Source organism: Cryptomeria japonica, chromosome 3 (assembly GCF_030272615.1).
Source record: "Cryptomeria japonica chromosome 3, Sugi_1.0, whole genome shotgun sequence".
In the NCBI taxonomy this organism is placed as follows: Eukaryota; Viridiplantae; Streptophyta; class Pinopsida; order Cupressales; family Cupressaceae; genus Cryptomeria; species Cryptomeria japonica.
The window spans coordinates 636,094,638-636,166,726 of record NC_081407.1 but is presented as its reverse complement, the minus strand read 5'-3'; the positions used below and the strand labels follow the sequence as shown (position 1 = coordinate 636,166,726).

The window sequence follows — 72,089 nt, the reverse complement described above, 5'->3', positions numbered from 1 at the left end:
TCCTTAACCCAATCCAAGTTCAATGTTCCCACTTATGATGTATCAGTCTCACAATCCAATGAGATTGTATGTGTGGTTTCTCCTAAGAATGTTGAAATCTCTCAATTAAATTTATACAATGTAAAAAGGTTACCCCTTGACTCATGCGAAGATAGTCCAAACCTTGTGTAGTGATTTCTCTCATGATCAAATACTCATGGAAAAATTATTTACTCGAACCTTTAGAGATAAAGCTTTGCAATAGTATTGTTCTTTGCCTCCTTATTTCGTCACTTCTTTTCAACAATTGGCTAATGCTTTCATTCAACAATTTCAAAATCACATTGATCTTAAAATTACTTCGACTTGTTTGATTCATTGTAAGAAAGGAGTTAAAGAAAAGTGATTGATTTTATTGGTGGATATAAATATTTACATTCATAAATTTCTTATCATGTGCTTGATCAAGATGCTTAAAGAATTTTTATTATTAATTTGCAAAAGGATATTAGAGATAAGCTTCTATTTTTTGAATTTACCTTTTTCGCACAATTTTGTACAATGCTTCATAACTATTAACTTCAACTGAGGAAATTTGAATCATCTCCTTCAATGGCTCTAGTTGATAAGAATGAGAGTGCTCAACAATCGTTTCCAAAATTCAACAAACAGAACAAAGGTTTCATCAAGATAAATGATAACTCTTCCAACAACATCAACACTCAAGTGGTAGCAACAATACCAAGTGTGACCCCTTTATCCAAATACTTTAGAAAATAATTAAATCCTATTTTGAGTCTCTACATAGTATAATGTTGAGGTGATTAATGCTAATGTGTTGCAACTTCCTCCCCTCAGACCTATAGATATCACTAAGGCTCTAGCACCTTCCTTTGGCCACAAAGCCTTTTGCCAATACTATTATCAAGAAGGTCATGATACTGAGAAGTGTTATAAGTTGTGGTATAAGATTCAAGACCTTATTGATAATAATGTTAGATCTATAGCTGGTGCGAATGATAGAGGGAACAAATCCACCGCACCTCCAAATCTTTACCAATCCTTTTCCTTCTCACTCTACCAATGTTGTTGAGTCTAAGTCACTTGCATTCAATCCCAATGAGTCTATCACACCTCCTAAAGAAAAATAATACCAGAGATACCTCACTAGGTGCTTAGATGTTACCTTTGCTATTAATCTTGCATTCAATCAATTTCGTGTGATACTGGGACGTCCTTGGCTCTCTTCCATGCAAGTCATTTCTTCTACAATCCATGTGTTTGAAGTTTCCTCATAATGGCCATATTATCATGATTAATAAGCCTTTACCAATCCATAGTGAAGCATATAATTTCACCCTTGATTACTTTTGACCTAAACAATCGGATCCTTTAAAGCCTCAAGTTAATATTATTTTTCTATCTTATCAAAAATGGAAAAATGAGATGATATCAGCCTTAAGTAAACCTAGAGACCCTCCACCCATGCATATTCCTCCTCATCCTTGACCTATTCTTCTTCCTACACCTTCTATTCCTCCCATATATGTTGAGGTCCTAGCTCCCACATCTTATAAAATAAAATGTCCAATATTTGGTATCTTACAAAGAAGAAATCATTGTGTGAGAAAACACTAACGAAAACGTCGTGCCAAAGCTCATGAACTTGCTTCCCAAATATTTCCTCCCCAAAGACACCAAATATTCACTTAGTCCCATTTGTCCAACCTTCACCTAACCCTAAGGAGGAATGTTGGAAGTATGCATTGATGTGGTATTGTGGTTGTCATTGATGTCAAACTTGTTGTTCCAATTTGATCCAAAATGTTTGTGGTGTAGAGTTATCTTTTTTGTGTTCTTGGTGCAGTTGTTGTATTGGTTGTTTCGGAACTGCTTAGGTCCAAAATTTTTTGATGATATTAAGATTTATTGATACCTTCATTGGATATAGTTTAGATATCGTGGTTATGATGTTTTTGTGGTCTGGAAACATCTTTGTGTTCTCTAGGTGTTGGGGTATTGTTCATTGTTGGTTGTGATATTATATTTTTGACCTATTATTAGGTTTGAATATAATTCATGGAAGCATGATTGATATGTTATAGGTCTCACTGTAGCATGTGGAGATCTAGATTTGAGTTATGTGCATTAGAGCTTATGTTTTTGATCGATTATTGCTTATATTGATGGGTAGTGTATGGATATGTTGTTGGTTAGGTTCCAGTGATTGTAGATCTATGTATTAATCCATGGGAGATGTGTTTGGTCCTCTCTTTCTCTTGGAGTGGATCAACATGTGTGTTTTTGGTTTGGAAAGTATATTTCGATTTAGGCCAACTTGGTTCAAGATTTGATGATCTATCTTGTATATAAGGCATATGTGTGTTTGAGTTGTAGATGTGTGATATGTGTGAGAGTGTAGATGTTGTGGTAAAGAGTGAAGATCAGATGAAATTTGACCAGAGAAAAACAGTTGTGTTCCAATGATATACAAGTTGTGTTGAAGACTGTTGCAGAGATTAGAGATAGAGTGTTGGCAGTTGAGATCAAAGTTGTGAGTTGATGTTGGTCCCTTGATGCAAAGTTCAAGGACAACATTATGATCAAGAGATCCTTTATTTCATATCATTTTTGTATCTTTCCTTGAGTCCAGTTAGCTTCAATTTTTGCAAGTTATCTTTGTATCTTGTCCCATGAGCAATTATCCTTGGTGTACAAGTCTGGTGCAGTGAGATCTCTTTTGTAATAATTTATATTCATAGTGGATATATTCTTGTGGGTTGAATCCCATCATGGTTTTTCCCTATTTGGGTTTTCCACATATAAATCTTGGTGTTCATGTGTTGATATGTGTTATTGGTTAATTGTTTATATGTTATAGTAATTTATTTGTTTGGACTGATTCACCCACCCCTCCTTAGTCTTGCCTTGGGTTCAACAATTGGTATCAAAGTGTGGTTCCTCTTGAGTAGGCTTAACCACTTGAGGTAGATCCAGTATGGCATAATATGTGCATTACAAAGTTCCTATCTTTGATGGTACAAATTTTCCATACTAGAAGGAGAGAATGGAGTCACATTTGGAGACATAGCAAAATGGAATTTGGGAAATCATTCAAACTATATATATAGAGCCATAGGGTGGTGCTAAGACTCTGGATGAGATAAAGTCAAAGGAATTTAATGCAAAGATAGAGATATAATTTTCCATTGTATAAGTGATTTAATGTTTGGAAGAGTAACAAGTTTGAATGAATTAAAAGTTGTGTGGAACAAGTTGTGTTTTGCATATGAAGGAGATCCGAAGACAAATCAGGCTAGGCTAATGAATTTGTAGTAGAAGTATGAGTTCCTAAGGATTCTTGAAGATGAAGGAGTTGAGAACTATATTCACAGAGTGATAGATCTTGCTAATAGCATTAGAGCTTTTGGAGGACATTTGGAGGAATGTGATGTTGTGTGTAAGATCTTGTTGGATTTTCCTAAATCCTATAAGCTACTGAGATGTTCTATACAAGAGAGCAATGACTTGAGAAAGTATACTATTAATCATCTTATTGGTACCTAAATGAAGCAGTGTTCAATGTTTCAAGGTTTGATGATTTGGAATGCAATGGAGACCTAGATAAAGCTAAAGCAAATTTTGTGAGAAGATTGCAGCGAGGTGCTGGGAAATATAAAGGTAAGTTACCTTTTAAATGTTTTTCTTGTGGTGGAGTTGGGCATTATGCTTCTAATTGCACTTACAGAGAAGATTATAAGAGATTGGATGATGATGAGAAGAAGAATAATTATAGAAGACAAAATTTCAACAAAAAGGAGAAAAGGGACTTTTTCTCTATTGAAGAACATACATCTAAAGATGAAGTTGATGGTGACTCGAATGAAGAATCCATGTTTTTGGTCATTGAGGATAAGGAGAATTCTTTGGAGAAACTGGAAGATTAGAAGACGATTAAGACTGCATTGCATGCTAAAATAGAACTAAATACATGGACTATAGACTCGGGATGTTCAAATCATATGACCAGTGATAAAGATTGGTTTATTAATCTAAAGAAATATGATGGAGGGTTTGTGAAGTTTGTTGGAGAAGATGGTGCAGCTATTCAAGTTATTGTAACTGTTTCTATTGATGGAAAGCATAAGACTGATGATGCTTATTATATTGAAGCATTAAGACATAGTTTGTTAAGTGTTATTCAAATGTGTAGAAAAGGGTATGAAGTTTTATTTAGTAGTACTGGATGTGTGATCAAAAGGGAAAAGACTAGTAAAAGAGTTGTAGGAGTTAAAATGGTGGAAATATATATTATATCAAGGATGGAGAGTAGAACAAGTATTTTCTAGCACATAAGATTGAGATTGTTCCTATAGTTCCATAGAAGAAAAGTGGTCTAAAAAAAAAGAAAACGAAACAAATGAAGAAGAAGAAGAGGATGAGGAGGAGAATTCAAAGAAATTTCTTGCAAAGTATGGTCGGAATCATCATTCAAAGAATCAAATAATTAGAGATAGATCAAAAGGTGTTTAGACAAGAAGGAAGATTGCAAAAGCTCAAGATCAAGCTAATTATTGTTCTCTATCAGTGATTGAGTTGAAGACTTATGAGGAAGAAAGCAAGGATGAAAGTTGGATAAAAGCAATGGAAGAAGAACTAAATCAGATTCAGTTTAACAAGACTTGAGAGCTGGTACCTAGACCAATAGACAAGAATGTAATTAAAACTAAGTGGGTATTCAAAAATAAATTGAATGAGAAAGGACAAGTGACAAGGAATCAAAAAAGACTAGTACATAAAGGATATTCTCAAGTAGAAGGTATAGACTTTAAAGAAACCTTTGCTCATGTAGCAAGAATGGAAACGATTCACATGTTTATTGTATTTTTTGCTTACAAGAACTTTAAAGTTTATCAAATGGATGTTAAATCAACACATTTTCTAATGGAGATCTAGAAGAAGAAGTTTACATTGAGCAACTAGATGGATTCAAATTGGTAGAAAAATAAGATATGGTGTGCAAGCTAAAGAAAGATTTGTATAGACTTAAATAGGCACCTAGAGGTTGGTATGAAAGGTTGGATAAATATATACTTCAACACAATTTCAAGAAAGGTACAACAAATAGTAATCTTTATTTCAGGATTGATGGAGATAAGTTGTTGAATGTTATAGTTTATGTTGATGACATTATATTTGGAGGAGAAGATAGCTTGTGCAGAGAATTTATTAAGAAAATGTAGAATGAATTTGAGATGTCAATGATTGGTGAATTATCTTTCTTTCTTGTGTTGCAACTTAATCCATCAGAAGATGGATTTTTTCTTTCTCAAAGCAAGTATGTGAAGAAAATGTTTAAGAAGTTTGGTTTTTATGATTGTAAACTGGTTACTACCCCTCTAACCATTGGATGCAAGTTGAGAAAATATGATGAGTCTCTAGAAGTTGAATAGAATAAGTACAAGTAGATGATTGGTGGATTGTTATATTTGACTGCATGTAGACCAAATATCATGCAGGTTGTTTTTCTGGTAGCTAGATTTCAAGAAAATCCAAAAGTTACACATGAGCAAGCAATGAAAACAATTTTTTAGATATTTGAAAGGTACTATAGATTTTGGACTTTGGTATAGAAAAGGTGTAGATTTCATGTTGAAAGCTTATACTGATGCAGATTGGGATGGAAGTATCGATGACCAAAAGAGTACTAGTTATTAGTTTCCTAGTTTAGTAGAAACAAGACTCGGTTTACCTATCTATTGCTGAAGCAAAGTATATTACAATAGCATCTTGTTGTACTCAAGTGATGTGGTTGAGATAAACACTTAAGGATGTCAATGTAACATATGATGAATAAATTCCTATTTTGTGTGACAATACATGTACAATAAACATTTCAAAGAATCTTGTAATGCATTCAAGAACAGAGCATATTTTAATCATATATCATTACTTAAGGGAGAAATTTGCTAAGAAGGAAGTTCAATTAGAATACATTTCTACAAAGGAGTAGGTTGTAGATATTTTCACTAAAGCATTGGCAAAGGATACATTTTAGTTTCTTTGAGAGAAGATTGGGGTCATTGTTCCTCCTTTTATCTAGGTGCATTATGGGGGTGCATCTTTCCAAGGAGAGCTTGATGGGTTACAAATTTGTTGTTATTTTTGGCCTAGAAATGTCTAGTTTCATGCATCTTCTATTTTATTTCCTAATCCTTTTTCCTCTTAGTTTCCATGGTTGAGAATTAGAAATAATTAATGAATAATGAGGATGCAATACATTTGATTAATTAAACCATTACTAATCATTTATTTAATGATTTGGCAAAACAAGAATCTCTTGGTGGCGAGTATACATAATGAATAACTTGGATGTATCTGAAGACTTGCAAAAAAATTGATTCTTGTCATTTTATCATGTTTTAGCATTTGGTTTCGAATCAGTTGTAGGAATTTGAAATCGTGGCTAAATTTCACTTCATTGTTTCATTAAGAATAACGAACTATTATTTTTACCCCTCACGAATGTGAACCATGAGGGGCTAAACTTAGATATTTGTTATAATCTTTGTTAATAGTATAGTCTATATATACAGATCCAAATATGTAGAAAGTGTCTTTACTCTTTTGAATACAACAACTATTGAAATAATCATGAAGACTATCTCTGAATAATATTTGAGTATTTTGCCCGATCAATCAACTGTTAGAGGCAGGGATCACTGTTAGTATTAATCGGTGACTAAGAGGAGAGGATGAATTAGTTAAAATAGTTTATTCACAATTCAAACATTCAAATTGATCGGTCTGCAACTATCCTTCCAAATTAACTTAAACATTTCATAAATCATGAAAGCAGACAACATCAAAGAAAAGAGATTTGCATGCACAAATAAGAATCACATAACATTATCAATTATACGTGGAAACCGTTAGTTAGAGGGAGAAAACCACGGTGGGGATAACCCACAATCTCTTTTACTGCAATGAAAAAGAGTGCCCTGTTAAGAGCTTACAATCAGTTCTTTCTGAGAACATCACCCTATTAGAAGTGACTGGTATCCTGTTAAGAATACCTTAGAACCTATTAAAGTTCACCTTGCTAGGGGATTTTACAACTTCATATCTGAAGTGACTCGATCAAGAGATTTTACATAAAGAATCAGTTAAGGTTCACCCTATTAAGGGATTTACAATGTTGCAATTGTTAGAAGGCAACAAAGATGATTGATCTGTCTGATGACACTACCTCTATCTCATAGATCCACTTTGCATACTTTGTTCTTCTAATCGGTGTCAACTTCACCGATTCATACCTCTATCTATTGCACTCTATTTTGCTCCCCCTGTTTACATTCACATAGATCTTTTTCACATTGACAACAGTGCAATCAAAATGAATGATGTGAATATATTAGCCTTTAGTTCTAGCACCAACTTTCCCTCCAAAAAACATATTCAAAATTATGTTATCGCGCCACAAATTACTCTCCAAAAATCATTTTGGGAATATCAGTCAAGACATTCGTTCATGCCAATAAGCTCGTTGGTCGAAAAGGGAAGACTGCCGGTTCAACTGGATATTATCTGGATGTTTCCAAGTTTGTCGATTGAGACTCCTATTATGTTGGTTGTCGCTTGTGTAGCGGTCCAATTCTTCCTAACCGGTTATCTCTAGTATACCAGTCTATTTTCTACTTAGTTGATCGACCTCTTGTGTACTGATCTATTCACTGCTTAGCTGATTGACCTCTTGTGTTCCAGTCTACTCACTACTTAGCCGGTTAACCCCTGTATACCATTCTACTTTCTGCTTAGTATGTTAACCCCTGTATACCAGTCTACTCACTGCCGATAGGAATAAGGACTCTTTTTCTTTATCGGTTACCCTTTACTCCTTTACCGATAGATTGTGGAGACTTAAAAGATGATGTTGCCAACAATTACAATAATTTCATTCACCAGTCATACAAAATGCATCATAATGCCAACAAACTCCCCCTTTGGCATTGGTGGAAAACACTGCAAAAATGTGCCAGTTCTGACCCCTGTAACCCTGTTTCATATATCTCATAATATACAAACTATACACACTCCCCCTTTTGACATCAATGGAAAATAATATACAAAAGGATTCATGAAAGTAAAGCAAAAATTTCTTTGAAATTTTCTTGAGCTGCTTGCAAAGAGGATTCCCATGAAGGCTTCACCTGTTTCATGGTGTTGATGTGTCCATGCAAAACTGTAACAAAATCCTCCATATCATTGACTGCCTTACACTTAGGTGCACTAATGAGGCATTCTGCTTCTTTAACATTCATTTGCATGAAATCAATAATCGGTGCCAGGTAGCACTGTAGCTCTAACAAGTTAAGAGCGCGTTTGTCCTCTTCTTCTTTCAAATTTTTGATTTCATGATTTAGTTGTTTGACCTTTCCACTAAAGGTCATTGTTGATCTTGTAAGAGGATCAAAAGAACCTATCAGATCTTGGATTTCCCTTTGAGTCTGAGTTCTTATATCTTCAAGATCTTTGATTAAATCAGTGAATCTTGAAGATTTAACCAATAATCGGCCAACTTCATGTAGAATAGTTTTGACCTCTTCAGTGAGGTTGGAGAGAGAAACTTTGCCAACTGATATTTGTTCCATTAATTTTTCTCCTCTCCTTGCTTCATATTTTCTTATGGCAACCTTCTCTAGATCGGTTGCCTCTGAACCGATTGTTGTTACAAGAGTACCCAACTGATCAATGATGGGTGCATTGTCATCAACAGCAATGTTAGGAATGAGGTCAGATAGAATTGTGTTGGCAGAACTGAGAATTCTTGCCTTCTTTTTCTTTGCTCTCAGTTTTGCCTTTTCAGCTTGAATTCTCAGTTTTTCAGAAACTTTCATCAATTGTTTGGGGTTCATCTTCTTTATATTGATGACAGATTCTTCCTCCTCTATTTCATCTTCCTTTTCTTCAGCCTCAACCTCAAAACTAGTTGCGGTGGTGAGTTTTACTTTCTTCTTTTCACTCTCCTTTTCTAAGTCTAACTTCCTCTTTACCGAAGGAGTGTCCATCACTATTTTCTTACTTTCTACTTTCTTCTCTTCTTGTTCACCTTTTTCTAACAAAAGAGGTTCATTGTCAGTAGGATTTATTATCACTGAAGTTTTGTGAGGTTTATCTTCATCGGGTATATCTTCAATTGTCACTTCATCTGTTGGCATATGCACACTCCAATGAGACATTGTAGGTGATTGAAGGTTTTGTCATTGATGGCAACCTTACAATCCTATGGCACCGGCAAGGCATTACACCTGCAAGATAGTTCATCGGCATCAATAGATCACACTCTACACCGGTACTCAGACCACCGGCACCGGCACAGAGAAAGGAAGCATACCAGCACAAAGGCCGACAGGATTTTTGATATATTATATTTTGTTTATTATTGTAAAAACTTTGTAAGCCAACTTGGCAAGTTGTAAAATGACTCTTATATATAAGAGAGAACATTGTAGACATTTTGTAAGCAAAAAAAAGAAGATATTAGGCAGATCTATTATGTGAAATATAGGTTAAAGGTTTAATGTAAAGAATAGAGCAGAAACCGGTACTGGATCTGGCATTATAGATGATATTGTAAAGCAGTCGAAGATATTGGATTTGTATAATCCACATTGTAAGTCAGTGAGACTTCCCATTTTGTGTTTGAGCAGTGAGCTCTAGGTAGTTAGCCTTCTTGCATGTGCAGGCCCCTCTTGTAAGTAATATTCTCTTATTGGCTAGAAAGTGAATATTATGGGTCACAAATCCCACCGAGGTTTTTCCCAAACTGGATTTCCTCATTAAATCCTTGTGTCATGGTGTGCTTTTCATGTGGATGTTTTTAATTATGTTTATTGCATTATTCCTTGCATATCGGTACACTGTTATAATATGTTCTACATGTTTTAAGTTAAGAAATTCAATTCACCAGTTAGATATTGATTCACCCCCCCTCTCAATATCTGTGGAAATCCTAACAATTAGTATTAGATCCTGGTCCTCTATTTTCAGAAGACTAATAGCTTGAGGAAGATCTTGACTCTAGTAGAGATGGAAAATCTGATGAAGCAACTTGAAGCGGCTCTTTCAGACTATGATACAGAGAAATTGAAAAATATCAAACTAGAAGATGATCTAAAAGCAGGGCAGGATATCATTCAAGCACTTTAAGAGAATCTTACTATTGCAAGAAATAAGAGAAGAGAACTTTGTGAAAAGATGCAAAATGAGAATGATGAAAAGGAATCACTTAATGATATGATAAGCAAGTTGAAACTGGAGAACATGACAACAAAGAATGAGATGCAGGATATGACTATGAGATTTTGTAAAGAAATTGGAGATAGGAAGAAGAATGAAGAAGAATTGACTAGAAGACTAAGTGATGCAGCAAATGAGAACACAATACTTAGCTATGAAAATGATTTATTGAAGACAGATCTGATGCACACTCAGAATGACTCCAATGAATTGATGAGGCAGAAAGAAGTCTTAGAAAGAGAACTAGAAACTGCAAATCAACATAAAGAAAAATTCAAGAAAAGCTTAGAGGAACTTGGTAACTTGCTGAAGACTCAAAAACCTAAAGGTGACACTTCTGGAATTGGCTTTGAAGTTGGTGAAAGCTCCGGTACTGCAAACACACAGGATCATAGCAAACCGGTAAGGCAACCTAATGCTTATAAATTCAATGGAAAATGCTTTAACTATAATAAGTATGGTCATAGAGCAAATGAATGTAGATCTAGAAATTATCAGAATATCAACACACCCACCGGTCAATGTTCAAAATGCAACAAAGTAGGTCACAACTCTGAAAATTGCAGAATGAATGTGAGATGTTATGTTTGTGGAAGATTTGGACATTTATCTAATCAATGCAGAACACAAACCGGCATAGGTTATGGGAAAGCTATTCAGAAGAATAATGTGACTTGTTATGCATGTAACAAGATTGGGCATATTGCAAAATTATGTAGAAATAAAGGATCACCGGTAGACAACAAAAGTTCTAGCTTGAAAGGTAAAGAAAAGGTTGAAGAGGTTAAGCAAGAATTCTCAAAACAATGGATTAGAAAAGCTTATCTAAATGTTGGGAATACTCCTCCACTGGTAGAACCAATCAATGCTTCACCGGCAGGACAGAGTAGTGCTCCACCGGCAGGAAGTTGTTCATCAAATTGAAGAAAGTTTCCTTGAGGGTTTGGCAATCTAATGACACATGTGCTATTATTCCCTTGGTTAGAGATGAGATGTTGGAAATTACTTCATTACCGGTAGACAATGTTAAGTGAATACTTAACCGGCATGCATTAAATGTGGTAGATGGCAAATAAACACTATAAATTTTTTATTTTGGCTCCATTTCATTTCACCATGATTTCAAACATTCGTAGAGCATGAAATTTGTAGAGCTAAGGGATTTCAAGCAAAGAGGCGAAGCACTTCAAGCAATCAATCCATCCAAGATAGAAAAAGGTATTTATCATCATGGCATCCACCTCTGCACTTGAATATATAGCAAACCCTACTATAGTCGAGGTTATAAAATTCCCTAGGCCCGTATTTCAACTAGTTCCTGAGGTAGCAAAGAAAGATGACAATATAGGTCCTTTCTCTCAAATACCAAAAGGAGTTGTTTATGCTAAAGACCCCAGAATTTACATTCACTGTAACATAGAGGAATTGGGAGATGAAGAGATCAAAACCATGTACAAATTTGTCATATGTGATAATTTCGGAAATGTGAAACCGGAACATAAAATCATTGAAACCCTAGGATTTACTAAAATCCTCTGCATTCCTAAATTTCCCAAGGATGTGATTAGGATAGTCTTAAGCAGGGTACATGGTGAATTTTTCTGGTTAGATGCAATTCACAAAATCACCAAGGAAGCTGTGAAAGTTGTCACAGGGTTACCATCCACCGGTAAAAGAACAGACAAGACTAAAAAGGTCTCCAATGACCTAGTAACTAAACTAACTGGTGCAACATCTGACAGAAGGTCCTTGAGGGTAAATGAAGTAACAGATATAAATGTGAGATTTGTTAGCATGATTTTAGGGTATAAAGCTACTCATGCAAATGGACTCAACTCAGTTTCAAGTTTATGCATTAAGAGTGCTTATGACATGATTACAGACAATGTGAAAATTGACATATGTGAATGGTTAAAAGATGAGTTAATTGACAACTTAGGCAAGATAAAGAAAGATAAGAAAGGAACTTTTAGGTTTGGTAATCTACTTGTATGCTTGATGCTACACATAACCAAACAGGTTCTCAGTATAGGCTATAAAGTACTTGGATTTGATATATCGATAGGAAAACAAATGACAGAACTATTCAACAACATGGGTGAAAACAAGGAAAAGAATATCCATGAATACTTTCAAGCACTTAAGGCCAAAATGAAGAAGAGAATCAGATTATCATAGAAGATTGTTGACAAGTACAAGGATGATATATGTTTTGTAATCAAAAAGCATGAGATCTGGATGGAAGCAGTCATCCCAAGAACAATCTGGGTAACAGAGATGGGCTATGAGATAGATGATCATATAATTGAGACTTATGCTAAAGCACTTCTAGAAGCTCCAAATGAACCAAAGGAAGAAGTATTTGGTAGTGTTGAGACCATAGAAAAACAAATACAATCTAAGAAGAGAGTGAAAAAGGTTGAGGTAGTTGTGAGAAGAGGTTCTAGACAGGCAAACGCTATTAAAGAAGATGTATTAAAGCAAACCAGTATCACTGAGGATGAGTTAGGAACTCTACAGCCTGAAACTCATCTATCACCGGTAGGCAATTCTTTGGAGAGTGACATGCCTATAGCTTTCAAAAGAGTTGTAAGGAAAAGAGATCCTTCACTGGAAACCACACCCTCACCTAGGAGAACTAGACAGAAACAGCAAGCAGTAAGATCTCTGGTTAAAAAGACTACACCAAAGAAGAAACTGACACCCAAGAAGAAGAAGAGAACAAAACAAAACTTGGCCCCTCTTGACATATTGCTAAATGAAATTACAGAGGAAGGGAAACTCAAAAACATAGGAAAGGTCTATGACACTTTGACAGCAGATGAAAAAGAACCAAGTGGAAAATAATGTTATCTTGCACATGGACATGTATAATAAATTTTTGATGGAAGTTGTAGATGAAGTACCAGATGAACTGTTCAAAAGACTGGAAGCAAGAAGACAAGTTGTTATAGAGCTTGATAAGAAAATCAAAATTGAAAAGTTACTAGTTGTTTATCCAGTAAACTCACCTAAAGAAATAGATGATTTAATTGCAGAAGCCAACTGGTCAGTATTCTCTACTGCCAACCGGCATATTGCTTTAATGGTTGGAAGAGTTAATGAGGTAACTGAAGAAACAGAAAATGCATGGGACATATTTCTTGTTGAGAAATAAAAATAGGAAGAATACAGGAACCCCAAACCAATAAAGGTATATCAGAAGGAGAGAGACAAAGGAAAAGGAAAGGTTGGTGCACCTCCGAGTATCAAAGTTAAAGATAACTTATCCCCACCACCTCAAATTACATCACCGGTAAAAACTAATGAAGATCAACCGGCAGTTGAGAGTATGAACATAAAGGATACTAATCCTAATCCTGAAGTCTTATACACAGTAGATGTTGATACACAAAAGATCAACATTGTGGTAGATAAAGATACAACTGGTATGACAGACATGGCTAGTGAGCCACCGGTAACTGAGCAAACTAATCAAACACAAGAGAAACCGGCAGATAATAACATAGGAGAACAGACAAAGAAACAAGAAGAGCAAAAGGCTCTGGAACAAGAACAGGTACAAGAACAGAGTCATGAGGAAACAGTACAACCAGCAATAGGAGAAGTACACAAAACCATTGCTTAAGGAAATGCAAACACAAACAGACCTACCAGAGGTCACAACAAGCTTGGTTACTTCCTCCACCGGCGGAATTCAGAATGTTGGTTCCTCCTCAACAGGCTACAAATCAACTAATGTAACTGAAGTACTCTTAGATTCAATCAAAAGGATAACAAATTGTAGTTCACATGCTTATAGAGCTATAGATGACACAATCCCAATTTTGAAGGTAATTGCTCCTAACTGTAACATAGACAATAAAGATTCTTTAGGACAACTTGATACTTTGTGTAAATACATCACTGAGAACATAGTGACTATTGAGAAAATAAAGGAAGAGACTTTGAAGAATAAGGTAGAAATTGAAAAGGAAAAATTATTTGAAGATCAGATAAAGAAGTGTACTAGAGAATTTGACACACTTCTATCGGAACTGTGTAACTTATTAAAGGAATACAAAACTTTGTACAAAGACACCTGCAAGACAAACTTTTTGACAGTAGACATAGATAAGAAGATGAGCAAGGTATAGGATGAAATCAATAAACTTGTAGATAATTTTGTTAACTCACTTGATACATTATCAGTTTTTGAGCAAAGGATAACAAATTTTGAGGAAAAGTTACTTAAGTTAGAAAGAGAAAAGGAGAGAATAGTGGATAAGGCAAAGAATTTGAGATTAAAACTAAGTCCAATATTGGACTATCTAGCATCATTGCGGAAGGAAATATTTGAGGCACTGATACAGGGACAGAAAACACCGGCAGAGCATATGCAGCACCTCACCGGTATAGTTAAAAGAGAAGAGACAGCAATAAGAGACAGTAAGAAGTTTATGGAGAGTATAAACTTGATTTTGGTAGAACTGTTTCAAATTGTAACTACCCAGTTACAAGGTTGAGGGTACAACTCTATTGACACCTTGACAACCTTTGTCATTGATGCCAAAAGGGGAGTAGTAGTATGAGAAAAGACAGCAATAAGAAACAGTAAGAAGAGAAGAGACAGCAATAAGAGACAGTAAGAAGTTTATGGAGAGTATAAACTTGATTTTGGTAGAACTGTTTCAAATTGTAACTACCCAGTTACAAGGTTGAGGGTACAACTCTATTGACACCTTGACAACCTTTGTCATTGATGCCAAAAGGGGAGTAGTAGTATGAGAAAATAACCAGCAAAAGACTTATCTACTCAAAGGGAGTTCTTATATTTTTGGTAACATATTTTTGGAAACATTTTTGGATAAAAGTTTTGGATACACTTTTGAATTTTCTCATGAGTGTTGCCATCAATGCCAAAGGGGGAGATTGTTGGCATATGCACACTCCAATGAGACATTGTAGGTGATTGAAGGTTTTGTCATTGATGGCAAGCTTACAATCCTATGGCATGGGCAAGGCATTACACCAGCAAGATAGTTCACCGGCATCAATAGATCACACTCTACACCAGCACTCAGACCACCGGCACCGGCACAGAGAAAGGAAGCATACCGGCACAGAGGCCGACAGGATTTTTGATATATTATATTTTGTTTATTATTGTAAAAACTTTGTAAGCCGACTTGGCAAGTTGTAAAATGACTTATATATAAGAGAGATCATTGTAGACATTTTGTAAGCGAAAAAAAGAAGATATTAGGCAGACCTATTATGCGAAATATAGGTTAAAGGTTTTATGTAAAGAACAGAGCAGAAACCGGTACTGGATCTGGCATTATAGATGCTATTGTAAAGCAGTACAAGATATTGGATTTGTATAATCCACATTGTAAGTCAGTGAGACTTCCCATTTTGTGTTTGAGCAGTGAGCTCTACGCAGTTAGCCTTCCTACATGTGCAGGCCCCTCTTGTAAGTAATATTCTCTTATTGGCCAGTAAGTGAATATTGTGGGTCACAAATCCCACTGAGGTTTTTCCCAAACCGGGTTTCCTCGTTAAATCCTTGTGTCATGGTGTGCTTTTCATGTGGATGTTTTAAATTATGTTTATTGCATTATTCCTTGCATACCGGTACACTGTTATAATATGTTCTACATGTTTTAAGTTAAGAAATTCAATTCACCGGTTAGATACTAATTCACCCCCCCCTCTCAGTATCTGTGGGAATCCTAACATCATCTTCACCGGGATGCTTAATTTGATCAGCTCCCTTTATCGGTGTAACATCAATATCAACAGTTGATTTGGATTTAACCGGTTGCTCAACATCCTTTGTCAAATTAGGAATATCTGACACAACATTTCCTATGATATCCTCAACTGTGAAAACATCAAAACTTTCGGTAGAGTCTTTTTCTTTACCTTTCCCTTTGTCAAGGGCAGCTACACCTTGGTCCTGTTTGGTTCCCTTTTCTATTACTTCTTCATCTTCCTTTTGCTCGCTCATGATTGTTTTCCATAATGCAACACTCTCTTCACGTACAGCTTCAATTTCTCCTACAGCCACTCTCCTTGTTCTATTCCTTATTTTAAAATGTTGAATACATGCTTCAGCCACTAGTGAAGCTTGATCAAAGTCTAAATCATGTTGCACTTCCATGAGTGCTTTTATCCTATGCTATTTCTCAATGGCTAGGGTTGTTTCCATCTCCCTTCAATTTGATTCTGCAAATCTGATGGAATTATTCCATACAATTCACTAGGAGTTCTACAGAACTTGTACAAATTCCAAATAAGTGCTTCTTCAATTTTTCTTTTGTTCCCTTTGTTACAGAGGGAATATGTTCTCCCAAATTTAGATAGACCTCCATACTCTTTGATCCCATGGAACAATTCATCAACAGTTGGAGCTATATTTCTTCCACTTCTTCTGACTTCTTTTATTTGCACATCTGATTGGGTTTCGGTGTTATCACCCTCCTTTTCATCCTTCTTGGGCTTCTTTTCATCCTTTGTGTCAACTTTCCCTTCACTATTTTTCTTTCTTGCATAAGTAACTCCTACCAGTCTACCTTTACTTGGGGAAGATGCATGAGTATCTGTGTCCTTTTCCTTTGTGTATGTTGTTGGCTTGCTAGATGCAGTACCCTTTGGTTTTGTCTTTGACATTTTCTTCTTTTCTCATGTTGGTTCTTCATATTTATTTATTTGGCCCCTGTTTGTTCACTAGTACCGGTGGAAGCCAGTGGTACCGGATGCTTCGCCTCCATATTTTTTGTCTAGGGTATCAATCATTTTCTTACTCTCCTTTGTATGATTTGCTCCTTAGGTTCCTATTTTATTTTGGAGCTTGCCTCACAAGTTCCAAATCTCTTTTCTTTCATGTCTACCATTTTAGACAGTAACATGTTTGCATAAACTTTAATAATGTTTGCCCTGACCTCATAACCCATTGTTGGTACCCAAAAGGTTCTGGGTTGAACCGCTTGAATAATGCAATTGTTGTCTACAAGAAAGTAAATGTTGTCCTTGTACTTCTGAACTATACCAGTTGGAATTATTTCTCTTTTGTACATTTTGATTTAAAATTCCTTAAAATATCCCCACATTGTTTCTCCAAATCTATCTCCTAAATCCCTAATCATTTCACCTATCTGAACCATGATAGGTTTTTCTTTAGACCATACTATATTACCCTTACCAGGAAAGAAGTTTTGCACATAGAAAAATATACATACTAGTAATGAGATGTATTTTAATGATTGCTTCTTGTCCTTCTTAATTCGCTTCATGTTCACTAGAAATTGACTTTTGATCATCTCACAAAAATCATATGTTGCATCCTCCTTGATGATTCGATAGGCTGCATGTATAGCACCGCTCGGCACACTGTTCATGCGGCTTGATTGATAGACCCTATAACCCAGCACTGCAGAAGCAAACCTTACTTCTGTGTCCTCAATGTGAGAAATTGCCACTACTCTCCTGTCACATCGGGATTGAGTTAATCGAGTGACTTCAGTGGATGAAATTGTTCTTAGGGTTAGTGCTTCACCAGTTGCGCTAAACCCTGTCACTCTTTGGATCACATCCTTTGTGATCTTGATCGGTGCTTTAGCTTCCAGTCATAAAAAATTGATCATGTACTCTTCTTAATACATACCTAACCCAATTGGCATGAAATTGATCAAGAAAATCAACAATATTTGACAAACCCTTGGTCTTCAGATGCAAATATTCTACCTTCAACAGATCATGATCATAGAACCCTTTGAATTCATTTCGAATGAATTTGTCTATGAGATCTTCAAGCTTGCAATGGATGAAGGAGTGAATATCTTCAACCAATAACACACCGGAGGGCACAGAGGATAGGGCACCGATCATGTCGATCTCTCCAACCTTCATTGGATGTAGCTTGAACTCGGGTTGTGGTTCTTTAATTGCTTCAACCAATACAGGAGTCGACACAGAAGCTGCCATGATGACTTTCAAACATTTTTTTCACAAACAAGGTTTGAATACCTTCTCCTCTAGGTTGACAATCACCACTATCACGTTGTTTGATCTCTTCGCACAAATATCACTAGCAAGATTTTGATCATCTTAGGTCGCACAAGAGCTCGAGAATGTTCACAAGAAAGCAAGGTAAGTGAAATGTATTGTCATTTCCTTATTTATCCATTGAGATTTATTGGTGCTTCGATACAATGGCTAGTTTGAACAATTTACAACTTAAGTTACACCAATTTACTTTTTACCGATTGCTTGTTACTGATACCGGTACAAAAACAATATTTATACTAACCCGCAAGACATTAATTAAATAAGAACTTTAAACAAACTTTTATGCATCTCAACTATGCATATAGACATAACCTCATATTGGTTGAGGGGATTCAATAATGATCTTACCATATGTGCTCACCCTAAGCATCGGTATGCCTAGTTTGAAGAGGAAATGTCATCATCGATGGATGATGACTTAGTTTCAGAAGGATTCTCTCCTTCTTTGATTTCTTCCTTCTTAATCCATGTCTTTTTCATTTCATTCCTCACCTCTTCAATTGTCTTTTTTTCCTTTCAAGTCATTTTGCCCTTTCTTCTTACCAAACTGGTTCTTGTCTTCAGACCGATTGTAGGATCAGTTCTTGCATTCTCTGGCTAAGTGACCGATCAACCAAAATTACCACAAGTAGAACAGGTGGCATTGAACTGATTACTCCTTTTATTAGGTCTAACTGGTTTGAATGGTGATCTTGATACATTTGACTTGAACATGCATTCTTCAGCTTTGTGTCCATATTTATTGCATGTAAATCAATATCCATTAAAGCTTCTTCTATTAGACATGTTGCTAGATCGAGATCTACACTTATAAGTAGTGTGACCATACTTATGACAATTATAGCAATAACTATCAAAGGGGAAAGGCTTCTTTTGAGTGACCGGATGATTTCTACAGACATCAGACTTATGACCTGGTTTACCATAATGAATGCAAGAAGATTTATAAAACTACATACCTTTCATTCTTGAATATTTCCTTTTATTATCCTTCATCCTTTTGTATTTAGATGATTCTCCAGTTTCCATAGGACCTGTATCGGAGTAACCAAGACCGGTTGTCTCCTTTGTTCTCCTCTAAGCTTTCAATTGTTCATCTATCTTCTCAGAGCTTTCATTAAATTTCCTCAGCTTTTTATTTCTCTCATTTGCAGCTTTCAACTCATTTGTGAGTTGTTCAATCTCTTTCATCATCTTCTCCTTTTTCTCTGCTTTGTTATGCAGATGCTCATGTATGTATTCATTCTCCTGAGTGAGAATTCAGATTCCTTCATCTTTTTTAATGATGATTGCATCATTTTCTCTTAGGGCTTCTTCAGCAAGCCTTTTGGCTTTTTTAGCTTTTGAAAAAACTTCTTCTGCATCTCTTTTTCTTTCATCTACTAACCTATTCGCTTCTAGTATTTCAGTCATTCTCAGGGCCTGAGTTTCATGCTCTCTTTTTAGATTTGTGATTTCTTCAGTCAACGTCTTGTTCTTTTCCATCAGTTATGAGACTACTTCTTCATATCCACTATGTTCAGAGAGTTGATCTATGATATCCTGACTCTCATTTAGTTGTAGAGCTAGTTCCTTTCTTTTAGCAAGTGATTTTCTTGGTCTCTCTTTCAGTTGAGCAATAATTTCATTAGCTTAATCAATCTGCTTCTGATATTGGTATTCCTCCATGATCTTTTTCCTCAAGATGTCAAGCTTTTCTTCAGAGGACCAAAGCTCTGCTACCAATTATTGGTATTAATCAGTGACTAAGAGGGGGGGTGAATCAGTCAAAATGGTTTATTCACAATTCAAACATTCAAATTGATCGGTCTGCAACTATCCTTCCAAATTAACTTAAACATTGCATAAATCATGAAAGCAGATAACATCAAAGAAAAGAGATTTGCATGCACAAATAAGAATCACATAACACTACCAATTATACGTGGAAACCCTCAGTTAAAGGGAGAAACCCACGGTGGGGATAAACCACAATCTCTTTTACTGCAGTGAAAAAGAGTGCCCTGTTAAGAGCTTACAATCAGTTCTTTCTGAGAACATCTTCCTGTTAGAAGTGACTAGTATCCAGTTAAGAATACCTTAGAACCTGTTAAAGTTCACCTTGCTAGAGGATTTACAACTTCATATATGAAGTGACTCAGTTAAGAGATTTTACATAAAGAATCAGTTGAGGTTCACCCTGTTAAGGGATTTACAATGTTGCAATTGTTATAAGGCAACAAAGATGATTGATCTGTCTGATAACACTAACTCTGTCTCATAGATCCACTTTGCATACTCTTCTCTTTTGATCGGTGTCGGCTTCACTGATTCATACCTCTATCGGTTTCACTCTATTATGCTCCCCCTGTTTACATTCACACAGATCTTTTTCACATTGACAACAACGCAATTAGAATGAATGATGTGAATATATTATCCTTTAGTTCTTGCGCCAACTTTCCCTCCAAAAAATAGATTTAAAATTATGTTATTGCACCACAAATTACACTCCAAAAATCATTCTAGGAATATCGGTCAAGACAGTAGTTCATGCCGATAAGCTCGTCCGTCGAAAAGGGAAGACTGTTGGTTCAACTAGATATCATCTGGATGTTTTCAAGTCTGTCGATTGAGACTCCTATTATGTCGATTGTCGCCTGTGTACCGGTCCAATTCTGCCTAACCGGTTACCTCTTGTATACCAGTCTATTTTCTACTTAGCCGATTGACCTCTTGTGTACCGATCTATTCACTGCTTAGTTGATTGACCTCTTGTATGTTGGTCTACTCACTGCTTAGTCGGTTAACCCCTGTATACTGGTCTACTTTCTTCTTAGCCACTTAACCCCTGTATATCGGTCAACTCACTGTTGATAGGAATAAGGACTCTTGTTCTTTACTGGTTACCCTTTACTCCTTTACCGATGGACTGTGGAGACTTAGAAGATGATGTCGCCAACAATGACAACCATTTCATTCACCAGTCATACAAAATGCATCATAATGTCAACACCCACTCCCTTTGGTCATCAATTGATTTGTCAATATTGCTTTCATTTCGTGTGAAGTGTGTTGTATGTGTGATTAGTTAATTTTGTAAGTATGATTTTAATACAATTATAATTTAATGGTTTTCTTTCATTTTAATTTTGTCAAAAGTTCAATTTAATCAGAAAGCTTTGACATTTTGGCATGTGTAGGAATGATAAGGCTATAAACAAAGATTTAATGATCTTTCATTAACCGTTTAAGGGAGTATTTGTCTTGTCACCATAATAGCATTGGTGTTTTCTTGTCGTTTGATTAGTAGATCGTGTTGCGGAAGCATATCTACCTAAAATAGTGTAATTCCAGAAGCTAGGTTGCATAGCTTAAGGATTTAAGATAATTTATATCATAAGCATTTCATAAGTGTAGTGTATTTCACTTTAAAATATATGCATTTAGGTGTAATCCAAATATTGAAATTAAGAGTGTAGTATGCTTAAATCTAAAAGTGTGATTCAATAAGTGTGTTTAATTAAATCAACTAGTTTAAAGTTATTTCTATAACATTATGATTTGTTTGGGATTGTTTCTTTAGAAGTAAAAGATTAGATATTTGATTTCCTGTACTTCATCAACACTTAGGTCGCTATCTTCAACCCTTTGGAAAATTTCCACAATATCTTTCATCAATCTACAGCCTTGGATTGACATAACTATGTATAAACTAAGGAAATTTATATAGATCCAATTTGAGTCAAAGCAAGAGTTAGTTTGAGCCATAGTTGTACCCAACAGAGCTTTCATGCCTATTTATTTTCTTGGATTGTTGTTATGGCTACTCTTCAGAGGAGAAGTGGTGTGTAATGGTATTTAGTGGTGTGTGTAGTGTTGTTGAGACCTTTGTCTTTGATGCTAAAGGGAGAAAGATTGAGTTGTTAGTTCGAGGAGAGATTGAGTTGTTGAGATAGTTATGTTAAAAGGGGAAAGATTGTGTTGACAGTTCTGGCAAAGGTTTTGAGATGAAGATTTGGAGAAATATTAAGCAATATTATTATTCTTCTATTTTGGTTTCAGCTAGAGGTATTATCAAGTTCTTATCAATTAATTCAAGTGGTGCCATCAATGACAAAGGGGGAGATTGTTGGAAGTATGTGTTGATGTGTTTATGTGGTTGTCATTGATGTCAAACTTGTTCTGGTTTGGTCTGGAATGTCTGTGGTATGGAGTTATCTTGTTGTGGTGCTAGTTGTTCTAGAAGTGCTTGGGTTTGGAATCTATTATTGATGTTAAGAGTTATTGATATCTTCATTGGATAAAGTTTTGGTATCATGGTTATGATGATTTTGTGGTCTAGAAACATCTTTGTGTTCTCCGGGTGTTGTGGTATTGTTTGTTTTTGGTTGTTATATTATATATTTGACCTATCCTTAGGTATGAATATGATTTGTGGAAGCATGATTGATATGTTATAGCTTTCATTGTAACATGTGGAAATCCAGATTTGAGTTATGTGCATTGGAGCTTATGTTTTTTATTGGTAATTTCTTATATTAATGTGCAGCCTATGGATATGTTGTTAGTTAGGTTCTTGTCGGATCGATGTATTAATCCTTGGGAGATGTGTTTTTGTCCTCTCTTTCTCCTAGAGTGGATCAGCATGTGTGTTTTTGGTTTGGAAATTGTATTTTGATTCAAGGTGATCCGGTTCATGCTTTGATGATTTATCTTGTATATAAGGCATATATGTGTTTGAGTTGTAGATGTGTGAGATATGTGAGTGTAGATTATGTGGTAAAGAGAGAATATTAGAGGAAGTTTGAGCATAGCAGAAGAGTTGTGTTTGAATGATATGCAAGTTGTGTTGAAGACTGTTGCAAAGATTAGAGATAGAATGTTGGCAGTTGAGATCAGAGTTGTATGTTGATGTTGGCCACTTGATGTAGTGTTCAAGGATAGCTTCATGATTAGGAGATCCTTCTTTTCATATCATTTTTGTATATTGCTCTAAGTGCAGTTAGCTTCAGGTTTTGCAAGTCCTCTTTGTATCTTGTCCATGAACAGTTAGCCTTGGTGTGCAAGTCCAAAGTAGTGAGCTCTCTTTTGTAATCATTTCTATTCATGGTGGATATACTCTTGTGGGTTGACTCTCACCGTGGTTTTTCCCTATTTGGTTTTTCCACATATAAATCTTGGTGTTCATGTGTTGATTTGTATTATTGGTTAATTGTTTATATGAGCTGCAGTAATTTATTTGTTTGAACTGATTCACCCCCCCTCCCCTCTCAGTCTTGCCTTGGGTTGAACAAGGAAGTTCAAATCAAATGACCAAAGTTAAAGATGCTTAAGAAAAATGATGATTCAATTTTGTTTCATGTTAAAGACCCTTTTATGATTAATTTAGATGATGGTATGAATTAAGATAATAGTGTTGTTCATGCTAAAAATGTTGATCCTAGTGATTCTAATGATGTATTAACTTATTGAGATTAATCATGAACTATCTTCACACTTTTCAAAAGCATTAATCCTAGCTCCTAGTGAAAACAAAGTAGCACATCATTAGAGTATGGTCTTTTTTTTGGAACTTGTAGCAGATCCATCTACGTGCTTGTTGTTTCTCCTCTTGCATATTTTCCACCATCACTAAATGATATTAAGCAAGACTGGGAAATGGATGATTTTCTCAACTAGCTTCATTTGTGTCATAGATTCTTATGTGTGTTTGCTTGTATGTAATGTACTTCCACCATGATGTGTTGCTTGATACATCTTTATGTTATGTTAGGTTTTTTTTGGATGACTCTTGTTACCTCGTTGGTGCAAGGTAATAAAGAGGTTGAATATGTTGTGACATTCCTCTATTTGTATCTCAATTCTTCTATATGCCATATCAATGTTATGTCGTGCATGTGGTATTATTCATAAATGTTCCTTTGTGTTGTCTACTTGGGGATGATGCAAAGTGTTGAGATCTCTTTTTGCTCTTTTCCATGTTGGCTCAAAAAGATATTTGTTTGTTCATCATATGTGCTCTTCTTCCATTGTGCCCATAGCTCCACTACCTTTGGGGGATGAGGTCAATTCAATGCAATCATACTTGATATACATGATTTATCACAAGTGCATATTGACCTCAGAAAGTGGATCCCTTATGTGATTTTCTTATGTTGTGGCATCTCCCTTTGTTTTGTCCTTTCTTGGGGGTATCTCATTATAGCAACATGCTTGCCTTTTGGATACATGTATGCTACCTTAAAGAAATATCTCGGTAAGGTTTGTGCAATCGCTTTAACATGAGAGCATATACTTTGCTCAATGTTACACTTCATGCACACACCATGAGACTTGGTTTGTACACTTTGGATCAAACACCATGACATGTTTGGTACATGCTAAAATACCCATTTTGTAGTCAATTCAATTCAATTTTCGGGTAACTTTGCAAATTGAGCATTTTTCTTTGCAATATTTTTCAAAATTTTCAACTTGACATGACTTAAAGTAAGCATAAGCTTTAATATGGCAAGTATAGTCGTGTTCTTTCTATCCTCTTCATGTGTTGCTCATTTTATCCGATATTTGATTGATAAGATCCTAAGTCCCTAGGGGCTTGGTGTGTCTTTTCTCTTTGGTATCTTGGTAAAAAAAAATTGATGCGAGTTTGTGCGTTATCGTGAGTATGGATATAGGCTCATGATCCCACTAAAGTGGGGGATAAATGTAACATTATAAATTGTATCATTATACAATTTCCTCATTGGCCTTCAATGCTCAATGTCTTCTTTTATGTTGCTTACACACTTTTGAAACCTGCATTTTCAACTCATTATCTAGCCTCTATCTAATTTTGAGTCCTGATTAATAGGACCAAGACTCACTGGGCACTATGGTCTTGTCTCAGAACCCAAAATAGGACCTCACAATGGTCATCTCTTGTGGGCAGGAAATTTGGCTCCATGTTGGCTTGCTCCAAAAATTCAAACACTTAATGCACGATTAGGTATAAAAGGAAGCCTACCCCCCTCATTTGGTGACTAGGAAATCATAATTGATTTATCAATTGCAAAATCAACTCAAGCCTAAGTGAGCAAGCAAACAAGTATTCATCGAGCATTGAAGGAGAGGTCAAATCAAGTCCAAGCATTCATGATCAACCTTCTATGGAGACATTCTACATTGCATTATAAGCACTTGTATGAGGATTCAACCAAGCTTCATCAAGGTATCAAGTTCAATTTCAAGCATTTTTAAATCAAATCTAGTCTTTTCCTCAAAAGGAAAGCATTCCATTTCAATCCCACTTCAATTCTATTTCAATTATCATTTCAATTTCAAGGTTAATTCCTAAATCAAGGTTTTACCTAAGGGAAACCCCCATCAACAAACTAATTTCCTTCTTTTGTGTGCAAGGAATTGTCTCGGGAGCTGTGAGAAAGGAGGTGTGAAAAAGAAGAGGACCAGGATCAGCCCCCCTCGGTCTTGATAATTTCTAATGAGTTTTTGATAGTGGATTCTATACATCATCCTAATTCAGAAAACATCAAGTTTGTCTACCCCCAATATTTGAAGGACCAAGACGATCTGCTCCCCTTGGTCCCGATAGTTTTGCTTGAACTTTCTGTCACGGGTTCTAATATATTTTCCATCCTCTTGTCTAGGTTAACAACTCTACATGAAATACCATGAAAAACATTGTGATGTCTCCCGCCCAAAAAAATTCAAAGTCTCCCTACTCTGTTGTTGCGTTAGTTGTGCAAGGCGATGCTCAGTCGGTGCCTGGTGTGGAGACTCAGGTCCAGGGGGAGGCTGATGCCTCTTGCCCCTTGGATGCTTCTGTTAGGGTTTCGAGTGCGATGAGCTGCTCCTCGATGTCCTTATATCCCAGTGTTGCTGGTGAGCTACTTGATGTGACTCGGAAGCCATGACCTAGATCGTTTGGTGGGTTCGTTCTGGTTACTAAGGACATATCTGTCAATCTGAAAGATGATACAGCAGAGGAAATTGTTTATAATGCTTCTATCTTTTCTTTACATGGTGTGATCTACCATTTTAGGGGGTTTTGGCCTTCTCTTCCTAAGTTGCACGCTTGGATATATAAACACTGGGAGCCTTTTATCATGGGTAAAGTTCATATTTTCCCCATGGCTAAGGGGTTTTTTGTTGCAAAGTTTGATAATGCCCAGGATAGAAACAAAATTTTATGTGATCATTTTTTTAATTGGGAGGATAAATTTTTGCTAATGATTAAGCCTTGGCACTCTGATTTTAACCCTTCTACTAAAATGTTTAATAAGATTCCAACCTGGGTTCGGCTTCCTAATCTCCCACTTCATTTATGGAATGATTCTCTTTTAGAGGAAGTGGGAGATGCCCTTGGTGACTTTTTTATGGTTGATGTTGAATCCTCTTATATCTTCCACTCTACATTTTCCTGCATACTTGTTGATCTGGATATCTCAAATGGGTTGCCTGCTGAAATTTTACTTAATTCTTCAAAGGGTTATTGGGTCCAATCTTTGGACTATGAAGGGATTCCCTTTTGTTGTAGAAGATGTTTTAAAATTGGGCATGTTGCTGAGAATTGTGGGTTTGAGAAAAAGGAAACTAAGGCTACATGGTGGAAAGGTGCATCAGTACAATATTATATGGTGTCGAAGATTCCAAATCAATCTAGGAGTTTTTCTGAGGTGGCTGCTTTCCATAGGATTTTGAGGCATCCCCTTCAGTTGTCTCTCTTGGTGGGGTTGTTGATATTGTGCATGTGTATCCTGATGTTTCCTATGTGAAGGGGACTCGGGAGGCTTCTTATGGTGATAATGATTTGGCTAGCACTCTTGTTTTTACCAAGTCTATTGACTTGCCTACTGATGTTGGGGTTATGTCGTCAGTTGGTTCTGGTGAGTTTGTGTCTGTCAGGTTGAGGCGGACTAGTGATGTTGGGGTTTTTCCTTTGCTATCTGTTGGTTCTAGTGAGGCTAAGACAACTGTTGTTGACTCTCACTCACGAGATTTTGGTGCGCTGGATTGGCATGTTAAGGCAACGCAAGTGGAAGAGGGATGGATTTCTGTTAAAGGCAAAAAAGCTAGGTCCTTTAAACCTTCTTTCGATATGACTCTTTGATCCCATAAGAGCAATTGTAAATGTAAATCTTGATGGCTCTTAGGTTGGGGAGGGTTTTTGGTTGGCTGCAAGTTTTTCTTTTTGCAGCTTTGTTGTTTTTGGTTATGTGTGTCGTTTTTACCCATGGTTGTCTGGTGCTTTCCTATTCCTTTATTTCGGACACTTTTTGGTTGAGGATTTCAAATCCTATCATATTTTTTTTGTAAAAGGTTTTGGGTCCTTTCAAAACCTGTTTTTCCCCTAATAAAAACAACTCTACATGAAATCTAAAACATTTTGTTACTGTTATTTAATATCAATTTCTCATTATTTGTCCTAGATCTAGCATAACTTAACCCTAATTCAAATTCAGTTTGAACTCAAATAAGGAGGATTAATTTGATGTGTATTTATCCCTTTTAGGATTGGATCAATCAAATTCAATTCCTTCCTTAATGTAAGGTTGGTCCCAATCGAAATGAATCTTAATCAATCTAAGTGAAGCCCTAATTTCACCATATTTCAAGAGGCCTTCTGCAAATCATTTGACATGTGTCATGTTTCTATCCATCTCCACATTATAGTCGTGGTTCATTAGGCATCTTGGATTATGATGATTTGTTGCATTCCAGACTTGAAATTGATTTGTAGGACAATCTTCAGTGAGGTGGCTATCCCATTCTTTGCAAGTTCCATAATATAATGAGTTTTTCTTCACTGGTATAGTTTTGAGCTCTACATGCAATGCTTATGTAATTATTTCTCCTTGAGCCTTAGGACAGTCATTTGGATAAAACCTTCCCTTGAACAATACATACCTTGTACCTTTTTGGCCTTCTTTGTCTCTCCTCTTACCAAAATGTCATTTTGTATTGTCGTTTTTTCTACTGCCAGTTGTATTTTTTTAAGAGTCTCCTTTGTGTCATTAATCTATGATCTACACCATATCTAGGCTTCTATGCAGTATGTCAATGTGATCATATTTGTATAGGAATCAAATATCCTTCCATCCAACACTACTCTTATGTCTCTTTGTAGTCCAAAGATAAACCATTCAATCTTTTGCCATTTTGATAATGCTTCCTCCAATTTACGTCAAACTTCTTTGAATTTTTTGCCATAAGCCTTTACAAATTCACCTCCCCTTTGCAGTAAATCCCTCATTTTTCTCTCTATAGGGATAACTAGATGTCAAAGTTCGCTAAGAAATATTGCTTCACTCCATACCAACTTTTTTCATGTTTTGGAAAAGTTTTCTTATGCCAATCTGGCACATTCTTCCTCAAGGAATATACAAAATCTAATAGATTTTGCTTATCCTCTTCAATTTCTTGTCTTTCCTATAGTGATTCCAATATGAATGTGTGCTTCATGATGGGGCCATTGTTGAACATTAGGATTTTGATTAATGATTCCATTTTGTTCTACTTCTCCAATTAAGGTTTGCAAATTTGTTGACTACTTTTATCTCCTTCCTCTTTCTTCACACTCTACACTATATGAGGCTTTTGTTCTTTGCCTTATCTCTCACCAACTTTATATCAAAATACTCATTCACAAGTATCTCTTCCCAATTCCCAATCGACTTATTTTTCTTCTCTTTCTCCTTCCTCTTTACTTTGGTTATCTCTTTTACCAAAATTCTTCTAGTCTTATACATCTTAGGGGATGGATCCTAGTCCAAGGGTTGTGACTATTCAAACATCTCTTCACCTTTCTGTTTGTTAATGACATATTTCTTCTTTCTCTATTTCCTCTCTCCTTAATTTTTGTATACTTCTATTTACTATTTCTTCCAAATATTCTACTAGTTAGGACCTTTTCCAGAGTCTTCAAGAATTCTAGAAGTCTACCATCTAGCTTCACTATTAGGTTTGATAGATCTGGTCAAATTTTAAGACTTTTAGAAAGTTGTGGTAGGGGTGGGACCTCTATGCTACTACAATCCCCTAACAGCAAGTTATTGTTATCCTTTAAACAAGTTATTAATTGTCTTACTTTTTCCCAAGATAATTTGGTTTCTTTAGGGTCTTCCAATCATCTTCTATGTTTTCTTTTATCTTCTCATCAATAGTACCCACCTTGGTGCGCTCAACAACACCCTCATTAGTGCACTCAATTCTCATATTCTCTACAATTTTCATCCTTTTGTGGTATCTTTCCTCTCTTTCAACAAGATGTCTTTGTTTACTCTCTTCACCATTTGGGCTAGCCATATTCACTTTTTGTGCAAATTCAAATTTGCTCCTTAATCTCGCACTTTTCTTTACTCCTTTTACCGCATGTGTGTTTGGTTTGAGATTACATTACTCCTTTATTGTTTCTGATGGTAATTATTCAACAGCTTTTCTATTGGGCACATCTCTTCAAGGATTCCCTCTGAAACCCTCTCCCTTTCCATTCTCCATCCCCTTGGTGCCTAACTCTCTCTCATAGGGTAGACACCAAGAGGTAGTGCCACAGATTTTCATATCTTTTTCATCCTTCTTCCTTTGATATCTGGTTTAAAATTTTGAAATATGAATGTTTTCCTACTATCCTTTATATAACCTAACCAAGGTCCTAATTATGAAACCAATGTTAGCAAGAAATTTGAGGAACACAAACCGAAGTTTTGAACCCCAAGTACTTTATAAATGTTGTAGTTTATACCCCGAATTCAGTCATATAAAGAGAGCAAAGGGATTAAATCCTAATCGAAGACTATCTTTACAGAGGACTAATTGATTAACTACACATAGAAAACAACACATAACACATTAAATATGATGATGTATTTGTATTTAGAAATATTATATCTTCTTATACATCTTATATCTTCCTCTATACTTTTCTATATTCATCATGTTCACATCACATATTTTCTTACATTCTTATCATATTTGGTTATCTAGGCTATATTCCAACTCTGCCATTTACATCTTCCGTTACTCAAATAATAACTAGAGAATGGTAAGTGACCTATCTATCCTATCCTTATCTTAGATGATGTCTTTCGAATCTTATCCTCCGCACAATCATTGGTGTTCTTGCTCAACTTTAAAATTTTACCCTGCTTGGGATATTGTGGTTAAATGATCTTCGATGAAGAGCTGCTGACTGCTATATAGAGAATTTATTTATATAGTTATTTGAGATAAACCAAACTTTCGCAGTTCTAATGTTTTCAAGGAACTTCATATATTCAGACTGATCCTGAGATTTGTGATACTTCAACATTATATAGATCGACATAAGTAAGATATTTCTTTGTCAAATACACCTTTCTGTTATACGGTTTGAGAATTGACAGGTCTTACCAACTATATTCCGTAATACTTATGTGATTATCTTACTCTAATCCTAATCCTACTCCGTAACCTTTATAACTAGAACTTTCCATGTGAGCAGGTATGATCCCATTTTCTTACATTTTCTTATATGATTGTATGAATATCTTGAAAGTTGTCCTACTCATATTATAAGTACCCAATATAGCTTGGCTGATGGTTGAGATACTTGGCACCATACATGTTCATTTCGTGAGTAACAGCTTTGTCTGAGTTCTGCTACCGTGTTCTTTTGCTTAACATGGTTCAAATGTATAATGATTGGATTGTGGTTGAAAACAGTCATCTAGGTCTTCTAAATTCTTGTCGCCATGCGACACAACCAAACTTGCGGCAAATTCAAATTAGACCTAAATCTTTGTTCAAATTTCACAACTGTTATTTTCAGTCTCAAGAAATTTGATGAATATCAGTTGCACCATTCCACACACTTCAAGAGCTAAAGATAAATAATGCAAGGAAACAATTTTACTCAGAGTTCCCAAACTCACCGCGAGTCAGGCGAGTTCGCCAAGTTGGCGAGTCGAGCCAAGCTCGGCGAGTTTTGCTGACTCGGGACTCGGACTCGGCGAGTTTTGACCATAACTCGCCTGACTCGTCGAGCCAAGCTCGGCGAGTTTTGCTGACTCGGGACTCGGACTCGGCGAATTTTGCCATAACTCGCCTGACTAGTTGCACCATTCCACACACTTCAAGAGCTAAAGATAAATAATGCAAGGAAACAATTTTACTCAGAGTTCCCAAACTCACCGCGAGTTAGGCGAGTTCGCCGAGTTGGCGAGTCGAGCCAAGCTCGGCGAGTTTTGCTGACTCAGGACTCGGACTCGGCGAGTTTTGACCATAACTCACCTGACTCTTCGAGCCAAGCTCGGCGAGTTTTGCTGACTCGGGACTCGGACTCGGCAAGTTTTGACCATAACTCCCCTGACTCGCGAGTCAGGCGAGTTATGGCAAAACTCGCCGAGTCCAAGCTCCAAGACTCGGCCATGGTAGGTCAATGTTTTGACTTGTTTGACAAGTTAGTCTCTATCAAGATTCATATATGGAATATAACATTTAAGTATAAGAACTTATACTTTAAGTTATATTCCATATATATTGTCAGGATGTTTGAGAGTGGTTTTGGACCTCCATGAGTTATAATGCAAAATCTAGTTTTTGGAGGATCCTTCAAATTTCCAGACTTAGTCAAATTTCAAGCTATTTCAGGATCAAGATGACATTCCAGACTTTTAAGGCGAGTTCACTCTGACCTTGATGTAAGGGACGAGACCTAGGAGGACACTATGCATTCAACCAAGGTTTGATTTAGCAACTTGAAGCGTGACCAGATAGTACACAAAAACCCTAGGAATGATCTAAATAACCCCTAATCACTCAACTGAGCTAACCTCCTTCACTCCACCTTGAGGAGATCCACTTGATTTGATGACCTTTGAGAAACTCAATCCCTTCAATGCAAAGGCTAAGACACTAAAATGACCAACAACAAAACTAAAAGATCTAACCCTAGAAAACAAAAAGTGGGGGTCTTCATTTGCAATGGGGCGATGTGTGAGTACCTCACAATAGGGATGTTTCTTAAAATTTTGAAAAAAGGGGGTGAGTTGGGGACATTTCCTACCTGCCCCCACATCCCAAAAAATCCCCCCATGGGGCACAAGGTTATTTTTGGCAAGGGACATGTTTCTGAGGAGCATATTTTCAAACCCTTCTGGCCTCACAATTCCCCCTTCCATCCAACATATATATAGCCTAAAAACTAAGAGGTCCAAGAAAGACCAAGGTCAACTATAGTCCCAAGGTAAAACCTAAGTTCAACAAGCACACTATTTAATGCTACCATACACAAGCACTCCTTATAGTTTCCAAGTGAAGATATTCATGATGTCTCATGTTGGTGCTCCCAAAATTTCAATTTGGCCAAAGAAAATACTAAACAGAAGCCCCAAACAAGTAGATACTCTACCAGCATGCCTTTCATGGCATAACAAGCTAACACACATTATAATTGGGCTATATTCAATAATGGGTGCATGAAATTGTTAAAAACCTCTTAATTTCAAGGGTTTTTTTATTTTGCCGAGTCATAGCCGAGTTACGAGTCGAGTCGGCCTTGCTGAATCCGAGCCGAGTCCGAACTTTGATTTTACTAATAATCTGGGCTGTGTTAGCCAGCAAATCCTATTAGGTTTAGATATATAAAAGGGTAGCATCATAAACTTCAAAAGGCACCAAAACTGTTCTTCACAAGCAGTAATAAATTCCACCCGCAGCAAAATGCGCCTACTTTTATACCATGTATTTCAGAAGAAGAATGAACCATTCTTATAACATTAATACCAGAATTGTTGTCACTAGCACAGCCAGATGTCTAAAAGGAATGGTGTATATATTTCTCAGTAGGTAAAGAAAGCAATGCATAAAACACATGAAATAGAACCTTTAGAACAGATTGAATAAAACTGCATCATATTAGGCTGGTTCAAACTCCAAACCACCAGATCTGATTTTTTTAATGCAAATTCTAGGTTCTAAACAAAGGATCTCATTGAAGTGTAATCAAGCAATGCATTTTGGACACTGATCAACTTAACTACGCACAGTTAGAACGATAATTATTATCAAATCTCATAACAGAATAAGAGAGATGAAATAGTGTCAAAATTGTGGCCAATCTAATAAGCTAGAGAATTCTGGAACTGTTACTTGTTTGTGCATCTATCATTTTTTTCAGTTAATGAGAATATGGTGTGATAGCATAAGAAAGCTGGTTTCCAATGCAAAAGCACATAAATTATTTGAATTTACAACCATCTAAACGAAAATTGAGGGGCAACACAATGTGAAGAAAACCAGATATCTTGCAACTCTTTTCATAGTGCACCAGTTTCTCCAAAATAAAGGATTCTAAACAATAGAGAAAATGGAACAATTAATGGATCTGTCCTCTCAAAAAATAGAACAAACGGTATGTTACACATTTTTAATCCTCTTCCACCTCAATTAATCTGCCTCGCAACAAGTTTTTCTTCTCATATTTTACTGTCTGGAAAGGTGTTACTCCAAATTTCTCATCAGTATCATGCATTGAGTATTCAATACCAGGCATATTGCATAGCATAGATGACATTATGTCCTTTGGGATGTTCTCTGCAGTCTCTGTATCACCTTTTCAATCAGGATTGTCCTGTTTATCAATCAACGTAGCGATTTGCCCAACAGAATTTCTTTCTACAGAAAACATAGCATCTTCTTCACTAACTAAGTCACTTCTTCCCTCAAGTTCAGAGCCTATACAAGAATTAATGTACCCAGAAACTTCTGATGGGCCAATTTTAGGGGATGAAATGGGATGGCTGGATTCATGAGAATCATGGTATAAGCTTCTTGATATTTCGCTTCCTAGGTATGTTTCTGACTTGTATGCAAGCAGAGAGTTTTCATATTCTTGCCTGCTCTTGGTCACAGATATTTGATGCACTCCATTATTATCATCAGAAACAGCTATTGCAGCATCAGCTACCTCAGATTTGTCCACAAAATGAGTGGCTCTATAAGTTGGTCTGTTAAAAACACTTTCTATCATGGATGTATTGGTACTACTGCCAGATTCTGCGATTTGCATTGAATGCATGGCCTCATCAATGAGTCCACGAATTTCCAAAAGAAAAGTTCGCACTGAAGTATCGACAGTTGCAGCAGACTCCAAGGCTTTTGCCGCTTTTAAGGCTTCTGATATTAGCAACCTGTTCATCCATAGATACATCCACATCTCAGAATGAAGCATATCTGCAATCTATTATATACTTCCTAAATCTATTCAAAACTAGTCTGCTATCCTTACAGAGACAATAAATGAATAGAAAGCATGTGTATTTTATTAACAGCCAAGGGGTCCAAAGAGAAAAGTAAAAATTTCAAGCCATACATTGCTCGCTCTGTAGCTTCTCTTTTATCCAGTTCCAGGTCTGCCCGTTGCGCTCGAATTCTCTTTATCATCTGTAATTTGGCCTCTGCCTGTGGGTCTGAATATCGTGGTTGCAATTTATTCTTATGAATGGACCTTGCTTTTTTTTGTTTTCTATGATCAGAATTTTTGTCTAACAGTTGTTTTCTTGGTCTTGAGCACTTTTCTCTCTTTTTGTCTTCCATTGCAACGCGTGTTTTAGGCACCATCAAGTGGTTTGACTTTTCTGTCTTCTTCCTTCCAATCATCACATTTTTCCGGTACTCCTGGAAACAGGTATTTCAAAAACTAGTGATAAACAAATTGTTGAGTGCAGTTCAGTGCCTATGGACAAGAGAATGAAAAAACATGAGATGCATACACATGCCTCTTTAAGATTTCAATAATGCCCTTACAGGATCTGCCCATTTGGCTTTGATGGACTCTGCTATTTTTTGCCGTTGTTCTGCTGGTTTTGCAGCTCTCCTGCCTGTATTCTCCTTTTGAATGGACTTGTTGGCTGCAATAGCCTGCAACCACTCTTGGTGTATATCTTCTTTCAAAGTATTATAACTATCCCAATGTAACTCATCTTCACCATCAACTCCACTCCTTGCTGATTCTGCAATGCTCTCTTTCCAATCAATTATACATGTTTGCAGCAACACTGATCTCTTCCAACGTGCTTTGCTTGCTGTCCTCAGAATTTCACGTATTTCTTCTTTCCTCTCCTTACTGCACAAGTAAATCTTTCAGTTATTAATATATACAAAAAGAATTATTAACAATTCAGTGGAAATAAACTGTCAATGATAGAAAGAGATGAATCTATTTCCTAAGAAAGAAAGGTATGACGTAAAAATGGATGAAAATGTCTTCATTACTTGTTAAAATTTTACAAAGCATAGAATAGAATGTTGCACTAAGAATAGAAAATGAGTACTTGGAAATATTTTAAAATAGAAGAATTGTAAATAGGGGTAAATATGTTAGGGAACAGCAGAAACATTAGGGTAAACTTCTTCAGGAGACAAGAAATCAACATTTAACAGTATCACAAGTGACAGAAACTTCTAGAAACCATCGCTGTATAGAACATCATATGCTGAGCCCTGGTAGTCATTTCCAATCTCCAAAATAAGTGCATGGAGTGTTTACGTACTTGAGCCACTAGCTAATTGTAATGTCCCCTAATTAGTTATACTTGAGATTAACCTAAATTCGCCCAAATCTAAAAGATGGGTAATTAAATTTTATGGGCATAACTTTGTATACTGGTTTCCTGCAACAAAGATTAGAGAACACATGAAATAATACTTGTAAAACTGAGACATATACCAATGAAATTATATTAATGATATCAATTCTGCTATATTAGTTACTGTTTAGAATTACAATTTGTTGGGTATAATCAGTTTATTATATAAAGTCAGATTGAAAGTCAGTTACCAGTCAATTTCCTTAGCCCATTAGGGTAGGCTAGTTGGATAGGGTGTCCAAGAAACCAATCCTCCTAGGCCCAAGGGCAGATACCATATCCCCCTTGGCTTCATATGGCAGGTGTTAGGCATCCATCATGAAGTGGCATAACCAGTGAGGTGTTCTATCGCCATTCCCCTCATCACGACCACCTTCTCTCTTAAGCCCAAGAGCAGATGCTTCATCCCTCTTGGCTCCAAGTGGCAGGTGTTAGGCATCCACTTTGGAGTGGCATACTTAAAAGAGAGTCCCTCTTCACAATGAACCATTTATTATATTTATTCAATCCATCACATTATGATAATCAATTACATCTGACATAGTTATCATGTTAAAATATTACATTAGTGCCTTTTATTGGATTACCATTCATATTTTCTAAGCATCACTTTGTATCAAAATTATCTATTGACAGTGTTCAAGTAATTAATTTATTATTTCCTATATTATTATATGAATTGACAGCATTTCAGTAAATTATGCAACCCGACTTTGATTGTATTATGTGTGCCTCGGAATGTGTAAGCATTTATATGTTATGTTTCACCATACTGTACTTTTAATGCTTGCTTGAATAAAAATATATACAATTTGTCTATCAATTTTCATTAAATTAATCGTCATTAATCTGTGTTAAGTATTTATATGTTATGTTTCACCATACTGTACTTTTAATGCTTACTTGAATAAAAATATATACAATTTGTCTATAAATTTTCATTAAATTAATTGTCATTAATCTGTGTTAAGAACATCCGTTTTAATTCATATTTATGGATGCACGGTTTGGATTTTTTTATATATGTAAAATACTGGCTGACCTGTTTAATATTAAGTCAGAGAGTCAAAGTATTCTTACCTGTCACTGCTCTGATTACTCTTTTCTTTCTTGGCTGGCAGACCCGATTCTCCATATCCTTTTCCCAGATTTTATTTTCTGTTTTTTCCGCTGTCTCCAAATTGGCACGGGGGTATTTATCCTACCCCATCGTGGTGAAAAGCCACGATTCTTCCTACTTGGTAGCACCTCTTTTTGAAGGGTCACTACCCTCTCATCCGGTGGGACCCTCCATAAACTAATTTGGAGTACGTAATTAATTGATAGCAAACCTCCATTTCATATGAATGGTTATAGGGCCTTGGGGAAATCGGTCAGCAAATAGAATATATATTTTAATACAATGGCATTATTTTAATATAATGTATATTGTAACATCATTCAATATAAAAATGCAAATTAATGTACATTGTTAATACAACAGCATTACTCTATATATAAGAATGTAAATTAATATACATTGTTATATCACTCAAGATATAAAATGTAAATTTATAATATAATATCATTTTTATATAATATAATTTTAACATGATTTAACATATTATATGGCAGAATTTATATTAATTATTTCTACTATAAATGGGGGACATGACAGTCCTCCCTTCCCGAGATTGCTTATCCTCAAGCAATGATCGTTTTAATAAAACCATCTCAATGTGAGGACCCCTAACTAGCCCTTGAAGATTTGTAGTCTTAAGACAAGTTTTTCTCTCATCAATTGTATTCGTAAGAGCCTTCTTGGTTGGTCTTATGGGTATCTTTTGAGACAAGCAAGGGTGAACTTCCCATCTATTGAGAGGAGGATTAGAAGCATGACATACATATATGACCTCAATTGTGTAATGACCATGTTGGCTATGCCATATAAATTGGAGACCTTTAGGAATTAGTTCACTGAATCTCACCGTTTATATGATAGTTGTACCCTAACACAATTGTTTGGAAGAGAGTAAAATGCTATAACATTTGTAAAGAAGCTTGATATCGTTTAGTCATACTCTATATGATGTTTCACAATGTGTGATAAGCAGTTAGAGAATAGAAGATCTTTTGGTACAAAGAGTTAAATACCACTTACGATTGCCGAAGTGATTTTGTGGAAGCCCCAAATGATAGATTTTACTCCATTATTACATATTGTTCATGAGAGGAATACACGTCTAAATTTCTTGTTTTATAAATTGTTGGAGGAATATGTCTAAGTCGATAGTTAAGACATTTAATGAGATAAATTTCTCAAAACGTATAAAGGTTGTATTTGTAGAATGTAAAAGATATTTGATCTTGATTAAATAGGTCTAGATGATGATGGGAAAAGGTTAATAATAGCTATACTTAACTCAACGTCAATAGTTAGAGTATAACTAGTCAATGAGAAATCTTAGTTGATAGTGTGAATATCATGGATATCGTAGTTACTAAATATAAGTGAGTAATGAATATGATTTCAATTTCTTAATTACAGAGATCTAGCATCACCCCCTTTTTGCCATACAGTTTGTACGCATATAGATTGCTATGGTTGGAAATTGACATATTGATAAACTTAGTTGGTAGATTGAGATCATATGTATCACAATGTGATGTCCCCTTCTAGTTGACATCTGTCAGCTAAGTAGATTAGCCTATCACTGACCCTCGTAGGCTGATGAGGTTGGTTAGAGAGTCTCCCGGAGATTGATTCTTCATCTTCAAAGTGAGCATTACATGACTAGCTTTCATTTGAGGTCTCTAGGACTCCTTTTGAGACACTTTCTATTTTTAGCAATCTTGCTATTTTTAGCCAATGGGTTGGGTAGTGGCAGAGTATGGCTTGGCAGTCTCCAGTTCTGACGGCAAGCAATTCTGATGCCGTCAATCCTGATGGATACTTAGAGAGATATTAATATTTAATTACTTTAATTAAATATTAAATGACGAACTTTAATGTTTTAATATTTTTAAGTCACTTTAAGTTATAACTTAAGTGAGGATCTATTTCTCATCGAATGGGGTCATTTTTATATTAAATTGAAAAGAGATTTATTTTTGAAGCTTCAATAGTCAAAAATAAATATTAAAAGTTAAAACATCATTTAATGCCAAATCGTACTTTTCTTGGGAATCACGCAAAACCCTAAAGGGAAGAGATAAAAGAAGTTTTTAGGTCTTTTTTTCATTATGTTAAGATTTGATATTGAGTTTGCTTTAAGGAAACTTTGGCTTGAGGGTTTCAGCAGGGGTTTCTTCCTACAGATGTTTTGAAAGTATCGGTACAGGAAAACGGTGGATTTTTGTGCATCAGTATTAGAGGCTATGAAATATCAGTTGATTTTGCTTTCAGTTGGTTTTATCCAGGAACCAAGATTGGGCAGATTAGAAAAGGTTTTATTCATTTTATGCAAAGGATTGATTGCAACCACAGAGTCAGAACAGAGGCAAAAATAAGTGTGTTTACAGCTGGGGTTTTTGTGCATGTACAGCCTGCAAATCTGTCGTACCTTTCTTCCTTGAAAGGGTACGATTTTGTTGAAGGAGTCTAAAAATTCTGAAATAAATCCTAAAGGAGACGCCTAGCTGGTAGCTTCAGTTTGAGCTGCTAAACTCACCATTCCGAGTAGTTTGGACTGATAAATAATTTTGCTGTCATTATTTGTTGTTGTACGGCAACAAGGATAAATAAGGGGTTTCATAAATTTGAGGTATTTGACAATAAATCTTCCTGGTCTTGTTTGATTTCTTTATTGAAGGTGTTTATGCAAATTGGATGTAATAAGGGTTTGATAATCCTAATTTTATGAAGTTCAATTAATTTTCAGCTCTTTCCAATGTTGCTTTTTGCATACTATTTGTTCAAAACTAGCCTTGTTGTTAGAAATTGCAAAATACAAAACATAAAACGCAACAGGTTCAACTAAACCTCCATTGTTTGAGTTGAGAACCCTTGGTAGGTTCTTACACACAAATATATTAAATGGCTAAACATGTTTCCTTTCTCCTTTAATGACAATTTATAGGCAACTTTCTATACTTTTTACTTCATGGTTTGAGCAATTGTACTCTCATACATTCTTCCTTCATATAGGTTTTCATAGTATGGTCATGTTTCAATAATCCCTACGTTGTCCTTCCCATGTTATTATGAGTATGAGACTCGTTTTTGCAAAAGAAGGGCCTTGGTGATTTAAAACATGCACCTCATCAAGAGTATAGTACTCATAAAGTATACTCAAAGAATAACCAATAACCAAGCATATTCAAGGAAGACGCACACACACACAAAGGAAGTAATCATGTTGAAACATTTAAGATATGAAGCATCCATTTAAGACAAAAAGCATTCATGCTGAAAATACATGAAGCCATTGCATGAGATACAAAGTGCATCAATGGATGAAGCGTGGACATAAACACATGGAAGGCATGAAGCAATTAAATGCATACATGCAAGGCATGAAGCATAAAATGTATGTAAGACACGAAGCATCCACGCAGGGTATGAAGTAATACACACAAATGCACACAAGGCATGAAGTCATGTAAATCTTGAAACATAAACATGGGTAAGCTATGAAGCAATACACATAGAGGCAGAAGCATACATGAGAAAGGTATACAGAAAACACTTTATGTATGAATCCAATACATCAAGTATGAAGCATACGGATGAATACATAAGGCATGAGTCATACACACGAATACACATAAGGTGTAAAGTACAAAGTATACAAATGAAAGTACACAAGGCAAGAAGCATCCATGCAAAACATAGAGTATACACATAAGGCACGAATACATGTAAAGCATGAAGTGTACGCATGAAGTGTACACATGAATTCACTTAAGGCATGAAGCACACACATAGCATAAGGTATACACAAGTACCATAAGACATGAAGTGTACACATCAAACATGAAATAATGGATACATGTAAGCCAAGAAGTAGCATACATGAAAATATGCAAGGCATGAAGTAATGCACATAAGGCATGAAGGAGCTATGTAAAGCACAAACCATACATATGAATACATGTAAGACATGAATCATACATGTAAACCATGAAGTAATACATAAATACACATAAGATATAAGCATATATGAGAAAGGTACTCATGGAGTGGACATGCTGAAGACACATCAATCATGAAGCATACAAGAGAGAGGCATTCATGGAATAGACATCTGAAAACATCTCATTCATGAAGTAAAACAAATACATGTAAGATATAAAACACATATGCCAGACACATGACAGGCATGGTGCAAGCACAAGGTATACATGAGGGAAGTGTACATATAAAACACCCAAGGAGTAGGCATGCTCAAACCATATTAGACATGAAGCAGTTAGAGGCACACTCATAAGAATGCAATGCTGGCCAGATCAATTCAATTTCTGATTTATTTAAGAAGAGAGCTGAATAATTAGTTCTAACTGAGTAGTCGTTAAAGCAAGTTCCTCCAACAGGCTAGCAGAATCATGCTCTGATACCACCGTAATGTCCCCTAATTAGTTATACTTGAGATTAACCTAAATTCACCCAAATCTAAAAGATGGGTAATTAAATTTTATGGGCATAACTTTGTATACTGGTTTCCTGCAACAGAGATTAGAGAGAGAACACACGAAATAATACTTGTAAAACTGAAACATATACCAATGAAATTATATTAATGATATCAATTCTGCTATATAAGTTACTGTTTAGAATTACAATTTGTTGGGTATAATCAGTTTATTATATAAAGTCAGATTGAAAGTCAGTTACCAGTCAATTTCCTTAGCCCATTAGGGTAGGCTAGTTGGATAGGGTGTCCAAGAAACCAATCCTCCTAGGCCCAAGGGCAGATACCATATCCCCCTTGGCTCCATATAACAGGTGTTAGGTATCCATCATGAAATGGCGTACCCAGCGAGGTGTTCTATCACCGTTCCCCCCATCACGACCACCTTCTCTCTTAATCCCAAGAGCAGATGCTTCAACCCTCTTGGCTCCAAGTGGCAGGTGTTAGGCATCCACTTTGGAGTGGCATACTTAAAAGAGAGTCCCTCTTTACAATGAACCATTTATTAAATTTATTCAATCCATCACATTATGATAATCAATTACATCTGACATAGTTATCATGTTACAATATTACATTACTGCCTTTTATTGGATTACCATTCATATTTTCTGAGCATCACTTTGTATCAAAATTATCTATTGACAGTGTTCAATTAATTAATTTATTATTTCCTATATTACTATATGAATTGACAGCATTTCAGTAAATTATGCAACCCAACTTTGATTGTATTATGTGTGCCTCGGATTGGGTAAGTATTTATATGTTATGTTTCACCATACTGTACTTTTAATGCTACTTGAATAAAAAAATATATAATTTGTCTATAAATTTTCATTAAATTAATTGTCATTAATCTATGTTAAGAACAGCCGTTTTAATTCATATTTATGGATGCACATTTTGGATTTTTTTATATATGTAAAATACTGGCTGACCTGTTTAATATTAAGTCAGAGAGTCAAAGTATTCTTACCTGTCACTGCTCTGATTACTCTTTTCTTTCTTGGCTGGTAGACCCGATTCTCCTTATCCTTTTCCCAGATTTTCTTTTCTGTTTTTTCCGCTGTCTCCAAATTGGCACGGGGGTATTTATCCTACCCCGTCGTGGTGAAAAGCCACGATTCTTCCTACTTGGTAGCACCTCTTTTTGAAGGGTCACTACCCTCTCATCCGGTGGGACCCTCCATAAACTAATTTGGAGTACGCAATTAATTGATAGCAAACCTCCATTTCATATGAATGGTTATAGGGCCTTGGGGAAATCGGTCAGCAAATAGAATATATATTTTAATACAATGGCATTATTTTAATAAAATGTATATTGTTAACATCATTCAATATAAAAATGCAAATTAATGTACATTGTTCATACAACAGCATTATTCTATATATAAGAATGTAAATTAATATACATTGTTAATATAATAACATCATTCAAGATATAAAATGTAAATTTATAATATAATATCATTTTTATATCAATGTAATATAGTATAATATAATTTTAACATGATTTAACATATTATATGGCAAAATTTATATTAATTATTTCTACTATAAATGGGGAACATGACACTGATGCAAAATAAATAAATGAGCTCGAGAAAAATAAGATGCATTTTACTGAATTTTGCATGAAAAACTCTAGCATATTTGCAGCATACCTATTATCAAAGCCTATAATGGTACAGTTAGAAGGGTTAGAAATTAGGATGTCTATGTGCACAAAAGTTTTATCTGTGGTTCTAAATGGGAAAAAGGGGTAATCCATATTAGTAGTTTGTGCCAATAAATTACAGTGTTTCCTGATTTGCATTTGCAATTTTTTACAAGTTCAGAACATACACAAAATAATCTATACTCGTCAACTATTTCAAAAAGGCCTTTATGAAACATTTAGATCAAGTTAGTTGTTGGTCATTATTCATTAATATAAAATATTCTGCAATTGAAGATGTTTTGTTATATTGTGGTTACCTGTAGTTACGGTGTGTTGTGACATTTTCACACATCATCCCATTGCAAATGAGGACCCCCACTTTTTTTCTTTTTAGGTAGATGTTTTGCTTAGATTGTCTTGGCTTAGCAATAAATTCCTGGTTTTAACCTTTGCTTGTGAGAGGGTGTTATATCAAGATTGAAGTTGTCAATTAGCTAATGTTGTCAAAGTTGTCATGAAGCAAGAAATGTCATCAAAGAATGCAAAAAGCTTCAAATTGCAAGGAAGTCATCTAGAATGCTAAAGTTGTCCAAGTGGTTGCAAGCTAATGTGAATTATGTGATGACAGATAAAAAGTCCCCATGGAGACCAATTTTCCACTCCTAAGGGTTTGAATTGAAGAAATTAATGTTGAAAATCCATTTAGTCCCTATGGAAGTTAAATCACCACTAAGCAAAAATAGGGATCACTTTGTCCCTATGAGGTTCGATTCTCCACTCCAAGCCTAAAAATCAACTTACCTAAGGGGGGTTACATCAAAAGTATGGACAAAAATAGGGATCAATTTATCCCTATGGAGGTCGAATTGCCACTCTTCAAGGCATTGAAAAGACTAAGTAAAAACTTTCATAAGGACAAAAATAGGGATCAAAAAGTCCCTATGAGTATCAATTTTCCATTCAGAACATGAAGATCGAATTTCCTAATGGGGATTGCAACAAAAATAAGGACAAAAGTAGGGACTAAATTATCCCTATACAAATCGAATTTCCACTAAGTGGAAGATGAAAGGAGATGAAACAAGCTTAAGGACAAAATAGGGATCAAATTTGTCACTATACATATATATTTCCCACTCAACACATCAAAATCAACTTCCCTATGGGAAGTCCTGTCTAAAATAAGGACAAAAGTAGGGACAAAATGAGGATCAAAAGTCCCCATACAAGTCGAATTCCCACCAGAAAAATTACCTAGCAAGCATTGAACAAATTCATAGGGCCTAAATTGTCCCTATCCCCATTGAATCTCCACTAAGTGAAAATCTGCTAAGGATTAATGCAAATTCCATAAGGATTAAAATTGTCCCTATACATATCGACTTTCCACTTGGAGGTGAATGTGCTAAGGTAAGATGAATTGTCATAAGGACAAAATTCTGTCCCTATACAGATCGGGTTTCCACTTGTGGATAAAACATGCTTAGGTAATGTGAATTCAAGATAGGGACTAACCTTGTCCCTATAAGGCTATACGTATCGATTTTCCACCATTGCATTTGATGGAATGAACTAAGGTTGGAGCGAATTTTATAGGAATTCATTCTGTCCCTATGTTTATTGAATTTCTACCTTCAATTGATGCAAGACTAAGTGCTTTAATTAATGGTTACTGAAGAATCACATGAAACGTAAGGATGTCGGCTTAGGCATTAAGTGCAAAACAAATACAAATTTTAAGCAAACATTAAATGTTTTTAAGGCAAGTCGGCTGTGCAAGAAAGGTGAAGGGATGCGATTGTTGATAAGAAAGACATATATAATGAAGGAGAGAAGCACCTAATTAAAATCAAATTTGAATCTGCTCTCCTAAGTTCGCATCAAAGATACTACCACAGCAAATTCGCAGCAAGGAAAGTTGTTAGAAGTCCACTCCAAGAATAGAAACAAGTTCGCACCAAAGGGAAGAAGATATTCAAAACCACAACAAGCATAAGGAATTCAGCATTAGGAGGCAAATTGTGGGAGATTAATCGTTGCGAGAGAAAATTTAAGTGAGCTGATCACAGATCAAATCCCTCATCATTTATAAATAAGGATCTTTAGGACATCCTTTCAGATCTTAGCAATCAGATTTGAGGTCAAATTCGAAGATTTTAATCAATTTTCCTTGAAATTTTAATATGAAGGACAAATTCCATATTTTTGAAGGGTTTCAAGAAGCGAGTTTTGTGAATTATCTTGCATTTTGATTACTTAAGGTTTCATTCATAATCAAGATTTTAATTTTTTCTCTCTTTTTTAGGTTGGATGCAAGCAATGTGGTGTATGGAGCGTGGAGTGAAGGACTTCACTATGAAAAAACTCAAACAATGCTATGAGGAGGAATCAAGGTTCAAATTCAAGAGAAGATGAAGGTACAATTTGGAGAAAGGACTTCACAAGCATATTAAAAGGACAACATCACAATTGCAATATGGAAGGTCCCAACTTCATGAAGGAGTCAAGGACAAGGAATAACATTACAAGAGAACAAGATCAAAACATAGCAATGAAGATAGAAAGGATGTTTTACAATCTTGAATTTCCTCGGGAAATCCAAGAATTATTGCTAGTACTCCAAGGGGAAGGACTTCAAAGTGAAAGATTCAATGGAGCAAGGCAAGTTAATCAGGTCTACAAGGCAAGCTGAGGTGGCATCCCAGTCATCATTCAACCAATCAAAAGGTCCTAAGTCAAAATGTCCAAATACAATGAACCTGATGGATCTCATAAAGACACAAAGTTTGAGATACCTAACCTCATCTTCTATTGGTTCACATTCAATGTAATACACATCTTCAAATCATTGTAATTTTCTCACTGGCCGAAAAGGAGTTATTTTAACTAATCCTAATTAGGGTTTTCACTATGTAATCTCGGCCATTGATTGTGAATCAATCTGAGCCATTGAAATGTAATGAGACCTCTATATAAGGCTTAGTGCTCTCATTTGTAAAGGGGGTTAATGGGGGATCAATAGAAAATAGTGGATCAATAGACAACAATTAGGAATTAGAAGTTAGAATAGGAGAAGGCAAAGATTGTTGTCAAGATCTTGTTGTAAGAGACATTGTTTTCATTGAAGTTATGGTGAATTCTCTATGTTAATTCAACATGTTGCATGGTCTCTACTTTTCATTTGATTTAAAGTTGGTTAGATGAATGGAAGATATCATTGTTGATGAATGGTGTACCTAATGTACATACTACTTGTAATTTGTTGATTGCAAATTACAGTGCGTAGTCAATAGAACTTGTGTGAAAGCTTAACTTCTATTACTTCATGCTCATTGTTCATGTGGTTGATGTGTATTGGTGATATGAAAATCATTCGTTTATCCTTAGGAGATTTCACCAATTTTGTGTAATTGTTCCTTGATGGTGAAACAAAGCTTGGTTTGGTCACACCCAATCAACAATTAGTCCCTACTCCCTACATTCTTAGGATTAAATTAGTTTTTTTAAACCTTAAATTCCTTTTGCTATTTGTTTTCCAAGTTAAGTAAGTCTTTATGTTCCAGAAACATTCATGTTCAACATAAGTCCCCCTTGTGATTCCAGCAAATATCACATCAAACACATTGAGTCTATCCATGTATAAAGTCAAGACCTGACAGTAGAAACCTTGCGGTCACCTCGTATGATCACATCGCTTAGTATTCGAGAGGATTTTGTTCAAGAGATGATAAAATACTTGGTATTTTACTCTGTGTATGAAGTGCATAAAAAACACATCAATAGGGTGTACTTTAAAAATTTGTACGCTTAATCTCATTATTAGAAAAAGACTTTCAAGCATATCCAGTAATCACTTACTATGTAGCTTAAGTACAGCTGTCCCATACAATATTTATTTTGAACATCTCCAGGTAATGGAATAGAGCCTTATCCCAGAACATTGCAGAGGCTAAGGATTTCTGGTTGATCTTGTTTGAAATCTCTTCAAGTCATCTCATTTTCTGACATCTTGTGGCCTTCCATGTTGTATTCTTCATTAGCAGTGTACATTTTGCAAGTATTGTTAAATGTTTATAAAAAATTCTCATTTATTAATTTTCACTTACAGATCTTGTAATATTTTATATTTCTGAACACCAACATTGGTATTTTGTCATTTCCCTGTAACCCTATTGCATGTTTCTTCAAAAGTCCTTATTTCCTTGCAACTATTCAGAAACTCCTGAAAGCAAAGTCAGAAATTTTATAAAATCTTGTCACTTCCCCACAGATGAAGTCCAACAAAAGAAGCCCCCACAAACTCTGGGAATTGTCACATATTGCTTTTAATGTTTCCAGATGTACTGGAAATTTCTCCAGAAATTTCCATCTGCTCATTAGAAATTCCCATTAATTTCCAAGATAGTGAAACATTACAGAATTCCAAAAAGAGGGATCCATATGATTGCAAATTGTTTTCACAATTTGTAGAAGCGCAATCCCCACAGATAAGCAATTTAGTAAGACAGCCTCCAAATTATCTTTTTAAAGAGTTTGTACACTAAGCCAGGTCAAGCCAGACTCCTATAGGCTTATAGCCATATTAACCAATAAACATTGCATTGTATATTAACATTATGGTATGGGAACATCATATACATGTTGAATAGGTTAATTCAGGGCACAAGAAAATATTATAAGCATAAGATAAATTAGAAAATTATCCAATTGTCACATATCTGGAGTTCTGTTGAGAATCAGGGCATGTGACAAATGCTCAACAGAACTTGGGACAGATATGACCAAACTAATAGGCTACTCTAAGATACCCAGTCTAATGTGTACACACACACACACACACACACACACACAGAGTTCAAACAAGCTCAAGATAGTGAAAGAAATGGAGCTTACTTTTCTGATGTTGCTCGCAAATGCTGTGCTTGTGCAAGCTTCAATTTCACCTACAATTTCAAGTGTGAATTCAACCCAAAGTTTAGTCAACTTCATGTTTGATTCCCTGTGCATTTAAAACTAAGAAAAGAGGAAATATTGTTCAATTTCCAAGCACAACTCCCAGTTCTTACATGACATCACCTTGGGGTTTTGCATAGCTTGCTTGGTCCTCTCCTTGATACGCGCAAGTGTCTCTGCAAATAATAAAAGTGAAAGACAGTTGTGTTGGATGGCACAAAATTACAATTTTCTATACCGTTTCTGATACAGCCAAAATGAGAAAAATATGCCTTCATTCTCATTGTGATAAAATGTAAAACGTAAAACTTATTCATCAACACCAGCCTGGATTAAGATCAGGTCTGGTTTTAAGTAACTTATGCATATACTAAAATAGGTTGTGCAAAAAAGTTCTATATTTTGTTTCAGTAACTATAATCAGCCAATGAAAGTTTTACACACCGTGAACACCAGGAGAAACAAATTAATATGCATGCTTAAAAATGTTGATTGATTGACATGGTTGGAAATAGGAAAACTTGGTTGAACTTTGAACTATATGTCTTACAAAGTTAGATAAATATAAAAAATAGAGTTTAGAAAAACAAGCATGCAGATGGCCAGATTGGGAAGAAAACATTTATATTTCAGAACCCAGGCTTGACCTACAATAGGAAAGATGCTACAGCTGATGAGGATATTGATGTGGAAAAGCAATAATTAGTCACTAATTACAGGAAATGCCAATTATGATAACTTACAGCCCTTCTCAGACAACAATATTTGGGTTATGTACAAGGTCTCAATGCCAATTATGATAACTTCCAGCCCTTCTCAGACAACAATATTTGGGTTATGTACAAGGTCTCCAATAAATGTGCACATAGATTGCTCTTCCTTACTGCCAACTTCCCAGTCTTAGACTTGTGACAGGGCCTGTTACATACTGACTGTCAGTGAAGACTAATTAAAACATAACATGCGCTGCTTTCCATAGCCAGCAGAAGATAATTTTAATTAGTATTTTATGGGTTTTTCTTCCTTGCTTCACATGTCACACTGAGAACATTCTTCAAGTACAAATCAAACCTAGAGCCAAATTGTACCTACTGTCATCATAAAAAATGAAGTAAATACAGCATCTAATAGCTAAAATAAAAGTATGGGACCTTACCAGACAGGTTTAAAAAATGAAATTCATGAATCCGGACTGATATATTCCCATTTTACACCGTGTTGTGTTGAAGAAATCAGCTAGCGTTAGCTACAGCTCAATAAAGTAAATCCTCTAAACTATTTATATTCAATTAATTTTAATTTTATTTCTTGAAAAGTTTTAGTGAAGATTTGATAAAGAACTTGCTGAGTTAACAGAGATGGAGTTTCACTTAAACTTATATGTTTTCCAGTTCCCATTCCTGAAGTTATCAATAGTCTACTTTAACCCATGCCCTAAGGCCTTTCCGTAAGTTTATTGCAGTTTATTGTTTAATATGCTATCGTTTGGAAATATTTAGCATAAATTATTTCAAGTATATTGCCAATGCAAGACAACCTAATTGTAATGTTTTGGAAATTCCTTTTAGCATCTAAGATTCACCTTTTAAGAGAAGGCATTTTAGTACTTAAACTACTAGGAAAACCACATTTCAATTTTACTTCAATATTCTGTATTAAAAGTGGCCCTCAGTTATATGAATTTTGTCAGTTAGGGCTTCACATACTTTTTCATCTTTCAAAGTTATCTGGATTTGTCTATAATAGAATCTTCCAACAGAAATCACTACCAAGGTTCAAATAAAAGTAAAACCAAAAAGAATTTGCTCTTCCGATTGGGTAGAGAAAATCCTCTTGATTGAGAAGAAGCCCAATTGATAGCGAAAATCTGTTTGTTCAAGACCAATCGGGTACTGCAAATTCTCTTTTTCATGTATGCAAAAATGAGACTGTTGGGATTTCACCACTTGTAGAGCTGGGGAGATTCCTCCAGCAAATATGTGTAATTTTCGTTTGATACAGATTAACTGGCCTCCAGTAACCAGTGCATATCTCCTGCTAAATAGTTCTCTGGAGTCAAAATACACACTCAGACATCCTAAAAAGCATGGGTTAACGTTTGAGCCCAGAGCCTCACTAGATGAAAATCAATTTAAGAGTTTCATGTGATTTAACAGCAATACAAAGACCGAACCTTACCTAGTCCACCGCTAACAGGTATTCCTTAAAGTAACTTTGATGTATAGGAAGACTTGGTCAAATATATTCTGAATTCAATTGATAAATGTTGCTTGATCGAATATATTCAATTGTTCTGATAAATGCATCTAAAGTAAAGGGGTGAGGAATCTCCAAAACTGTCATTTGTAGTTTACTGTTTATTAAATGTTTATTATTCAAGAGTTTATCATATCCTATTATTTGTTTGTTTTTATTATTGTATACTCATCTTACATTGCCACTGGCATGACATAGAAGCTAATACCATTGAAGACGCTATCCCCCCATGAAATGTGATTAATCCTGGAAATACAGAAGTCAGAGAGGTTACTGTTCAAATGGGCATTCCCAGCAGCTATTGGAGTAGGATTGAAAGTTTACAGCTCTAACTTATGAAATTTTATTGCTGACAGCCTGAATTTAGTTTAAATCTTTTGACAGTCTTCTTCTAAATTATTAAATGGTAATTTTTATAAGACTCAAAATATATGCAGCAGAGTTGAAATTACACTTCCTACTTTCTGCTGGCCCAAGTCATAGGATATATTATTATATTGGTAACAAACACCATATACAAGATCAGTGAGACAATTCCCCCTTTCAGCTGCAATGAAAAGGATCCATATGAAGTCCATCATCAATTTCTTCTGGACTTGAATAGTGCGAGAATAGTTGCTTGACACAGATTTGGGTTTTTAAGCATTGCATATGCCACTCCATGTTTTTGTTTCTTTGGATTGTCTTTTCTTCAAGAGCCTCATATAGTCTATTTGGAAACGCTGTATCAATTCTCACTGCATGCTTTTTCAGCCATTCGCATTGCCAATTCTTGACCACTTATGGGCATTATTGCCTGATTTATATCTAGCCATATTCAATGGAAAAAAAAAAAAATATTTACTGCAAAGGGCTCATCGGCAGGTGCTGCTGATATTAAAGAAGCCTCGCTTCGTTGGTCTGCCTCCTCAAAACACATTCAATTATTTTAATGCTGTGGATTCGGTACGATATCAGATTCAGTTTCCAGATTCAAATAGGTCTATGGTAATTTAAGTTTAAAAATCAATGCCGACCCCCATATTTGATGCGATACTTCTTTTGTTTTGGAGATTTTCTAAAGGGTAGGCATTTGGCACTTTCACCACTGCACTACGAAATATAGCTAAGCATTTGTCAGATATCCCTGATTAACAGAAACCTCAACCGGATGCAGTATGTATTCACTCCAAATTGTTCGTGGACACAAAACTTGTGTAATGAAGCACAAAACGCTTGCCATAATCCCTGATAAACCATTGGCGGCCAACGAAATTTAAAAAAGAGGGAACCAGTCGCGTTAGGAAATACCTGGACTATGCTTCCTGCCCTTGTTCCAAGGCATCTTTCCCTTGTTGGCTTTACCAATTCTCATTCTCCTTTGAGCCTCTTTTGGGTCAAGTTCTTTCTCATCCTCACTGTAACCATTCCCACAATTATCCTGCACATCACCTCCCACATTTTGCTCTTCAGAGGTGATTTCCGAAGGTGAGGTAGCGGTGTGGACTGCTGCGAGAGAATATCCGTTTGTTTTTGAAGCTTGCTTCCATTGAAAACAAAGTTTGGTTTTTTTCAGGTGAGTAAAGTTTGCAAAAAGGGGAGTAAAGGGCATTGCACCTGTTTGCAGCTGCACAAACCCAGTTAAAGATTCATAGCAGTATAATAGCACTACTCTTTTCACAACAAACAACCGGGCAGGGTATAAAATTAGGGAAACAAATGATTAATGCAAATGCGGAATAATTTTTTATTAAAAAAGAATGCAAAAGAAGAAGAATACCTGAGGAAAGCATGAGGAGTTGACACCAAATGCATAGCCAGAGAGACACCCAGCTTTTATCATACTCTGTTTGAAGCAGAAGCTAGAGCATATTATGTGAGTTCTGTGAGAGCAATCAATTTGTATGTTTTCAATGTTTTGTGTTGAGGTTGAGCTACGTTTTGGAGGTATGTGGCTGTGGACATTTAAGCATCCAGTGTACCAATTATTCACCTTCCTGGGTTTAAAGGGATTATTAAATTCTTTCACCTTTTAAAATTGGATGAATGTTGTACAATGGTTTACTACATCTAACGCATGTTATTAGATAAATCTCACATTCTCAAACAACAGTTTAACCTGATGGTGAATATTTTGTCCATATCCGAAAATCGTCTACATCGTTGCAGGCTTGGGGCAGATCGAGAGCAAATGTTGCCACTGGCACGGCAGTGGACACCGCGCATTAGGATGGGGTTCTTATGGAGGGGGCTTCTTTACTAATAATTCAAAAGTTTAACTTCTAAATTTATAAATGTTGATGGTTTTATAAATTTAACTATTTTATATATTTAATTTAAATTTATAAATGTTGATGGTTTTATAAATTTAATTATTTTATATATTTAATTTAATAAATAAATAGATATAATAAAAAAACTAGTAAAATAAAAAGTCTTATAAAAGAATTGAGTTGACAGAGCAATTTTTAGTCTTGTCTCACTTAAACCTTCAAACTAAAAAATAGAGTGTTATTATTTTTTATACTCTAGATAGAGCATCAGCTTAGACCATTAGAATCACAACTTGTGGAAGACCAAGAGTTATTATTGAGAAAAGGATTCTTAATCATTAGTATTTTTTTACTTTGTGAAATCTCATGCTCTTTCAAAATAATTTCTTGAGCCCTCACATGAGATTCCAACCTTAAATATAAATGTTTAAGTTCATCTAAATTTTGATTAGACAAAAACTAAAATATTTTGCTTGCATTTGGTTTCGTTTCTTTTCTACATTTGGCATTATTTGGACTTGAATAGAAAAAACTATGCAAGCATGTGCAAATAGTTGCATAGTGTGTGTTTGCAAGAGTCATGAGTGGGTGTAAATTTGATGGCAATATGGTTCCATTTAGATATTTTTGTTTAAAATATATTTAAAATTTTGAGAAGATTGTATCACATGAAATTCATTTTTTAGAAAAAAAAATGACTATATAAATATATAATTTATTGATGGACAATTTTGAATAGATAACCATCACAAAAAATAGCTTGATAGAAATGTCAACTATCAAATTTAAGCTTAGGATTGTGAGTGCAATTTATTAAGTTCAAGTTCTCTAATTTAATTTTAAATCCATGGTTTCTAACTTGTTATTAAAATAAATTTTTTTTGTTGAAATCAATTTGTAAGTATGTAATTATAATGGTAAAACTCTCACACCATCCTTTTTTTTAATGTTTTGGACCCATTTGGAATATAGTATCCTTTATACAAAAACAAGTCTATAAGTAGTGTATTTTTGTGTCAAAAATAGTTCATTATATTATTTCAGTCTATCTTTATAATCACTTATCCTTAGGAACCAACTTTGATTTCTATATTTTCCATTCACTAATTTGGTAATTGGCATAGGTCACTTTTGTGCACTTATTTGTGCATCAAGCTTTTAATTTTTAAAATTTTAAATTAAACCTTATCAACTTCATCCTACTAACCATTGTGAGCCAACCTAACACATTGTTTGGATGTGTGTGTCATAGTGTTATAGTTAAGGACACTCATTATTATTTATTAAATCATACAAGAAAACTAGATGGAGCATTCACATGAAAGCATCATAGAGCATCCTAATTACATTATCATCTTACATCATCATTTGAGGTATATAGCATCCATGCTTGTATAAGTGAAGCAAATAGACATATAATGTGTTTGAAGTTCCACATTTGTTCATCTAACAAATCTTGATTTTCTAATACCTTGGTTAATCAATTCTCAACATCTTCAACTCATAGTAATCCATAATTCAAACTAATTAACAACCTTTGCAACACTATTTATAAGAATTTCTCCAAGTTCCTTGTTCACATATTAAAGCCTCCCCTCCATAAAGTGATCTCTTGGAACTAGAATGGATTTGATCCTAGTAGGCAAATCTTGGATGTTGTTATCGCCATCCACTCAATAAATAAAAGTGAGAAATTGGGTATGATGGGTTTCTTGGGGTTTTTATTTATTGTTCTAAGGAAATACAAGTTTAGGGGTAAATTGCTCCAATTGTTTCAAGAATGTGTCATCGCCCCAAAATTCCATGTTATGGTCAATGATAGCCCTATAAAAATTTCAACAATGGGAGAGGGTTTAAGGCAAGGGGATCTCGTCTCTCCCTACCTCTTCATTATGGTGGATGAGGTTATAGGAAGAAACATTAACAAGTTAGTTGCCTCTCAAGAGTTGAATGGTTTCAAATCTACCTCCTTAAACCCCTCACCTTACCAGTAGTTTATCAATGATTCTATCTTTTTGGGGACTTCTCATGAAACCAATGAATTGGAAAGGAATGCTTAATTAGTATGTTGTTGCATTTGGTTAACATATAAATTACAAGGAAAGTGTGCTATACTTCATATATACTAGATAGGATCTCTTGGAAAATAAGATTGTTAAATTTTTGGTATGTGTTAAAGAAAGCTTATTTATTACTTATGTAGGGCTTCCTCTTTCTATCAAAAAGATTCACCCTAAGTAATAATATGGTATTCTAGAAAGAATTCAAAATAAAATCAGCTAGATGGATAGCTAAATTGTTAAGTTAGGTTGGTAAGTTCTAACTTGTTAAGGATTCTCTTCAAAAAACTAAAGTATATTTTTAATCCCTCTTCAATATCCCTAAAAGTATGGTTGAGAAAATAGAGAAATTTCAAAATAAATTCCTCTAAATAGGCACAAAAGAAAAACAAACTCTACCATTGATCAGTTGGGATATAGTATGTAAAAAAAATAAAAAATGGTGGTGTGGGCCTCAAGAGCATTCAAATTTCAAGGCTAAAAAGAGATTTATAATTTCTTTGGGATTTTCTTAGAAGGATGCTCAATAAAAGATAGCCACAAAAAAAAAGAGAGAAAAATCTATGTGACTACATCAAGGTTATCAATGTTATGGAGGACTTCCAAATTTACCTCTGTTATTTCAACTTTTTGTTCACCTTTTAAAGGATGAGATCATTTAGACCAACAACTCTATAAGAAACTATTCTATATTGCTTCTAGTTATAATCTAATGCTTAGCCTCCCAAGAGTTAATCTTGACTAGAGATCTGTTTGAAACCAAATGATACTACCTAAAATTACTTCTTTTTTTCTATTGAATAGTAAATCATAATAAGATTCTCACTCAAGATAACCTTCTAAAAAGAGGTTTTCAATTCCCTAAGAGGTGTCCCTTGTTTCTTGCCCATGAAGACTATGTTGACCATCTATTCATCCAGTACAATTTCTCAAGGGACATTTAGGAAGACATTTTTGTTGTTTAAAATCAAATGGGTATGCTTGAGGATCTAATGTCATTTATGGATTTCTAAAATAATAATGCTTCCTTTCAACATCTATTAATTAAGGAGACCTAGCAACAAACTTTCCCCCATGTCACTTGGGGAGTTTGAAATGAAAAAATAATATTTTTTTAGAAACATGAATGCCTTCCACATTGTTTTCTCTTCAATCACAGAAAACTATCACATAGAACCCCATAAAAGCCCCTTTCTGATGTAGGAAATAAAAACAAGCTAGAACTAAGGTATACATAACGACTTGCATAATGTGTATTTCAAAAAGTACCTACTTAGGAAACACAACAAGTGGAAAATCCCCCAAGGCAAATCAGTCAAACTTAACTTCAATGGTTGTTTGAAAGGAAAACTTGGTCTAACTGGATTAGAAGGAATATTTAGAGAAAAAAATGGTAAACTAATTGAAATTTATCCTCATTGCATCAAAATAAAAACATGCAATGAAGCATAGGCTATTGCTGCTTAGTGGGGATTTAAAAAGTCATTAAGGATAGCATTTAATATCTTCAAATTGAGGGTGATTCCAAAAAAAACTATTGACTTAATCAATAATATTGTTTTCCCATCATGGAAGATCAATGACTATATATGAGAAATTAAATCCATTATAAAAATACTCAAAAAATTTAAAGCTAACCGCATCTACTAGGATGCTAACACGGTGGTGGATAGTCTTGTGAATGAGGGTCATAAAATCAACTCAGGTTAATTAGACATTTGTTATTAAGTTGCCAAACTTAGTCATTGCTACTATCACCAAAGAAGGTTTAGATAATCATCTTTAGCAAATATTTTTATGATTTTATGTTGGGGCTTAGTATGCTTTAGAAATAAGTGATAATCTTAAAGATGTAGTATAATGATTACTATAGCAAGCATTTGATGAACTCTTTGTGTGGGAGTCTTAAAACCAAATGCATGTGGCTTAATTATGAAATTGATTGTGCCATTTATGTTACACATGAAAGAGATGTTCACATGATGATTTCTTGAAGTATTATCCTTAGGACTCACTCATGACTCAATGTGTTATATCATTCTATCCCACAATGTGGTGGTATCGGTTTTAAGGAGAGTGTCATTTTCAATGCCTTAGTTCATTTCCTTTACACTCCTTTCCTCTGCCATCAACTTCTCTCTCTGCACCTATAGTTTTCTTAGCCTTTACACGCTTTTTCATAGTATAATGGTAGGCCAAAGAGTTCATGTAAGTATAATGGTAGGCCAAAGAGTTCATGTAAATACTTCTTCATGTGGAAATTTTTAGAAGAACAAAACAATGTAGGAAATATTCACAAAAGGGTAGGTTGTCTCATATTTATTTATAATATAGAGGCATGGCACATGATTCTCACTAACCAATTTGTTAAGTCTTGTAATATGAGCAAGGTGCCAATGGGGATTAAGATTCATAATCTTTGAAGAGTTAACTATTCAATTCATGAGGGTTAGTTATGAAGGTCAAAATATCACAAAGATGAGAAAAAGAAAGGACTTTAGGTTCATTGATGTTTTCCTTGAAGATGGAGAGAAGGTCATCAAACACCAAAATGGCTAAAATAGATTAGCATTGTCTCTCCCTAAAATGAGGTAAGCTATCACCTAATAAAGTACTTTAATTTATAAGGAGGATTCTCAACAATTCAAAGTTGCCAGTTTCCCTTATTAGACCATTTAAGACATCAAAGGCTTGTGAGTTTTCCTTACTTTCTTATTTCTTCTTTATAGTAGTGCATTAATAATAATGCACATTCCCTTTTGCATCAAGGTCTTGTTCTCTACATATATTAGTATAAACTCAACATCACCCATTTGCTTCTTTATTATAGGGTCATTAATTGGCCTAATGTAGCTAATAGTAACAATTAGGACAAATGGGCTCGTTAATGGGCTTTCTAGGGTTAATCCTAAATAAAAGTAGAGACACAATATTAAATGGAATCCCCCAGATAAAGATTGGGTTAAGGTGAATTTTGATGGAGTGACAAGGAGTAACCCGAGTCAATCAAGTGTAGGATGTGCAACAAAAAATCATGAGAGCACGATCCTGGCAAAGTGTGGACATGGCCTCAGAGTCACAACCAATAACTTAGCAAAAGCTAATGCATCCCTGTTGGCTCTCCAAATAGCAAAAAGGCTCAGGGTGAGAAATTGCAATTGCAGGGCGATTCAAAAACAATAACATAGGCGATTTCGAAAGGGGAGGCAACCCATTGGCAAATTGATAAGATTATTCAGATCATCATTAAACTATTAAATGATTTCCCACAATTCAAAGTGTCTCATATGGTGAGAGAAGTGTGTGGGAGAAAAAGTGACACTAAGCAAACATGCCCTAATCTCACTTTCAACCACACACTTGTGGAATACGAAAGAGCCTAGAGGTATCACACAATTGGCTACTTCTTCTTGTGGAAGAGAGAGCCACGGGCTACCTATTAGGATTTCTATTCCTTTGTTGTAATTGAAAGATAAAATAATGCAAGTTCAATCCCTAACCCCAAAGTGCAAGTATGAACTAATAACAAGATTGCAGAATTGAACTTAAACAATGGAAAGCGGAAAGCTGTAAACACAAGGACAAGACAAGAATGTAAATGCGTACCCGGTGTTAAAATCTGAGTGAAAATGTTCGAGACGGGGGCGCGGGCGCCACTGTCCTGATTCTGCCCCTGAAACTGCTCCGGAAACTGCTATTTTGCAAAGTTGTCAAAAATGCTGAAAACTACTGTCAGAAGGACCAGGGCGCCCAGCGCCCCTGTCCCAGGGACTAGGGCGCCCAGCGTCCCTGTCCTGGCAGGACCAGGGCGCCCCACGCCCCTGTCCTGGTCTTTTGCTCTGAGATTTGGTGTGAAGTTCGATCTTCATCTGCTTCTTCCGGATCTGTAACTTGCGGCGTCATCCGAATTCCGAAACCTGCACTTATATCTGAAAAGGTGTGGTGGGCGGCTATATAGGGTTTTGCCTTAGTCAAACCCCCGCTTCGGTGATTTCCACCTCCACGAATAGCCAAGTTGTATTGTAAAATGTATTGTGTGTGCAGACCTAGTGTGTGTGCAAGGTCCTTAAATGCAAGAAAGCAAACTAGAGCAACCTAGAAAGTAAACCCTAATTGCTTGTAAATGATAATGTAAATGCTCTAAATCAAGATGCAAAGTGATCTAAAGCATGAATAAAGGATATATTGAAGCTTATGCAAAGACATGAAAACAACATGAAATCATACCCAACCCTCAAGGGAGGAGTACAAGCCAATCTTCAGTCGGTAATCTCCTATTGTTCTTCAATGTCTCCCAAGCCCTAAATGAATGAAATTGATGAATGCTTGATGGTTGGATGTTGAATGTTATTGAAGTCTTCAAAGATCTGCTCTTTCGCTGCATAGAAGGTCCTCCAAAGCCAAAATTCCGATCCTTTCAAATGAAGAAAGAGAGCTCTTATATATGAAACCCTAGGTCTTAATTTCAACTTTTGGCCGACCTAGAGATTGAATCTCCCGCCAATTTCTTGGGGTTAAGCTTTATTTTATGATTGGATCGTACTCCTAAAATTTCGGGAAAAATGTCCGGGACCATGTGCACGCGGGGCGCCATGGTCCCGACAACTTTTCACCAAATTTTCAGGGCCATCGGATATGATGATTTTAGAGAGAATCCCGAAGTTACAGCTGATTTCGAGATGTTTTGACCCCTGAAATCAAGCCCCCAAGCTCAGAATAGGACCTAATTAGGGTTTTTGATTAAATGATGTATTGGAGGAATAAAATGAAAGGGGCACACTTTAATGAAAGGGGCCCAACTTTATGATATGGGAGATGATAAAATAGAACCGTAGACCTAATTAATTTAATTAATTAAGTGCTAAAGGGGAAATGCAATGCAAAATGCAAAATGCGCTAAGGCGGGTGCTAAACTAGGTGTGAAATTGTACCACCCTAGCAAGTGCGTACAATTTATGACGCTACAAGAAGTAAATTAGGAAGCAAATGCATAAGAAAAGGAAGTTGTGGAATATCAACAAGGTGAGATTAAGTGGAATAAGGTGGGAATGATGATAGCGGAGCAGAGCTAAGCCGAGGAGAGGATTCAGAACTCATTTAAGACAATAATGTAAGGAGAGAAGTACACTACTCTCAAGCATGGGAACTTGAAGCAAGCAATTAGGATTGGTGTGTGGATGAGGTAGTAGGACAAGGAATGATGAGTCATGCATCAATATTAGAGATGATTGGCGACAGTTAGCGGTGGCAGATTGAAATTGACATGATCTGAGATCAATGAATTTGCAAATCAAAAAATCTCCATCTTGGAGTAGAATCTGTATGCTTGGATATGTTTCCAAATTTACGAGCCATTGCCAAGTTGGAAGGGGCATTTAAGACGCAGGATGATCGAATGTAGATTTTAAACCACAAGACATGACCTGGCATACTCATTGTTTTTGGTGTCTCGATGAAGCCAAAGGTGGAATGAGAAAGCAAAGTTGGAAGAATGGAGGCAAATTTCTCATTGTAGATAAGCAAACAATAGGTGGCATTTTTGATGCAAGAGCATCCCCGGTTCATAGAAATATTGCATCAACCAAAAACATTTTCTTTCTATTTTGCTTTTTGTTTGTAGTTTTAGCATTTCTTTCTTTGTGTCTCGGTTTTGGCTCACTGGATCCTGTGGAGTTGGATTATACTTGTAGACTTGATCATCTTTCTTATTTCCAAACCGCATCACATTTGGATCATTTTCTAACAAGTTATCACTATCGATTTCCTTGACAGTTTCCTGTTACCGGTTGATAGTTTCTTGTTACTGGTTGCCTGGACCTATTTTGGTGATCTACCAAAACCCCTTCCGAAGCTTGTGGAGCCTTGGGAATTGATTACGTTGTTCCTTGGCATGTGGTTGACCTTTTCCCACGATCTACACTTCATCCTTTGGACTTTCTAGAGAAATCTCTTTGCGGTCGGCACTTCATCCTTTGGACTTTCTAGAGAAATCTCTTTGCGGAGGCCGACCTTGTTGATTTTACACGTTAGGTCTTGTTCTTCGGGTTTTGATCCCTTTTTTGGCCGACCGGATCCCCTTGGATCGTATATATAATTATAATTGTGCATTAGAATGTATCAATCAAAGAATCAAGTAGCTAGACTGAGTGTAGAAGATAGATCTTAAGATTCAAGGTCTCGATTGTGACCTATTCTGTATTTTGAGCATGTTGTAGTAGGCCTATGAGCTAGTTTTTGTAACCTGGTTGTTATTGGTTGGTTGTAATTTATTTCATGTTATAATACGATCTGTTATGCATTGCCTCCATCATATATTTGTGTTTCCATTGTGTTTACTCTTGCTGACCAATCCAGATTGATCTCTTTGATATCCCTCCTAACCAGTGACTACTTCAAGGGGTATTAGAGCGAGTTTTTGTTCTAGAGGTTACGTGTCCTGAGATTTTTGTTGTAGGGTGGTGGATTGTGGATCTGACTTGCAGCTGCAGAGGACCGGCGTGAACGATGATGCGAAGAGGAACTAGGAATGGTGGAGCACATGGGAATGTAGACCCTATTGTGATGGAAATGTTGAGAGGTATAGCAGCCCGGTTGGAAGTCATGGAGATAGCCTACAGAAGAGCCCAACATATTGAATATGTAAGTGAAGATGAAGGAGAAGAAGCCCCGACAAATCAAGTAAACCCACCGACGGTTGATCCGGATGAGGAAAGGTTTTTTAGGGTTTTGAGTAGGGCAAATACTAAACCTCATTTTACCCCACTGGAATATGATGGGAAGTTGGATTCAGATGAATTGATGGATTGGATCTCAGAGATGGAGAAGTATTTTGATTTTCAAAACACTACAGAAGAAAGGAAGGTCTGGTTGAAAGGTCATGCATCTCTTTGGTGGGAGCATTTGCAAGTTGACAAACAGAGAAGAGGTAAAGAGAAGATTAAGACATGGGATTAGATGATTGCTAAGTTGAAATCAAAATTTATGCCAGCTGATTATCAAGTAAATCTATTTCAGAAGTTATAGAATTTGAGACAGAAGGAATCTAGTGTGAAGTAATACATCGAAGCATTTTACAAGTTGAACATCAGATTTGGACATGTTAATGATGAAGTTGAACAATTTGCAAGATATTTGAATGGATTACAAGTGTCTATGCAAGATGAACTCAATTCGATCAAATTAGAGAGTGTTGAAGTGGCTTACCAATAAGCCCTAAAGGCGGAAGAGAAGCTAAACAAAAGACATGAGTAGAGGTAGAGAGGCAGAGGTGGAAGGTTTACCGGAGGAATATTTTAAGGTGGAAGAGGATATACCAGAGGTAGAGGAACCTATACAGATCAGGACAAGGACAAGCAAGTGAACAAAGAAGGTAATTCATACTAGAAAGATGATAGAAATTTCTATCGGAGGAGAGAATCGGATGGCTACCAAAATGAGAATTTTGGGAGACAAGACAAGAGAACATTTAGAGGAACTTGCTATAAGTGTGAAGGAGAAGGACATCGTGCTTTCGAGTGTAAGAAGATAGAGAATACTGGAAGAGCGACAGTGGTAGAAGAAAACCCCACTAGATCAGACAATAAACTGAAAGATGGAGAACTATTGATGATGTGGAGAGCTTTGTGTCATACTGGAGGAGATGAAGAGCCCTTGTAGAGGAAGAATTTGTTCAAGACCAGATGTAAGGTATCTGGTAAGTGTTGTAAAGTTGTTATTGATAGTGGTAGTTCAGATAATCTTGTTTCAGAAGAGAAAGTGAATAAGTTGAATTTGGAGAGATTGAAACACCCTAAAACTTATCAGATAGCATGGATTCAGGATGAGCATAAGTTGTTAGTAAGTGAACAATGTTTGGTGAAATTGAAAATTGGGAATTATCATGATGAAGTCTTGTGTGATATTATGTGTATGGATATTTATCATCTTTTGCTGGGTAGACCTTGGTAGTTTGATAGATAGGCAGTACATGATGGGAGGAAGAATGCATACACTATTGTAGCCAATGGGATGAAGCAAACCTTGTTATCTTTGGAGGAACCTTTGAAGAATGAAGTATGTACGAATGCTAGAATTTTTTTGGTAGATGGAAGGAAATTCCTGGATGGATTGAGACATGAGAATATGTGGTTTGCCTTAATTCCTAAGAAGACAAAATCTGGAGCATGAGGAGGAACAACCAGAAGAGATAAAATATTTGCTGACAGAATATGAAGACATTATTTAAGATAATGTATCTAATGGATTGCCACCTATGAGAAGTATCAGTCATTGCATGGACTTGGTTCCTGGAGCTAGTTTGCCTAACAAAGTTGCACATCAGATGACATCGACAGAGAATGAGGAACTGAATAAACAAGTGCAGGAGTTGTTGAAGAAAGGTTTGATCAGGGAAAGTCTGAGCCCTTGTGCAGTACCAACAGTGTTAGCACCTAAGAAGAATGGAGAGTGGAGAATGTGTACTAATTCAAGAGCAATAAACAAGATCACAGTGAAATATCATTTTCCTTTTCCTAGGATGGATGACATAATGGACTATTTGAGTGGATCCAAATACTTTACAAAGATAGATTTGAAGAGTGGATATCATTGGATCAAGATCAGAGAAGGAGGTGAGTGGAAGACAACATTCAAGACAAATGAAGTACTGTATGAATGGTTGGTGATGCCTTTTGGGTTAACTAATGCATCAAGTACCTTCATGAGGCTGATGAATGAGGTATTGAACAAATTCTTGGGTAAGCTTGTTATTGTATATTTGGATGACATTATGTTTTTGAGTAAGACAAAAGAGGAACATTTGTTGTAGTTGAGACAAGTTTTGCAGAGGTTGAGAGAAGAAAAGTTGTTGATCAATATTAAGAAGTGTACTTTCATGAAGGATGGGTTAGTCTATTTGGGATTTGTGGTATCTAAGGATGGTTTGAAGATGGACCTTGAGAAAGTAAAAGCAATTGTTGAGTGGCCTACACCAGAAAGCATTGGATAGGTAAGATCATTTCATGGGTTAACTAGTTTCTATTGGAAATTCATCAAAAATTCCAGTTCAATTTGTAAACCTATGACTGAGATCATGAGGGGAGATCAAAAGGAATTCAAATGGACCACCAGAGAAAACAAAATTTTTGAACTATTGAAGCAGAAAGTGACTGAGTAGCTTGTGTTAGCTTTACCAAATTTCAATAAAGTATTTCAAGTGGATTGTGGTGCAAGTGGAACAACAATAGGAGAATTATTGAGTCAGGAAGGGAGGGCAGTAGCTTATTTCAGTGAGAAATTGAATTATGAGTAGCATTGATGAGTGAGCAGTACTTTTGGCCCCAGATTTATAAGGATATTAAGAAATATGTGTTAGGCCCAATATGGAAAGCTAATGTGCTGAGAGGGGAGGGGTGAATCAGTACTTCAAAACTTTTCTTCAACAACAACTTTACTATTATGCATAAACTGAATAGTGCAGTAACATAATATAAAGATAAAACAAATAGATAACAATCATACATGATTCACTCCATAAAACATATATTTTGGCTACACAAAAACTCTTGGTTAGAGAAAAAAACTACGGTGGGGATGACACCCACAACTTCACTACTGCAATAATAAAGGTTGCTCGGTTAGAGCTACATGTTTAGCTATTTCTGATAGCTTACCCTGTTAGGAGTAACAAGATTTGTTAGATCTACCTTGCTAAAGGATGCACCTGGTTAGAGGCTTTACAATTTATAGACTTGATTAGAGTCTTTTACCCTGTTAAAGGTTTCTCTTACAACTTCAAAATATTACAATAAAATCATTACAAATATCTGCAACCTTACATCTGGAATGTTATAGCAGATTCTATGTTCTCAGAATAAGATTACCTTGCTTATAGCATACCAGTGTAACCCATATAGTAACTCGGTAAACCCTTATGTTTACTCTATTCTTTGACTGTTCTCTGAAATCCTTCTCGGTGACCTCTGTGTCTCTGTAACAGTCATAACACTTAGTGCTTTCACATGTCTTGCTTCATATATTTCTATATCTTCCTTTCTATCATGCTACATGTATGTTTCTAATCTTAATCCATGTTGTATAAATAGATCTCTTATGTTGGTGATCCATTAATTGCTTCAATCTTACAAACATGATTTATCAAATGAATAACCATGCAAAATATTTCATTGGTTAGATGACCTCAAAATCATACACAATCTTTAAGTGCAATTTCCAATGTGATAACAGTTCTATGTACCTCGATCTTGTAACGTGTTTTCATATGTATGTCCAGGTTCAATTAATCTAGTAATACGTTTCACTCGGTGTGTCATCTTTGCTACTCGGTAGACATGGAATGATACTCGGTAGACAACTCGGTGTATACTACACTCTGAGACTACTTTCGTCTATAACCGACTGGACTGCTCATACCAACTAAATATCTCGGTAGAGATAACTGACTAGAGTATATAGAATAACTTTGAACACAAAACTAATGGCAACTTGATAAGAAGTAACAATATGTGCAAAGTTGTAGAGTTTGTCAAGTTGCAAAGGGTAGTAGTCAGAATGTGGGATTGTATAAACCTTTGACAGTACTGGTAAGACCTTGGGAGGATATAAGCATGGATTTTGTACTTGGATTGCCTAAAACACTGAGAGGGAATGATTATATATTGGTGGTAGTGGATAGATTCTAGAAGATGGCTCATTTCATACCTTGTAAGAAGACATCAGATGCATTACATGTAGTAGACCTATTTTTCAAGGAAGTGGTGAGATTGCATGGATTGCCTAAGAGCATAGTTTCAGACAATACTACTAAGTTTGTTGGCTATTTTTGGAGAACACTTTGGAAGAAGATGAAGACAGATTTGAAGTTCAGTTCTACTTTTCACCCACAGACTGATGGATAGACATAAGTAGTTAATCAGAGCTAGGGAAATTTGTTGAGATGTTTAGTTGGAGATAAAACTGGAAATTGGGATTTGATCCTTGCACAAGAAGAGTTTGCCTACAACAATTCTATAAATAGGAGTACGGGAAGAACACCCTTTGATATTGTTACTAGAGTGCATCCTAGAGGTATATCAGAATTAATGGATATTAGCAGTGAAGATCGGAGAAGTTTAGAAGCAGAAGACTTTGCAGATCACATGATAGCCTTGCATATTCAAGTTAAGAAGCATTTGGAAGACATGAACAACAAGTATAAGGAGAAGGAAGATGAGAAGAGGAGACATAAGGAATTTAAAGTTGGCAATGAAGTGATGGTATATCTGAGAAAAGAAAGATTCCCGGTTGGAACTTATAACAAATTGCAAATGAAAAAGTTTGGACCTTGCAGGATTTTGAGGAATTTCAGTTCTGGAAATGCATATGAAGTGGAGTTATCAGATAGTTTGAGTATTTCACCTATGTTTAACATTGCAGATCTTCATGAGTATCATGAACCATAATTCAGTGAGGATAGTATTGCAGAGTTAGAGAAACAGTTGCCCCAGAAGGAACTAGATTAGATTGAAGAAGTTTTGGATAGTAGAATTGGGCGTAGTACTCGGAGCAGTCAATATAAGGAGTATCTTATGAAGTGGAAGGATAGAGCAGTTGAAGATTCATCTTAGATTTCTCAAGCAGAGGTAGACCGCCTTGGTTTTCCTCTAACCCTAGCAAAGTGAGAGGCTCAATTTTTCAATAACCTCATATGTCTGATGTAGGAGCATCCCCGATTCATAGAAATCTTGCATCAACCAAAAATATTTTGTTTTTGTTTTTCTTTATGTTTGTAGTTTCAACATTTCTTTATGTGTGTCCCGGTTTTGGCTCACAAGATGTTGTGGAGTTGGATTCTACTTGTAGACTTGATCATCTTTCTTATTTCCAAACCGCATCGCATTTGGATCATTTTTCGATAAGTTATCGCTATCGGTTTCCTTGACAGTTTCTTGTTACCGGTTGTCTAGACATATTTTGGTGATCTATTGAAACCCCTTCCGAAGCTTGCAGAGCCTTGGGCATTGATTTCGATGTTCCTTGATGTGTGGATGATCTTTTCTCATGATCTACACTTCATCCTTTGGATTTTCTGGAGGAATCTCTTAGCAAAGGCCAACTTTGTTGATTTTACACGTTAGGTCTTGTTCTTCGGGTTTTGTTCTTTTTTTGGGTCGACCAGATCCCCTTGTATCATATATATAATTGTAATTTTGCATTGGAATATATCAATTGAAAAATAAAGTAGCTAGATTGAGGGTAGAAGATAGATCTTAACATTCAAGGTCTCGGTTGTGACCTGTTTTGTATTTTGAGCATGTTCTAGCAGGCCTATGAGCCAGTTTTGTAACCCGGTTGTTACCGGTTGGTTGTAATCAATTTCATGTTATAATACAATCTGTTCTACATTGCCTCCATCATATATTTGTGTTTCTGTTGTGTTTACTCTTGTTGACTAGTTCATATTGATCTCTTTGAGATCCCTCCTAACCGGTGACTACTTTAGTTTTGGGGACACATAATGGATGACATACTAATCAATATATTTGCTTGTGAAGAGTGAACTTTCATCACGAGAGTGAAGATAGTTCTTGGGGAGGAATATCTAAACGAGGAGTTCAAATACCGCACTAATGCGGATATTGCATCAATGTTCATGGCATCGTGTTTGGAATTAGAACCAAGAAACTCGGTGGTGGAGATAATGAACAGATGTGTGAAGAAATAATGGCTAGAGGGAATGGGAAGTTTTTTGGCTCTGGTGCATGACAAGGAAGGGTTTGCATGCCCTAGAGGGGCATGGATACATGTGAGTGAAGTTGTCCCTCCCCTCAGGTCATTCTGAGTGCAAATTGTAACAAGGATGTGAGGAGGGCAACAACCAAAATAGGGATGCAAGGAGTGAAGCAATACATTGCATTTGTGATTTCTTAGGAGACCTGTCTGGAGCAAGCTAATTGGGGGCCCTACGAGAACTATTGGGAACTAAAGGCTAAGTCTGCACCTCTAAGGCAGAAGAGAGGATGACTTGTGGAAAAGAGGAGAATAAGGATGATTCAAGTCTTGCTGCAAGGAGGGCCTTCTGGTTGCAGAGTCCACCTAGAGATTGTGAATCAAAATGAGGTGATAAAGGTGGCCGAAAATTAGAAATGCAAGGCATTGGTGGAGGAGGGTTAGGAGGTGGCGAAACACGCCCTATTTTTTGATTTTTTTTGTCGGCAAGAGACATTGCATTTTTGTTTAGATGTTGCCATCGATGGCAAGTGCAATCAAATATCCAATCAACAGTTCATGATTCATTCATACCAGAAGAGAGATTTAGGTCCAGTGAGGTTCGGTGAGATAGAACAGGACATCGAGCAATGTACAGTATTTTGGTTGGCAATTCATTTGTGTTGATTATTTGGTGTTACGGATCTTAGAGAAGTATTGTGGACATATAATATGCCCTATTCTAGGTTTTTGGTCTTTAATGATGATTCTTGAATAAGTTGGAGGATTTGCTAGACAGGTTTTTGGTTAGAACAATGTTCATCAGTAGTAACATGTGGATATTCATTGTGCAGATCATGCAGAGTAATTTTGGTGATTGTTTGAGTATTTGAGGATGATAAGCCATCATATGGGAAGTGTGTGGACAATTTGTTTTGGTCTGCATGATTGTTTTGGATCACATTCAACTGACTTGGGTAACACATTTCATTTGTGTGTTATGTATTTTTGGGCCGACATGTAAAAGATTTAATTTGATGTTGCGGATATATATGAGCGGTTGATATGATCTTTTTTATATCGTTGGTTGTGTGGAAAGTGTGTATGAGCAATTGTGCATAATTTCACATGTGTTACCAAAGGATTTGTGCTTCAAAATTTAGTAGAACAATATAATAGAGTAGTGTTGCATAATAGTGTATTTTGTGCTTAACCGGAACTGTTTTTGGCATTTGTAGATGTTGTTTATTATTTTAGACATTCCAATTATTATTTGTAATCATTTGTAAGGAAGTGAGCCTTCCAAGGTTGTAGCCCTTATTGTAGTTTTAGTAGTAAGCTCTAGGCAGTGTGCCTAAATGCATGTGCATTCCCCTCATGTAATAGTATTATACTTCTAACAAGGTATATTAATATTGTGGGTCTCAATCCCACCATGGTTTTACCCTTAACTGGGTTTCCACGTAAAAATCTTAGCATTATGGTGTTATGGTTATTTTCTTTGTGTTTCTACACTCTACTTTTATTCATTTGCATTAAGTGGTTTAAAAGCTAGATTAAGAATGTTAAAAATTGCATAACATTGATTCACCCCCCCCCTCTCAGTGTTCCTTGACTCCAACAATTGGTATAAGAGCCTAGTTTCTCAGAAGAAGCCTAACAACTTGAGGAGGATCTGGGAAGGTGAGGCAATGGATTCTGGTAGTCTGAAACATTAGCTTGTTGTAACACTTGAGGGTCTTGATCAAGCCCAAGCTGAGGTTTAGCAAGTAAAGAAAACTTTAAGGATGTTGAGAACTTCATTGAATCATTTAAAGATCAGTTGAACATGTCAAGAGAGAAAAGAAATGAATTTGTTGATAAGCTGAAAGAGAAAGAAAGTCAAAGCATTGATGATAAAGACCTGAAGGAGAAGATGAAAGAGTGTGAGAGACTTTCTAGAGCTAATGTTGTCTAGAAGAATAAGATGGAATCCATTGTGATGAGATTGACAAAGGAGATTGAAGAAAGGAAGAAGAATGAGGAGAAGCTTGTTCAGTTCTTGAAAGACAAATCTGATGAATGTTGCAGACTTGAGAATGAGAATGGACAATAGAAGCTTGGCCTACAAGACTCTAGACAACGTGAGGAAGATCTTGAAAGGAAGATCATTCTTCTTAGGTATGATCTTGATGTTGCAAATGAGTACAAGGAGAAGTTCTGGATCAGCTCAGCCAAACTTGATGAAATTCTTGCAAGCCAAAAGAATCCTAATGATACTCAAGGTCTTGGATTTGAGAAAGGTGAAAGCTCTAAATCAGCACAAAAGAAGAGAAATTCAATAAGGCCTCTAGTAAGGAAACCTAATGCTCATAATTTCAATGGTAACTATTTTGTTTGCAATAAATTTGGTCATATGGCTAGTCAATGCATAAATAGGATGATCGATAATGGTCCATCTTTTACCGGTCAATATGTTAAATGCAATAAGTATGGTCAGAAGTCAAATGAATGCAGAAGTATAATAAATAACTTTCAAAATAGGAGAAATGTCAGACTTTATGCATGTGGTAGGTTTGGACATGTTGCTAATCAATACAGATCAAGGAGAAATCAGATGAACTTCAGACCTAGACAAGGAAATGTTGTTTGCTATGCTTGCAACAAATCCAATCACATTGCTAAGTATTTCAGAAGCAAAAATGTGAATAGGAGAGGTCTGGAAGACAAGAACAAGAATGTGAAGCCAAATGAGAAGGGAAAAGAAAAATTTGAAGAGCTCAGAGATCAGATGAAGAAGACTTGGGTTAATAAGAGTGATTCTAAAGTTGCAAATGGATCTACACCTAATTTTTTTGTGTTAGAACCTCATCCAGTAACTGAACTAAGGCATCTAGCCTTGGGGAAAGCTATCATGAAAAGATTTCAAACCCAATGTTTGAGATTCGTGCCTAACTCTGGTAGGTTGCAAAGGTGTATGTGATGATCACAAATTTTTTTGATGGATTTTCAAAAGAGTTTGAGTAGATTTGAAGATTCACAGTAGATTTTTGTGAAATGCAGTATCCGAAAGTATTAGGGCAAAGTGCATTCATTATACCTAAAAGTTAGGTATGTGGAGGATAAAAAACAATTTCATCACTTCATTTCTCACTTTATATTTGAAGAGAAGAATTTTGGAGAGCTCTGAAAGTAGAATCATCAGCAATCGAAGCGTGAAAAGATCTCTTGGGCAATTTGGCAAAGAAACCCTAATCTAGTTGGCAAGGTATTTATCAATAGAACCTTTTAAGTTTGATGTCTTAAAATTATGAAATGGTTGTATTTGGTGTTGTTGCCCCACTCTTTTTTGATATCATTGAGCATGCTCAAATGAATTTCAAACATCATCCATTTGTCTCCATGGAAGATGATCCAAAAAGCACATTTTCATCGGTGCCCTACAATGTCCTACACATTGAAGACATTAGGGTTTACACACATTGTCCCATTGAGGAATTAAGAAGTTCACACATGTTGAATCTATATAAAAATCAACTGTCTAATAAGAATATGATGCTGAAACCCGAATTTCAAGGGTTAGAAGACAAGGGTTTCACACATTTTGTTATATTTTCGATGCTCTATGGACCCGAATGGATCCGGTAAATATTAAGAAGAATGCACGATAAATTTATGTGTTTGAACAAGCCCCACAAGATCACAGAAACTGTTATTCAAGTTGTGACAGGTCTTTTTGCATCCAGAGAGCTACCATCTTTGAAAGCTGTAAAGAATGGTATTGTGAGAAATGCAACAAGATCGAAATTTGACAAACGAGTGATGATTATCAACGACATCCTGGAGCATGATATCAGATTTGCCTCTATGGTAATCAGATATAAGGTGTGTTATTCTAGCAGGGAGAATTCCATCTATGGTATTGCAATATATGTCGCCTATGAAATGATGAGGGAAAACAAGAAATATGACCTTTGTGAACTACTCCAGAATGAGCTGATAAAGAATATAAACAAGATCAAATAGAAAAAAAACATCCTTTCAAGTAAGGTACACTACTCCTATGTTTGTTTTTCTACTTTATGAATGAAGTTTCAGGTGTTGGGCAGGTGCAATGGGCCTTTGACAGGCCAGTAGTAGTTCAAATCATAGAATATACGAATAACTTCAGTGACTCTAAGGTCCAGAATAAGAATTTATGGGGTTATTTCAAGAATTTCCAAAAGGAAATGCATGAGAGGGAAAGAATCCCTAAGTCCATAGTGGAGAAATATTAAGACACTATCTATTTTATGGTGGATACTAATCATTATTTAATGGAATTTGTGGAGCCTCAAACAGTATGGATTATGCCTATGGGTTATGAAATTGAAGAGCATATATTGGAACTTTATGCACAACATATGCTGAGAAAACTAGTGGATCCCAAGGAATAAAGATTTGGGACTTATGCAAAAAAGAGTTTAAAACTACATCAACAGTTCAAGAAACTGGTGGTTCAGAAGAAAGTCTGAAAATAAGTTGAAGCTCTTGCAAAAAGCATGGGAATTACTAAAGAAGAAGTCTGGAAAGAAAGAGAGGAGAATATAATTTATGAGGTGCAAACTGTCAAGGTGGAGAAAAAAGCTAAAATGGAAGCATCTACTGCTAAGCCAAGGTAATCAAGAAGTGTTGCGCCCTCCTCCGGTTCTCAG

General features: G+C 35.8%; 1 protein-coding gene across 3 annotated transcripts; it reads right to left on the bottom strand.

Annotated features, from left to right (window-relative positions):
- Window positions 1-33,591: 33,591 nt before the first annotated feature.
- On the bottom strand, window positions 33,592-52,625 carry LOC131072080 (uncharacterized). Of its 3 annotated transcripts, none has more exons than XM_059218488.1 (7): window positions 52,180-52,625; window positions 51,711-52,016; window positions 48,288-48,340; window positions 48,105-48,154; window positions 35,095-35,413; window positions 34,661-34,965; window positions 33,592-34,478 (listed from the first exon to the last, which is right to left on the bottom strand). In XM_059218488.1, the coding sequence occupies exons 1-7, from the start codon at window positions 52,190-52,192 to the stop codon at window positions 33,905-33,907; spliced, it is 1,620 nt and encodes a 539-aa protein (XP_059074471.1). In that variant the 5' UTR covers window positions 52,193-52,625; the 3' UTR covers window positions 33,592-33,904. The 3 variants fall into 3 exon arrangements, with proteins under 3 accessions (XP_059074471.1, XP_057864099.2, XP_057864103.2); XM_058008116.2 differs by having other exon boundaries at window positions 51,711-52,026; window positions 52,180-52,624; XM_058008120.2 differs by lacking the exon at window positions 51,711-52,016 and having other exon boundaries at window positions 52,180-52,624.
- Window positions 52,626-72,089: the final 19,464 nt, after the last annotated feature.

Excerpts from the sequence above, each read along its gene's own strand:
- LOC131072080 (XM_058008116.2), bottom strand. The coding sequence starts at position 52,242 with ATGATAAAAGCTGGGTGTCTCTCTGGCTATGCATTTGGTGTCAACTCC. Across the intron at positions 52,027-52,179 it reads ACTCCTCATGCTTTCCTCAG|CTGCAAACAGGTGCAATGCC; the intron begins GTATTCTTCTTC and ends GGGTTTGTGCAG. Across the intron at positions 48,155-48,287 it reads AAGCTATGCAAAACCCCAAG|GTGAAATTGAAGCTTGCACA; the intron begins GTGATGTCATGT and ends TTGAAATTGTAG.